Below are 72,089 nucleotides of genomic sequence, written 5' to 3'. Positions count from 1 at the left end.
AATTAATCACACAGAAGTGACTTTGACCATGTGAACTCTTTGGACAAACCCCATCAATTGTACGGACTTCTGTGCAGAAAAAAGAGGGGAGGGGGGGAGATAACCTTCTACAGCTTTCATCCCCTTCTGCAGGTACTCTGAATTGATTTCCTTGAGAATGACTGGTATATTGCTCAGGATAAAAGCTGTTGCTATACCAGAACCCATCAAACCTCCACCAATAACAGCAACTTTCTTAATATCCCTCGGTTTGAGCCCAGCATTAGTAACATTAGGTACCTGTACAAAGTACAATTAAGAAAATTTCATTCAGAAGGAGTTGGGTCATTTACTCATATAAAGCAGCACCAGTTGATTAATATTCATCATTGTCAGATTGAAGTACTACATCAACACTACTACATCATGTCTTGGTCACAGTTCCCCACATCCCATGACCATGGAATCTCAAGTAGATGGTACCATTCTATTCCTACAAAGGGCGTACCCAGTGCACGAGGCTCCCACCACTGCAGGGTCTGGGGAGGGTCATTTTGTACGCAGCCTTACCCCTGCTTTCGCAAAAGAGGCTGTTTCCAGACTCGAACCCGTGACCACTTGGTCATAATGGAGCAACCTTTACCGTTGCACCTAGGCCCGCCCTCTACCATTCTATTCCTACATTGAACACAAACTACTTGAATGAATTATAAAGAAGATCAAATATAAGAGAAGTGGATGAGCCTTGGCGCAACAGTTAAGTTGTTCTATTGCAACTTGTTGGTTGCGGGATCAAAACTTGGAAACAGCCTCTCCTGCGAAGCAGGGGGTAAGGCTGCATACATTTGCCCCTCCCAGACCCTGCAGTAGCGAGAGCCTCATGCACAGGGTTGCTTTTATCAGATATAAGAAAAACACTTGATTAAACCCATCTCTGACAAACCAATCAGAAAGTCATATGTGGCTACCAAAATTAACACCAATGCATCATTCTTGTGTTTATCTCTAGAATATATAATGAAGATCGGAGAGATGGATCTGCTGGTGGTGGGGTTCAGATCAATGGAAGTGAAGAACTTGATCTACTAGGGAAGAAGAAAGGGAGATAAGGGGCAGTTCCAAGACTGTGAACAGTACCCGTGAACAATAACAAAAAAAAATCTTAGTATCTTACACATGGATACAAATTTCTTGTGCTGCTATTTATGATCAGGCACGTCAACAGGTTGTATCCAACAGTATCCATACTGAGATCATGTTTTAAGCATCAGGTCCAACTCTTGTTTGGTTAGAATCAAAGAAAATATGCATAGAACCTCACAGCTCAGGAATTTCACAACCAAGAAAGAAGTGGAAGACAAGACTACAAAACACAGAGGGACAAGGGAGTAGAAATTAGACTTGCATGCATCAAGAACTTTACCTTAGATGTTGCACGTTGGGAAAAGAAGACATGAACAAGACCTTTTGAAGTGCTTGATAACACCAACTCATTGAATACTTTTGCCTCCTGCAATCACCATTATTCAAATTAGTCAGTGATTAAACACGAATTGGAAGCAAGAGCAACTCAGACACAATTCAAGCTTCTTAGGAAAACAGAAATGGCAAACAAGTAATTCTCCATTTTCTAGATCTTAGGCATGCATTTCCCTGTGCATAAAAAACACTAGAGCTTTGGATGAATCCCTCAGGATAGGGAACGAATGGATTAGATAGTTCTTATTAGTGTATACAAACTGTAAATACATCAAGATTTTAAAATCTCTTAAAGGCAGATATACCTTCAATACACCAGAATACCCTCCAAAAACAATGCCTTCCTCAATCACGTCAAGGCATGCTTGATGCTGGGGCATATTGGGAGCAGTTAGCCTTGCCTGCTGTCGAGCTCTTCTTAATAACTCACGTGCCTCAGATAGCGGACCAATTTTGTCAGTCCTACGAAGAGAAGATACCCAGGGTTTGAGCCTTTCAGCAATGTCTAAAGCCCAGCGTCGAGATACGTTTAGCAACTCTTCGGAAGATACAACAGCATCAATAAGACCTAGCTTCTTCCCTTCTTCAGACGTAATTGGTTTGGATGACTGCAAAGGATTATTACACAATATTATCAGCTCTACAATTAAATTTAATTTACGTATTAAATGTCCACATGTATGGGAGTTTGAGAAGTAGAGGGGGAGATAATTATGATTATGATCAAGATCTAATGCCCACTCAAATGGTGGTTACTCCGCGTTTGGCCCATTTCAATGATGGGATCTGGCTATCTACAAATATTCAAAAGCCAAGCTGCATCTCATAGCTGGCAATCAGAAAGAGATCAATTACCACATTACAAATTCATGATCAGGGTTGGGGTTCACAAATCTTAGATTATGTTTTATATCGGTTGACAAATCAAAATGTGGATCAGCTCTTTCTTGAGTTTTGCTCCAATATGCACTTGGGCCGTGGACGTGATACTGGAAACCTGAGATTCATATGATCAGAATTTCTCAAGAAAAAACTGAGTTGTTGGAAGACTTGCAGGCAGTATTTAAAATATCGGTGCATATCGTACCATATCGGCCGATATGTCTTGGTATCAATCGGTGTCGATACGATACATACCGATACGTATCTATGTTTAAAAAAAATATAATGTCTCAACTGTATCGATATGTATCGACCGATACATGTCGATACGATACGATACGGTCGCTACGTATCAATACAGCCAAGACGTACTTTTTCAATTTTTTATTATTTTTTAATGTATTGGTACGTATCGATACCGATACATATCAATACGTCTTGATACGTCTCGATACTTAAATGCACATGTTTTTTTCACTTTTTCCAGCAAAACACGAACCAGAGGCTCTCTAGCGGAAAAAACCCCTTGTCCAGCCAAACAAAAAACCCCAAAATCAAGCTTCAAATCCATTTTTTTGACCAAATCTGTTGAGGGCTTCAATTCCTTGGTGAAAAACAACTTTAGAAGAGGTGGAATCACATCCTTTCCTGCATCCAACAACCCAGATTTGAAGATTGAAGATGTTCTTGAAGGGAAAGGTAGGTTTTTTGAAAAAAACTTGATTTTTTGTTTCAAATCTTTGATTTTAGTTCTTTTTTTTTGCTATGATTCAAAGAGAATATGTTAAACACATTAGCAGGATACACACATGCTACCCAAGATACTCATCCTGGTGGTCGCCATCAGACTTACAGTCGGAAGGGCAAGGCTAGCAAGCGTTCCCATAAAGGCCACAATCCATATGATAGTGATGTGCTTGTGAGTGGCATGGAGTCACTTAGCATTAGTTCTGATCGTGATGGTGCTTCATCAGACCATGAGCGTTATGCATCAGGTTCTTCTTCGGGATATGGACATGGGGCTTCTGTGGGTATGGAAGTTATGGATACGGAGAGGCACGACCACAACCTAGTACTTTCATGACATTAGCCACTCCAGAGCAGTACACACGATTCTACTATGAGTGGGAGAGTCACTACCATCAGTATTTCGACTGGGCTCAGTATTGTGCTTATGTTCGGTCAGTACACAACATCATCCTAGTTGCTCCTATTCTTGAAGGCCCTTACAGACATGACTTTGATCCACCTCAACATTCTTCATGGCAATAGAGTGTCTCTACATGTAAGAAATCTCATTTTTTAATCTTTTATAACAATTTCAAAGTGCTGCACTCGTCTGGTTATACATGATTCACAATTCTTAGTGTATATGCATGATATATGACATAAATTGCTTGTTTATATTATTTTTTGTGTCCAAAAGTATATTTCCATGTGAATTTTGATCATTTTCGTGTGTTTCTGCATCGATCATACGTGTCTCCGATACAATACGATACGATACGTCTCTTAAAATCGCCCAGCCGATATGATACCCGGTACTGATACTTTAAACCTTGCTTGCAGGTGCTTAATTTCAAAGTCAAATTCATGAAAGTTCTAATGCCCAATGTACTCTTTAGTTATAAGAAGATTCTAATTCAAGTTATGGCAATGTGGGCATCAACACTTCATGGTTAGGAGGCTTTGTCAGGCTGAACATTATCCTCACTGTTGATATGACTAAAGTAGACCATAAGGCTTGGGAAGTTGAAGGTTTCCTTTTTTACCCCTGGGGGTGCTTGAGCTTGCATATAGAATCTTTTTCAGCACCTATATCTCTAAGTCCTTCCTATATGATACAATGATAAGGAGAGGAAGCAGACTTACCAGCATCATTTCAACAGCCTTTGACACCCCAACAAGCCTCGGAAGACGTTGTGTACCTTAAATGTAAACATCAGTTGTTAAATCAATGCTGAATTGGAAATAGCACAACCATAACCCTAACCTCAAAAGAAAATTAAGCATAAAAGAAGGCATTCAATACCTCCAAAACCAGGAATCACTCCAAGCGTCAATTCTGGCAAGCCAAGTTGTGCTTTTGGAGCAGAAATACGTGCGTGGCATCCCTGATATCGTTAATCAGAAGGCATTGATGTCTTTAATTAGGTTAAAATCTTCAGAGCCACAGTTATAATAGAAAATGAAATGAACCAGTCATTTAGTACGGAATGGGGAAACAAATAAAAACAAAAACGAACCAATGCCAACTCTAAGCCACCTCCAAGTGCAAGCCCTTCAATAGCAGCAACAGAAGGCTTTTTCGCATCTAAAGTTAGAGAGCAAGGGGGACAAACCATACATTAAGAGAAACATCTCTGGATTATGTTAGAAGTTCCAGTTAAGAGTGAATGAATAATCATCAGATAAACATGATAACACCATTGAATACCCAAAAATGTGAGTCAGGTAAAGACCTTCGATTGTATTGATCAAAAGATCAACTGACACATCAGGCAACCGTGAAATATCTCCTACCAAAGCAAACACCATATTGATCACTTTCCAAAAATTAATCTCTGGATATAACCTAGTCAAGACACCACTCATTCAATTGCATAGATTACAGAGAATAAGTTGTACCATCTTTGTGGATTGCCTCGAAAACACTGATGTCAAAACCACCAGAAAATCTTCCACCTTCACCTGTAGAAGTAGAATAAACCACAATCAAACCCCAGACAAACATTAATGATTAACCAACCCTACTTAATTTGAAGACCTGAAAATGTGATCGTAGTATGACCCACTAAAGTTGAAATGTGTAAGTGCTCAAATGAGAAGCATAAGTGTATATGAGGAAGTATTGTCAAATATGGTGTTTGGAAGTTGTGTAATACTTGGTTTAAGAAAAATGAGGTACTGTTTGTCACCACTTGTGATTAGCTAGCTAAATATAAGTATGACACAGATCATAAGGAAATGGATAGTAACATTTTGGAAGCTTGGTTTCTATAGATTCGGTTGGAACTTAATATCGGAATCAAAGAAAACCAGCTTAAGAACTATATCAAAAAACAATGGACTGAAAATTTCCAGAAAGAGACTTGGGATTTCTAAAAGAAAGACAAGAGAGTCACACTAACACTTAATTAGGAATGTGTTTTGGACGAAAAATGAGAGTTAGAAAATTGTAAGGATGCAATTTTATAGAAGAAAAACTGGCTTCAAAGGCGAAACCCAGAATGTGATTAAAAAGATGTTGATTTTCCTCAGTCAATTGACCTATTAGTTCCTTTTTCTTTTTTTCTTTTTTTTGGGGGGGGGGGGTGGAGTTGGAAAAGTAGGAATTTAAGAAATAGAAAGGGGTCCAATGGGAATGGTAAACAGAATTTTCTCAGCATAGAGGAAAGAAAATACATATCAGACTTCATGGAGTTTGGGTAGTCATTCACCATTGGAAAGAGGGAAAGGCTATGTGGTGATTTTTGTACCTACCATATCTGAAATATTTGGAGGTAAAAAGAAAATAAAAGAGAAGTCATAGGATGTTTAGAGTTGGTAAAGATCTAGTCATGAAGTGATTGAGATTCTTATGTTGAGGACAGCTATACAGGCCACCACATTGGAGGCGTTTCATGATCTCCATTGACTATTTCCTGCAACATTGGGATTTAGTGATCTCCTAATGCGGCATGCACTCAGATTCATCCTGTTTTTGCTCCTCCACCCCCAAGGCATTAAGCTTAATGTTGATGGTAGTTCCATTGGTAATCCTAGTCCAAATAGTATTTTGAGTGTCTTCACCAATCATGAATTTGGTCCTGTTGGTCTTTTCAGGTCCCATTGGAGTATCTGATTCTATTGTTGCCAAGGTTAATTTGATTATTAAGGTTAGGAGGCTTCCTTAAGTACTGTATGGATGAAAATGGTCGTTGAAGGTGACTCGATGTAGTTGATCAGATGGCTTCAAGCTCATTCAGCTTGGCTGTGGAGATATATTCACCTTGTTAAGAGAGTTAGGTCTTTGTGCTCTCAAGGGAATTTTATTTCTCTTGGAGGATGATGTCTACCAACTCCTTAGCTGATGAATTGAACAAGAGGGTGTCTGGGTCCTCACCCCACTGAATACCTATGAAGGTCTATGGCTTTGCTTAATTGGGGTTGTTTTACTTTATGCTTTATACCTTATTTGTTCTTTTGGGTGGGGGGGGGGGGGGGGAGAAGGGAAGGAATTACCTATGAGAATGGAAAGAAAAAGTACAAAGAACATATTGTAATTACAAGACTAACCAAACAGTAATTACAAGACTAACTTCAGTTATCTTTGTTTAACAAAAAGTTCATGGACAACATCACCTGCCCTTGGTTTGAGATCACTAAATTCATTTATTTTATCACTAAAATAACCAAATAACCTAGTATCACATGATACGATGTTTTTGCTTGCTTATTCATGACATGAAACTGACTAAAAAAAAGGGTACAAAAACGGCCCCACAGGGCCATAACTACAACTGGACCAAAGCAAAGGCTAAAAATATGAAATTACCAAAACACCACCAGAACCATGAAATTGAGAATTAAGACAAACAAAATCAATCAATTGAACATGTATTCCAAGCCAGTTGTCCAATGAAAAAATCCTTTCTTCATCAAGTTAGGGTCAATTTGACCCAAAGATAGGAGCTCTGAAGGCACAACGTCGATCAGTCAGCGCTTGGTTAAATTCAACTTGCCCTATAATAAAGAGCTGGTAGTAGTTGCGCTCTATCATTGCTCCATAGGGAGTAGCAATGATAAAAATCATGTAAGAAAATCGTTACACACACACAATAACAATCATAAGAGCTTAACAACAGGTAATTCAAATCAAAGCAAAGACATCCGAAGGTTACCGATCACAACAATAGCTTTAACGTCATCTCTTTTCATTGCTTCTGAATATTTCTCCTTCAAACCAGCGAGAACTGCATTTAAAATAAACAACGGAAATTCAAACTATCAACTTCAAGCAACCCATTCAACAAATGAACTAAAATTAAGATATAAAAATAACGTAAAAGGAACCAAAATCCCTTCCGTAAGCATTGCCAAAGCTAAATCGTAATCGAAAACAAACTAGATCGAGCAACCAATGCATGCGAAATTGGAGAGCAAAAGAGAAGGATCAGAGGCTGACTTCTAGGAGCTAACGCATTAACGGGAGGATTAGATATCCTGATGATTGCCACTCCATCGCCCCCAACCTCCATCGTGAGTCGCATATTCGACATGGTTTTCACTTTGCAGAACAAAATTCCAAGTTAGGGTTCTTGGAGTAGGATTCAGAAGCTGAATCGTGAATTCGTGATCGAGAGAGAGAGAATGAGACAGAGAAAGAGGAGTGAAGGAATTAATGCGCTAAATGATCGTGGAAGCCGTTTTAAGTTGAAAGTCCTCGTGTCCTTTCCCAGCAATCACACAACCTTTTCCAAATGAAACGTGGTCAATTATGTAATTAATGTTGGGATTTCGGACACTCTTAAATATATTTAGATTATGAGTGTTTTGTGCAATCCAAACCGTTGAAATAGGATACCAAAAAGTCAGAAAATTTGTCTGACTTGATGATTCTTGATCCAACGGTTTTGATCTATTTACATATTCTTGAATTCATATATGATTAAGAAGTGAAAAAGGTACCAAACTGTCCTTAAAAAAAGACAAAGTACCAACAAACCAAATTGCCAAGTATTTACGACCTTGACTGTCCTTAAAAAAAGACGAAGAACCAACAATCAAATTGCCAAGTCTATACGACCTTGACTTGGGAGAGATTCTAAGAAATTGAAGAGATGGAAGCAGGGATTTAGGGTCTGTATGGTAACTTCCAAAAGTCGTTGCTGGTGTTTTTTTCTGTTTCCGGGGGGTGGGGGGGCGATCATGTATGTGATTTTCGATTATTTTTTGTGTTGATTTTTAAAAGAATCGACACAAATTTGAGGAATACCAAAAAGAAACTTCGAAAAAACAGAAGCACAAACTGAAAGTAAAAAATGTGCACAATACAGATTTGATGTTCACGAATCACCATCGTCATTGCCACCGCTTCCCACTACCATCACCACACTGCCACCGCTACCACCTCCACCTTTACTGCCACCATCACCACCACCACCACCACAAAATAGAAGAAACTCTTCTCTTAATTTGAAACCTATACATGTTTCTTTTTGTGTTTTTCTAGTGGCAAAAACAAATTTTTTGGATTTTACCATGAATAATTTGTTGATCCAAAATTACTCCAAAATCATTGAAACATTTAAAAAATAAATAAAAATGGTTTCTGACTCAAAAACAGTATTTTGAAACAAATTTTTCGTTATACAGAACCTAATTAGTAGTGGATGGTGATCCGGAACTGATTCAGATCGATATATATTAGACGGTTTTGCCGTTAATAGAGTCAAAATTGATATGAAACGATTGATCTGATACCGATTACTAAAACCATGGTTGGAAGAGTGGGTCCACTTAACTTTACACGTCACAAATATTTTCCTTTGCCAAATTTCCTTGACTTTTCAAAAACATGAATCATGAGTGCCATACCCATATGTAGAGATGCTATTGCTCTCACCTAACGATGTAAGAGCAAAGATGGAATTTTATAACACACAAATGAAAACAAAGGGATGTTACGGTTTCACATGGGAGGTCCCTCCTTGGATAAGGACTGCAATCCTACATAGAAAGAAATATTTAGAAAACCTGTTGGTCCAATACCAGTTAGTTTTTTTTTTTGTCCCTTATAAGAAGAAAGGGGAAGGTTTGTTGGTTTGTTGGTTTGTCGAATGAAATACAATTATGAAATTGAAGATATTTTTGTATGTCATTTACATGGTGTATTGTTTTATATCACAATTTCACTTAAGTGATGACGTAACAAGTGAAAAAACAGGGGTTTGTAGGAAACTTGAACCAAGCACTTAGGTTGTGTTTGGTATGCATTCTTGGAATGCATTTGGGGTCAATTTTGCATTCTCAAACGATTTAAACCACTATTTTTATGATTTGAGAATGCGAAATCAACCCAGAATGCATATCAAACACAACATTTATATTAATTGAATCACAATTAAGCAACTTGTGCACCTCAACCAATTTTAACAGCTTTATATTCACATATGAAATAATCAAATTTTGATTGGAACTTTTACAAATGATAATTGCTGATTTGGTTAGCATGTTGCCCAGTGAGGCATCCAACAACTGGGATGCTGGGGTGTGCATAAGAATGTGTGTCTGTGCGGGCCCAACGTGTATCCCAACGCACACCCAGCAGCCCAGCCATTAAATGCCCCATTGGGCACTCTTTGTGGAATGTGTTAAAAGGGCTTCTTAACATGAGTCCGAGTTTTTCCAATATTATTTTTATAGATTCTTAAGCATAAACTAGTAAATCCCATTGCGAAATTTTAATTCTCTTTAATTCCTATGAATCAAACTCCATGATTAATTCTGTTATTTATTTTGCAAACAAATATGAACCTAGTGACAATAAGAATGGAAAAAAATCCAAAATTAAGACAGATGATATGGCAGTTTGGGATGGAATCTTCCATACAAAATGATTCAATATCATAAGACTATGGTTTCAAATATTGGTATCAATTCGATCGTATCAATATTGATTGGAGTTGATCGATATCATATAGACATAATGGTTCATGATAAAAGCAAAATCGTTCAAATAGATAAATTTTTAAGAAATAGGGGTAAAATCGTTCGATCTCAACTGATCTGGCGGATCTTATTTACCCCAAAAAGAAAATCTGACGGATCTTTATAGATATACCTATATCAAATTATCAATGCCGACATTTAAAACCATGCATGGGACTCGCGAATTCAAACAATTGAGGAGAAAGAGACAGTGAGAAAATACAATATAAAAAGAATGTGAAGGCACTTTCCAACCGGGCTGCTTGGACTTTCAGCCTCCACCACCCAAGTAATTACCTCCAAATTGCTTCAGGTCGAGCAGAAGCAGACAAGATGTGAGTAGGTGTATTGATTTTTCCTAACGAAATAGGGATGGGGTTGATGACTTGATGTACTTTCTAGTTAATATATTAGGAAAACAATTTTCTGTTCGAGAGTGTGGCCTATGCTAGCATTTTCATAGGTCTATCTTTTTTTTTCTCAAAACAAGAGAGAAGAGATGTATTTTCATATGGGGAGGAGAGAGATAGACTCATGAAGTGCTGGCGTAGGCCACTCTCTCAGAAAAAATTATTTTTCCTAATATATTATTAGGGGAAGAGCTCTATGTGGGGAGCATGACCCTTTACCCCGGTGAACACTCGGTCAATGGGAGTGCAAAAAACATCAAAAGGGCAAGTATTTTCATCTTTCAAGGGGGAGGGGCAGTCCTTCACTCCTTGTGTGATAGGGTGTGGGTGCTACACTCCCCCCACAGTTAACATTTCTTCATATTATTAAGGGAAAAATATAGGGACACCCCCTCAACTAGGTCTATTTTCATATACACCCCTTCATCTTTAAAATCTTTCAAACACCCCCCTCATCTATTGAAAGTAAGTAAATTAGTCCATCAAACTAACGGCCATTAGTTTTAAACATTAATACTCACCCAATCATCTTTTTAGGGCCAAATTGTCCAAATTAAAAGTTTGAAGATGAAAATATCCTTTAGGGGTAAATAATAGAACGAGAGTGCTATACACAACCGTTCGTTTCTGATCTTTACCTACCTGATAAGCCAGGGCCCATCGACCGATTCGTCAGCATCACATGATTGTTGGGTACCTTTCAGATGATGGGACAGAAGTCGATCGAGATTGGCACAACAATTTCATCGTAATCTGTCAATGGCGCAGTGTCATGAGCGTGGCACTCGTTCATTTATCCGAATCTCGAATCGAACTTGGGCTATTTCACTTGTAATCCGACAGTGACGTTGTGACCATGGGCGTGACACTCGATCATTTATCCAACTCAGAGTCGGACATGGGACTCCGGAGTCCGGAGGATCTTTTCCTTGTAGTACTACTATCACGAGAATGGGAAAAAAAGGGGAAAATATAGGGACACCTAATGGTAGACAATGGGGGGGGGGGGGGAAAAAAAGCCATGATTTGTATTTGGTATTTATCTCTAAAGGATATTTTCATCTTCAAACTTCTAATTTGGGTAATTTGGTCCTAAAAAAATGGTTCGGTGAATATTAACGTTTAAAACTAACGACAGTTAGTTTGGTAGACTAATTTACCTACTTTTAATACTTTTAATAGATGAGGGGGTGTATTTGAAAGGTTTTAAAGATGAGGGGGAGTATATGAAAACAGACCATAATTGAGGGGGTGTTCCTATATTTTCCCCTATTATTAATAGAGTTGTTAAAAGGTTGATTTGGTCGACTTTTGCATATACTGGAATCAGATCGAAATTGAACCAATAAAGTGTTTGGTCTACAAAAGTCATATTGAAATTGATAGCTGTCAATCTGTTATTAGTTTATTTTAGTGGTCCCTTATCGATCTCGGTTTTTCATATATATAAATGAAAAAGAATGTAAAACTATATTAAATTTATCTGATTCTTTGGTTTTTTTTTTCCCAGATCTAAACAGTCTATTTCAATCTTTTAATGATTTAAAAAAAAAAAAAACTAAAACTAAAACCAATAACAAGCCAATAAAAATCTTATTGGTTAATCTCGATTAGTTCTATTTGTCGAAACTCATTTTTGACACCCTTATTTATTAGTTTCATCGGTAAGTCAAATGTGACTGATCTTGATTTCAGTCAACCCGACACGATGAATTCATGTCACGAAATCTTGAGAATAGCTGAATTTTCAGATGTGACGGGTGATTCTAGGGTTCTTGAGATCGATTTTGTTCAATTCCAATCAAATCTAAATCAGAATCAATGGGATCATATCGATCCCCGATTCTGTGTTTTGAGATTGGTCGGTCTATCTTACCATATGAGTTTTCATACTTATCTTCTGATTAGGCTAATTGATTCCATTTCTCAATCATAGAAAACTAATTGATTTCATTTCAAATCATAGTAGTTAATTAGGGGCTAATATTGGCTGATTGACCCTTGTAATCTTGTATAAATTAGGCACTCTTACATCAATGGAAATACACCAATTTCAAATCTCATGTTCTTGGGTTCATATGTTTAATAGTCTAGAAAGATCAAACCAGCTGCTCAGCCATGGGTCATTAGCCATGAGCCAACTCACGTACACAATGTTATATGTTGTTCACAAATGACAAATTCAACATCCTCTAGATAGCCCTACCTAGGACTGCAACAGGGTCGGGTTGGGCCGGGCTTTATAGAACCCTAGCCCAACCCTAAGTTCTCTTAGCTAGGCCCAGACCCGACCCGACCCTGACTCAGGGCCAGAAAAATCCAACCCTGACCCGCCCTCTAGGTTGGGCCGGGCTGACCCTAATTGGCCCTGATCATGGGGAGAGGGAAAAAAATGCATGGGCTGGAATGGACCGGCAAGAACATTATCAATTTTACATAAAATAACACTATACGAAAAATATATTATATCACTTATTGTCTTCATATATAATATATTATATAAAAAATGTGGGTGATATTTAAAGTTTATAATGTATGTATTATATCAACATATATTTTATAGTAAAACTTAAATCAGGGTCCGGCCAGGCCAAGCCAAGCTTAGCCCGAAGCCTCAACCCTAACCCGACCCGACCCGACCCTGACTCAGGGCCAGAAATTTTCAGCCCTGACCCGCCCTCAGGGCCAAATATCTCAACCCCAACCCTGTTCGGGCTCAGGGCGGGCCAGGGCGGGTTCGGCCCAACAGGGCCAAACTGGCACCCCTAGCCCTACCCAATACTCACCATGGAATGAGGTATTGGAATCAGATCGTATCGGTATCAATCGAGGTCAATACTGATACTTGGCCAATCTTGAATCGAGTCACGGTATCAGATCAAGGACAAAATAATAAAAAATCATCTTGATCAATTAGATGTGCCAAGGGTAGGTAATGGCGACACCTTGTACTGGGTGCACTGTCTCTTTAGTTGGGGGCACTATAGACCCCACATGAAATACTGGAGATATTGCACTAATTGCAAGAACTATATGGATTAATCTATGTGATAAAGGACCAAACATGCATATCATCGATACAATTTCAACTTAAAAATGAGTAGAGGAAGGATCATGCTCCTCTCCAGCGAGTACCCCGTTCGGGGACTGCCCAGTAAGGCTTCCAATGGCGGGACTGCTTGCAACACGCCTGTGTGGGGTCAGGCACACATCTTGATGCACTGCGAGCAGCCCCGCCGTTGGATGCCTACTGGGCAATCCCCGAACGGGGTGCTCGCAAGAGAGGAGCCAAATGTGTAGAGGAAACACCTAAAATTATAGGAGATGTCATTTTTTATTTTTTATTTCTCTCTATTTGATGGTATTTTAGTAATTTTACTAAAATTTTGAATCAGAGTTTGAACAACTTTCCTTGCTTACTTTGGAATAAAATTTGGCCATTGAGATATATGTGGTGTCCTTTATCACATGATACTTCACTAAGTATAGGGACACCTAGAAGGACCCAAACTTAAAACCATTGCTTTGTAGCTGTTTTGGGCCATACCTTTGGCTTCGATTTGAGTTTTTCAAAGTTGTTAGGCTTAACCCCCCAAAGCCTAGGACAATTTGGTGGGAACGGTTCAACTGTACAATTTGTTTGGGCTTCAAAACACTGCACGTGCAAGTCTAGCTTACATTCTACAATAAAAAAAAAGAGTCTATCTTACATTCTTGAGAAGATTGCTTGAAAAAAGGTGAGAATATCCCATTAGGATGCAAAGAAATAAAGAATCAGTATACTAAGAAATGAGATGCTATAATTGTTAACGGAAAAATCTTGTTGTAAACTTGTAATCGAGGTTGGTAAAAAAATAGTAATTTTTATCTTTTTGCTATTTTAGTATAACACGGTTTTTTTTTTTCAATGAAGGTAAATCTTGTCATTCCACATAAATATTGCATTATATAAGTTTCAATATTTTAAAATCCATTTAATCCCTGTATTAAATACTGCTTTAAATAATTTTCGGATATAAAATAAGGGGCAATCAAAAGAAGGTTACAACTAATAGATAACTATATAAACTATAGGACATGGAGATCAAATATACATACAACAATCATTATGGACATACGTTTCAGCATACCTGGATCCATGGTCGAAGAATAATGACTGTATGAATGTCATTGATCCACTTGAATGGCCATCAGTCTTGTCTACTCTCTTATCTATTCACTTTAGGTTTTAGATGTCGTAAACTTAATGGGTCAATGCTGGCTATATATAGAGTGAGGGTAAGAACCAAACCTATAAAAAGAAGGCAAAATTTCCTTTTCCATTAAAAGATATTTTAGTTAGGTCCACACTGTACAATATTTCCATATTAATTAAAGTGTGTCAAAATAAGTCCAATATCTCTATAATTGATCACTTACTACTATTGGACTTAGAAGGCTCACTGCACCAATATCAACACTTACCAATCCAATTTTAAAAATAAAATAAGACTGACTATGTTAGTCCAACAAAAATGAAACCTTACAATTTCCCACTTGAGCACCATATGTCACAACTCACCAATTTTAAATTTAAAATATTTTATTAAAACAACTCACTGGATTAAACAATCTGAATTTGACTATAAGTAAAAGTATTGAATGGAGTATACACCTTAAGCAAAATGCATTGGTTTAAATGAAACTACAAATATCCAAGTGTGTGGATCATCACATCTAAAACGACATTGGACCAAACACGCCAAAGTGTTTATAATCTCACCAACTTGGGTTATATATTATGAAAATATGGTATGGAAATTACATGAAATAGTAATCAACATGCCAATTTTCAAATTAGTTCATGCTTCAAAACTGAATAAGCCTCATGAGATAAATATTAATAGTCTTATCAATAAGTGTCACCTAAATGGATATGCTTCACCTAAAGAAGCTTATTTGGGATTGAGTCAAAATGTCCCAAATCACTAACACAAGTCCTCGTAACTGAATGAGGCTCTACTAATAAAAGATGCGTGTGTATTTTTAAAAGACCTCTACTGAAAGAGGTAAATACACCACTTTACCTCAAAAGTCTAAAAGAGGCAAATAATTAAGTGTGCACACATAATAAACAAATAAATGGACATAACAAGATGTTTCATATTTATTTCGGGAATAAAATGAAAATAGAAGTTAGAAAGTTATTTACGACTGGTTACATAAACAGAAAACTCCCAGTAGCAAAATGCATTAAAGGGTCTAACCAATCTCATATTAATAACATGTTCTCGAAATATTTTAGGAGTCAAGCCCTGAGTTAGTGATCAACAATAATGCTATCTGTAGTAATATGCTCTACCAAATTTTATGACGCATGAATTTTCTCTCTGACAAGGAAGTAGTTAATGTCAATATGCTTGGAGCTTGAAGTATTCTTGTTATGAGAGAAACGAATTGCAACAGAGTTGTCGCAGAACATCCACAATAGCTTAGATATAGAGTAAACAATCTGAAATCCTAAGATGAAATTCCTTAGCCATAAAGCCTGAACAATGGTTTCATAACATGCCACTTACTCTACCTACAAAGTTGAAGATGTAGTAAGTGTCTGTTTGACACTTTTCCAAAATATAGCTCTACTTGCCATCTTAAAAATATAACATGAATTAGAGTTTAGGTCATTTGAACAACCTGCATATAATCTGCATCAGGGCAACCAATCACATCAAGAGTATTGGTTCTTCTATACTTAAGCATGCAATCTTTGGTACCCTGTAAGTATCTCATAACTTTATTGGCAGCTACCCAATCTAGGATTGCTCAAGTATCTTCCAAACACGCTAATTACATATCCAATGTTATGCCGTGTGCAAACTTGAGCATACATCAAACTACCAATAGCAGATGAATAAAGAATACTTTTCATCTGAGATCGCTCTAACTCATTCTGAGGATACTGAGTTTGGCAAGTTTATCCTCTTTTAGATCTTGTGCCTTCGTAGGAGAGAAATCTTGTATATAAATATTTTCAGTACCCTTTCAACAAAGACCTTTTGAGACAAACCCAGCATGTCGTAGGATTTGTTTCGATGAATCTCAATACCTAAAACATGAGAGGCTTCACCATGATCCTTCATGTCAAAATGACTAGATAACAACTGTTTTATCTCATGTAAAAGGGCAACATTGTTAGTTGTAACTAGAATTTCATCAACATAAAGCGTAAGAAAAGTGTACTTACTCTTACTGAACTTCAGATAAATGCACCAGTCAACTACATTTTCTTTAAAGCCATAAGAAATAACAAATACATCAAATTTCAAGTACCATTGTTTAGATGCTTATTTCAAGCCATAAATAGACTTCTTAAGTTTACACACAAGATGCTTAATGTTAGCAGACTTCAAACTAGGGGGTTGTTCCATATGCACATTCTCTTCCAGAGTTCCATTAAGAAAAACAGTTTTGATGTCATTCTGATGTAGTTCCAAGTCAAAATGCACAACCAAAGCAATTATAATCATGAAAGAATCCTTCATTGAAACTGGTGAAAATGTTTCCTTGTAATCCACACAATCTTTTTTAGTAAAATCCTTTGCAACAAGTCAAGCCTTGTAACACTCAATTTCGCCTTTAGAGACATGCTTGGTTTTGAAAATTTATTTGCAAACAATTGGCCTACTCCCGTTTGGTAATTCAACCAAATCTTATATATCATTAACAGTCATGAAATTCAATTCATCATGTATGACATCAATCTATTTGGAGGAATTTGGGTCATTTACAACCTGATCAAATGTAATTGGATCAAAATCCATGCCAACATCATATTCATACTCTTGCAAATAGACAATATAATCATTAGATATAGCTGGCCTATGAGCTCTTTCTGATCTCCTCAAGGGACATCAACAATAAGAGAGGTAAGGGCTCTACCACTGTAGGTTCCATATGTTCTTGAATAAGTACATTTTCTTGTTCAATATGAGGTTGTATCACTATATATGGTTGTGACAAAGGTATGGGTACAAGAACAAGTTCCTCTTCAAAAACAAATTATTTAGTTGGGAATCTTGAATGTCCATACTATTCTTAAAGAAAACTGTTCAGTCAAACTCCACAACTCTAGTGGAATGATTGGGATGATAGAATATAAAATCCTTGATCTTTAAGAATATCCAATAAAATAATCAGTGATGATCTTGGGATCAAGTTTTTTTTTTATTTGCGAGTTATATGATCCTACCTCTGCTGCACATCCCTGTAAATTCCAAGTGCCACGGAGAGGGGGTGAATCAGTGGTTCAAAAAAATTCTCTTGCAGTCTTCAACCGACAACACACTTGTAGGACTTCTACTCTTCCAATTTTAAATTGATCGGGCAATCTCGTAATTACCAATCTGATAAACAGAGACATGTCCACCTCCCACCATAATGTGGTTGGGTCTACCAAACAGTGCCCCACCACTCTGCACAACACACACTTCAAATAAATGTTGAAAATAAATGCAAGATAGTAACACCAAATATATGTTGTTCGGCCAGAGTACCTACGTCCATAGAGGAATACTCATAAAGGGTTTCATATTTCCCCAATACAATACTCAAATTCTAATCACCCCAACAATCTAGGTGCAACCACACCTGATGTTCCTACACAGTCTAGGGCTACAACCCCAAATCTAACCAAGCCTCAACTTAATTGGTATTACAATGTTAAATTGGAAAATCAAGTACAAGCCCTTTCCCTAATACACGAAGACGCCCATGCTTTGTGGAACTTGACGTCAAGCTGCACCCCCTCAAACTCTGGGAACACCGCCCTCCCCTTTTTTTTTTTGTGGGACTATCCCTCTTCGGTTCCTTAGTTTGAATGCCTATGCGATAATGAAACCCCCCCTCCTCGTGCTTCTCTTTTGCCACTATAATTACTAGACATTAAAGAAAGTGACCCTCTGACGAATCTGGTCTCCGGTGACATCTTAATAAACTAGGGTTTTTCAACACATAAGCAAACCCTAGATAAAAAAAAAGATTTGTAGAATAAAGAAATATGTCTCTCCTATGTATTCTAGCGATCAATCTACTATAGTGACCCTTCGAGAGTCGATGCACACATCCCAATGTTCTCTACAGTTTCACAGATCTATCAATTAATGTATTCCATGCATAACATCTTCTTCTTTGCGTCTCTTGCCTCTGAAAGTGGCTCCAATGGATTCCTCTCAGAAAAAGCACACAGTTTCAAAAAAAATTTGCATCAAAAGGCCATAAAACGAGTGAGATATTGTCAGTCAAAGTTGGGAACTCAAAACCATGATTTTGAGGGGCATATCCATAAATATATCAAACTCTTGTGACAGGGGGAATCCATTAACGAGGCGTGGTGTGACAAGCCATGCGTCACGTCTTCATGAATTCGATGTATCAGCGTCGTACCTGAGTCTCTATGCACCATCAAGTAACATCTCACCAAACAACATTTTAGTATTTGAATTTCAAAAATCAAATCTCAATTCAATCTTATCCATTCCTTTAGAATCCGCAACTAGAACCGTCGGATGGTTCACTTAAGTGAACCATTAATGCATGTGCTATTTAACACGATCAAGTGTAGTGCATCCTATTGTAGTCCATGCCCCCATCCATTAAAATGCCACAAAATAGAATCTTTAATGAAGCCAGTGAAAAATCCTCAATGCACCCAACCAATAGGAATGCTTACCTCAGAATCAAGTTCGCCTTGGTCATTCCATATACTCTAAATGGAATCTAACCATTCTAATTCCAATTCAATGGCCAAAAAGATTCTGGAAATTTACCAATTTAATGGTAAATGTCTGTTGATAAAATGTAACAGTATTTTAAGCCAAAATTTTTGGCTAAGTATGGAAAAATGTCCTTCTCCAGATTCGCTCAGATTTTGACACCCTATAAGAAAACTTCCATAACTTCTCCATTTCAGATTGAAATCTAACAAAAACAGTTGTCTTTGAAAGAATACTCGATGAGCTTCGACTTTCATGTTGACCACTTCTTTCAGTTCTTCCAGTTTGACCTTCAAAAATAGATTCAAAGATGACCCTTCCGCGGAGACCTATGATGAACTTTTTCAATATTGTTTCGAAACATCACTAGAAGCTTCCACATGCTGCCAAAGTTTTTGTAAGATTGTAATATACTTCCAAATGCTATCCCACATGCCTGGATACATCTGTAATGCTGCCAAATAACCAAATTTCCCTTGGTACTCAAACAGATCTGTTTTCACTGTCGGCTTACTATTTGACACCTCTAGTGTTGCCACATCATCAATATGGCCAAATACGTTGCCACCAATGACAATAATACTCCATTTGACCAATAATACCAATCCATGTAAATGAGAAAGGCTAGGTGTCTAACCACTCTATAACTTATGAGGAGTTTTAGGGACAAACTTGCTCAACATTTTATTTAGAATATATGCGGCGGTTTTTAATGCATCTCCTCACAGGATAATGAAGAATTTTGATCATACTCCTAGCAAGAAATCGGTTTTTAACTTACTCAACATTTTATTTGGAATGATCGGACATGAGGATTTAAGATGCCCAATAGCTTTTGGGGAAATACAGAGGCAAAATCCCTCAGAGTAGTCTATTTCAAATGTTTCTCATAAGGCCAAGCGCAACTGCGGCCGTCAAGCCCGGGGTATATGCCAAACGACAGGCTGCTAGAGAACGCTCTATCCATGGAGTTCGAAGAATCAGTAGTTTACAAGAAGAAATCCCCAATTCCTGATCTATGCACCCCTGAGAGTCACGTCGAGGCCGGAGAAGAGAACCAGAGCAAATCAGGTATCAAATCTTTCCTGTCAATGGTCCCCTTACCACACGTCTTTTCCCAGCTACAACATGCCCTTCCAGCGTACTCCCCTATTCACCTGCCACCTGACAACCCTACAACCCACCTGTCCAACCTCAACCATCACATTGCCCTACCAAATAACGCACACTCACTCCCACACATTCCCTTTAGAAGTCCATTAACAAACGACAACCTATCTCCTCAATCTCTTTCCACACCACCACCATACCCCCAGGAAGCATATCTTCACCTATCATCTTTGTTATCAAACCTTTATGACCCCTGTGCTCATCCCAATGCCACCTCATTGCCTTCCAACCAACCTGACCTATCACATATCATTTTGTCCATTCTGCCTCACTTATCAAATATTTCTTTATTAGTCCCCCTAACCTAAAACTCAACTACAGCAGACCCCTTAACCCAACTCATCCCTACCAATGACTACTACCGGCCCACCCAAGTAACCCCAATTCCAGAACCCCCACTCCAACTAACCCACATCATATCTGACCTAAACCCAAAATCAACCCATGAAAACCAAACACTCACACCATGACCTAACTTGAACCAACCTCCCATACTTGGACCTAATCTTAACCAAAATTCATATGTGCTAGCCCTAGAATCCCAACACCAGAACAGAGACAACCATCTTCCACCAAACCATAACAATAATAAATCTTACATACCCAAACAACTGAAACAGAGGTTAGCAAGTTCATCTTTACAAGTGAAGGCAAAGTCGAAGAAACAGAGGAGTATTGAGAATCTCTGGAACTCTCAAGCTGCCCAACAAATGCTGGAGGACCATTTTTTATCGTCAACCCCCGTGGAGGCTATGGAGGCATAGCTCCACGGGAAGCAATAGGGATCTTGAGCTGGAACTACAGGGGGTCTGGGGAAAACCCTGACAGATCAAGCTCTGAAGAATCTCTCCAGCCATGAAAAACCTGATATCATTTATTTAATGGAAACAAGGTCTAATTCCAAGAAGCTGTGAATGTCGGGTGTTTTTTCAGTGCTTCCTGAAGGATCAGGCGATGGTCTCACTATACTTTGGAAGGACTGGGTCAAGGTGAAGTACTATCCTTTGGAAATAGAATTGCTCTGTTACCTCAGCAAATTTTGCAAGTTTCTTTATGACCTGTGTAGATGGCGACCCCATTAAAGCTCGAAGGCAACAAGTTTGAGAATATATTATAGTTTTGGGGAAAGGAAGAACTAAAAGTTGGTTTTGTCTTGGGGATTTTAATTCATTTCTCTCTTGGCAAGAAAAAGAGGGGGGTAATTGCAAGGGAGGAAAAGATGTGAGGCAGTTTCGTGAAATGGTGAAGAGGTGCCACTTAACGGACCTTGGAACCCAGGGCCCTTTGTTTACTTAGAGTAACAAAAGGTAGGTTAAGGATACCATTCGTGTCAGACTCGACCTAGAGTTAGTGAATGCGGCATGGAAAAGTTCTTTTGAAGAAGCTGGAGTGATCACAAAAGTTGCAGTAGGATCAGATCACAATCCGATTATGGTCGACAACAATGGGCATCCTCTGAAGGGCCCAAGACCGTTTCGCTTCCACTCTATATGGCTTGAACATGAAGATTGCAAGTGAACTGCCACCAAGGCCTGGACAAAAAACCTGCGAAATCCTTTCCCTTCCCCTCTTCAATGGAAATTGGATCACTGTAAGAAAGTGCTCAGCAGGTGGAATGTGGAGATATTTGGGCATATTTAAACAAAAATTCAGAATTTCCAAAGGGAACAAAAATTGTCTTCTGGAGATTGGACTACCTCTGAACTGCAGGTCTATAAGGAGTTTGAAAAACACTACAAGGCTCTCTTCACCTCTGAGGGAATTGATGAGGCAGCAATGGAGGAAGTTCTCCAGGCGGTCCACAAAGTGATTCAAGAAGGCGACAACAATATGCTCACTACCCCTCCTACTCTCGAGGAAACCAGATCAGCATTGTTTTTAATGGGTGCCCTCAAGTCTCCAGGTATAGATGGATTCCCACCCCCTTTTTTTAGCGTTTTTGGAAACTAACCCAGTTGGATCTCCATACATTTGTGGTTAATGTCTTTTCCTCGGGTTGTTTTACACCCCCACAACAATGATACAATCATTTGCTTAATTCCCAAGGTGGCTAATCCCTCAGAAATCGATAACTACAAACCCATTAGCCTATGTGGAGTCGCGATCAAGGTGGTAATAAAGATCTTGGCTTCAGTTGGTGCTTCCTCAGATCATATCTCACGCCCAATCGGCATTCATACCAGGTTGCCTGATCTCAGATAACATTTTTACCACTCACGAAATCTTTCATTATGTCAAGAGGACAAAGAAAGGAAAAAAGAAGATTTTGGTTATTAAATTGGACATGCGCCGAGCTTACAAGAGAGTTGAATGGCCATTTCTGACTTGTTTACTTGAAAAAAATGGGCTTTGCAGATCAGTTTACATCATTGATAATGGCATGCCTTTCCTCTGTCGAGTATTCAATGCTGATTAATGGGGCTTTGCGTTGCTCAGTAAATCCTACATGAGGATTAAGGTAGGGGTGACCCCTTGTCTCCAGTCCTGTTTGTCCTCTATTCTCAGGCTTTAAGTTGTGTTCTTCATCAGGCAGAAATGGAGGGTCGCATAAATGGCATCAGGGTTCGCAATCGCTCTTAGCCTATCTCTCACCTGCTATTCGCGGATAATTGTCTTATGTTTTTGGAGGTTTAGCTTCAAGAAATACATAATTTGATAGATTGCGTGGACATCTATTGTCGTGCAAGTGGCCAATCTATAAACTACAAGAAATCTAGCCTTTGTTTCAGCCCAAACACAACTCCTCGACTAAAATGGTGGTTTTCTCAGATTATGAAGATTTCATACGACGAAGGTCCCTCAAAGTACTTGGGTCTCCCATCAGATCTCAGAGTTAATAAGACAACTTTGTTCCATGAGTTGAATGATAGGAACATGAAGAGAATCCATGGTTGGTCTCAACAGTTCTTGAGCCATGCGGGCAGAGAATTCTTATTAAAATCAATTGTGCTTCCCTCATCAAATTTCGTTGCCAGCCATTTCAAACTTCCTAGCTAGAACCATAATCAGTTGAGGAGTGCAGCAACAAATTTTTATTGGGGAGGAAAAGATGGCTCCTCTAAGATGCACTAGTTATCCTGGAAGAAGAAGAGTCACTCAAATGAAAGTGGGGGTCTTGGCTTGAGAGACCTAGCTTTGCATAACAAGGCCCTTTTGGCAAAGGCAACATGGAGATTGTTCTCTGACCCCCATTCCCCTTGGGCGAAATTTATGAAATCTTTGTACTTTCCATCCTGTGACTTCATCAATGCTAAACTTAGCCATAACCCTTCATGGGGCTAGAGAAGCATAATGGAGGGGAGGAAGGTCATTGAGAAAGGCCTATTTTGGAAGATTGGATCTAGGGACCACATTAATATTTGGAGTGATAGATGGATCCCAGGTTTACCAGATTGTAAACTTCAAACACTAAACATCTTGGATAGTGAAATTCAATAGGTCTCGGAGCTAATTGATGTTGAAAACCGTTGTTGGAACCAGGATATCCTTGACAACCTATTTAGCTCTCACATTAAGGAGGTTGTTCTGCAAATTCAAATCCCATTGTTCCCAGTGGAGGACAAACGAATGTGGGAGCAGATAAGAAAGGCATGTTCTCAGTGAAGTTTGCATACCACCTACTTAACAACATGGAGAATAGGAATCCGGATGCTACTGCATCCTCTTCTTCTCGAGGCAAATGGGAATCGACCCCAAATTCAGTTTGGAAGGAAATCTGGAAGTGTGATGTCCCTCCAAAAGTCCGAGCATTCCTCAGGAGAGCCGCTGTTGATGGTCTTGCAATAGGGGAAGGTTGCTTAAAGCGTCATATGCCAATAGACCCGCAATGTTTGAGATGTGGATATGAAGTGGAATCCATCCATCATATACTCTTTAACTACTTTCTCTCCAAGACTACATGGTTCACTTGTCCTCTAGCCCTTCGAATGCCTCAGAATGATGGTTTCAATTTTGTCAAATGGGTGGAAACATGGGCAGAGCTTCATAAGCTTAGGAAGAAGGAATTTAGATCGGCAGTAAGTCTTCCAAGCTTTACGGCTTGGTACATTTGGAAAGCACGTAACAATTTGGTGTTTGGTTCAAGAGAGTGGAACCCCCAAGGATATTTCTAAAGTGGTTTCTCGGGCTCACTTAGAGTTTTATCAAGCCTTTCATCCAGTCAAGGACAATAAGCATTCACTTGGCTTCCAGCGCTCGACAACAGGCAATTGGGAACCCCCACCTCAATTTACTTTAAAGGCCAACTGTGATGCTTCTCTGAGCTCGGATAAGAAGTTTAGTGGGGTTGGAATTATTGTTCGTGATCACGAAGGAAATCCACTCCTTGCGAAATATGAGGTCGTGGCTTTCTTGGATATTGCTATATGGGAGGCCATCGCAATCCGTAGCGGGGTTCTCAAAGGTATTTCGTTGGGGGTGGAATCTCTAGTGGTTGAATCAGATAATAGGGAGGTCATCTCTTACCTTCTAGATGCAACAAAAGCAGTCCCTTTCTCTCTTGATCCAATCATCCCAAACATTAGATACATTGTCCCTCATTTTGTTAATTGTAACTTCAGATGTATTCCTAGGGAGTCCAATGTCATAGCTGACTACTTAGCCAGGAGGGCCCTGTCGTGCAATGTATGGCAGTTTGGCCAAATTCCACTCCGTGGCTGGTGGAGACTTCTGCCTCATCAGCCACGAGCTTTGCTACCACTAATGAATAATTTTGCTTCTTACCACAAAAAAAATAAAATAGAAATATGAGAAAAAAAGTACCATATACATAACAATTTATGAAATATAAAGTATCTCAAACATATTATCTATAGCACATGAGATATTCCAACATAATAAATCAGGGAAACCCCTCTTGGCGAGGTGGTGGCTACCAGTGCAGTATAGCGTTATCTTAAGTCCATTGAGAGGTCACATGTTCGACTCTTCCCCCTCCCCCCCCTCCATCGGATGTGTACATCTTGTTATTCCCTTTGTCCCCCACTCGCTCCCCCACCCCTTGGGCGCCCTTCCTTCAGGAGTTCAGATCTGTCCCCACCCATCCCCATGTGGGTAGCTGATCCGAATTCTTCTTTCAATGGCCTATGGGCCCTCAATAGGAGATGCCAAAATAATAAGGGCAAATTTCACGGACACCCCCTGTAAGTATGCAATATGTCATGGACATCTCATACTTAGTCAAAATGTCAACCTTCCCCCCCTAATGTTAAGCACAGTTAACACCCAAAGTTGAAATGTAAATTTTAACCTCCTTCCAACTCTGACGTCAACCACCACCACAACCTCCTCCCTCAGGGCTTTGGCGCTACCGGCACGGAGATACCATACGAAGTGTCCTTTCCGGTTGCGTTGGTTTGCAGAGGAGAAAGGGAAGGCCAAGCCTCATCGTCTCGCGTCGTTACCTGGGAATAGCGGAGAGAGACAGGGAGAGAGAATGTCGGCAGTAACAAACCAAGAGGAAGACAAGAAGCCCACCGATCAGTCGGTGGCTCACATCAATCTCAAGGTCAAGGGTCAGGTTTGATCATCTTTCTCTTATGCTTTTCGCTTTACCTTCTCGATTCGTGCCACTAGGGTTCATCTTGGGCGCTGTTTTTGATTCCTTGTTTCCATTACTTTGATCCTCTTCGTTTTTTGACATGTATTTGGTTTCATTAACAGACCTTTTACTTAGATAGTTCAGTTTTTGGGTTTCTCGGTTTGGCTACAGGTATTTCTGGAGTTTACTGGTTCTTCAGAACTCCTCGTGTTATGTAATTTGGATTTGTAGCCTCCGTTTTGCTCATAATTATGAGACAATTTCACAGAATCACTGAAACGCTTATCCTTTCGTGGGTCATAGTTCTTCAGCCCAATTTGAAGCTCTATTGTCTCAGTGAATTTACGGTTCCTATCCTTTGCAGCAACCATGACCTGCATTTTTATTGTCTCAATGATTTACGGTCTCCTAATCCCAAAGCCTAACTTCATTTTTATCTCAACCCATCTACCTCCACCGAAACCTAAACCCATTTCTTTTCACTTTCCATTTTCCACCCAACCAAGAACACCATCACCGGTGTTGGTGTTCTTCCTCCTTCCGCCTTCAGAGGATGTAAATGGGTAAAAAAATGGCGTTGATTGCAGAAGTCCCCTTCCCTGATCTTGCTTCTTCCGCCTTCCGCCCAACGAAGACAATGAAAGATAGAACAGTGTTTGAATTTGGGCTTTTACCCTTAACCCTTAAGGGTATTATGGATAGTTCACATTGTGATAAGGGTAATTTCGTCATTTAAAAAAGAGTTAACAGCCACTTAACTGCATACACCTAACGGAGTGGATTAAGTTGAAATAAAATCATAAAATAAGGGGTGTCTATGACATTTTAACCAAGTATAGGATGTTCGTGACATATTACATACTTAAGGGGGTGTCCGTAAAATTTGCCCAAATAATAATAACAATAAGGGAAACAGTTTCCTGTCCGGTTGTGTGAGAGAGATCACACAAGGAATGCTAACTGGTGCTGTGTGTGAGAGAGATCACGGACTTGAGGGTATTTTAGTAATTCAAAAGAAAAGAAGAGGAATTACTGAATTAGCAGCTCTTAATGCAATAGTGCCTGGAAATAACGGTATCCCATAGAAACCCTGCGAAGCAGCAAAATTAGTCTGCTTAAACCCTTTGAAAGATTCGACCACGATGGCTGCTTCAACCATTCTTTCGAGATTATCCTCTCGTTCTAAATCTCTGGTTCTCAAACTCCACAAAAACTCATTATCGCCTGAGTTTTCTCCGCTCAAATCGGGCTGTCCATCTCAGGTTTCCAATTCCTCAAGGCGCGTTCATGGGATTTCAAGGTTAGGTCAACTTGAACTTTACTTGCTTTCGGTCTTCCTACATTTTTTTATTTCTATATGTCATTCACCTTTGCTCTTTATTTTATGTTGGTTTCGATGGTGGCATTTGGTGATAGATTACCATTGGAGTTGAGCAGTCTGGGATCGCTGATGCCCTTACACAGCGCAATTGCTTCAGCTCGTCTGACATCCATTCTATCGGTGGAATCTCAGAGTTGGGGATTGATTCCTCAGGGTGCGTTTTAATTAATCATTCTTTGTTTTCCAATAATTTCATAAACTGTCGCTATTTCTGATATTAGATGAAACGTTGGTGAAATTTGATGCTTATCGACACCTACCTTGTTTTATGTTAGTATATTTCATTTCTGATATCCTATCTATGACATACGAAAAATAGTTTCTCTTCATAACGTACCGCTATTTATGTATGAATTGCCTGCATTTTATTCGTTGCAACTTGGGGAATAACAAAACGATCTGTACATTTATTTGTTAGATGTTTCAGCTGTCACCTTCTCGTTTTTCTTTACTCAAGTTGATCAAAGTTCCCCGTTTAACATGGATTAGAGAGAATCCTCAATTCACCAATAAAATACCACTGCGTAAGAAGTCCCTTAAAGCCTAGCTGGAAATTTCTGAAGGAGAAAGTTGAAGCCCAACCTTGTTAAGGGTCTCTTGGTGGTAGGATACTTCTTATCAGGCCAGTTGGTCAGGGGATAGATCAATTTCAATAGTGCCAAATCTGAGGCTCATCCCTATTAAGTTCAAAATTGAGCTTGAATTTCTCGTGAGTTAGGAAATCAAGGCATTCGAAGAGGTACTCCAAAAGTCCAATTGAGTCTCTTTGGGAGTTGTCATCTAGATTGGGGTCTAGGGCCATTCCAAATTGACTCCCAACGACGCTGATCACAAACCTAAAAGCGGCTAAACATTAGTTTATAAATTTGAGAATCTGAAAGTCTGAGGTACCAATTGCATCTGGTTAGAAGTCGTTTCTGTTTATATACATGAACTCAACAATATTATTAAGTCAACAGCAAAGTAAAGGGCTAACTAATGAAATAAATTATAACTAAAGATGCATGTAAATTAACTTAAAACTATCAATTTTATGTGAAAAAAATCCGTAGAAGTTATCATGTTTTATCCTGTTTGTAACTAATTGCACAAAATCAGAGAATAAATTTAGTATGTATCAACAAAATGTCGACAGAAAATTCTAAATTCAGCCCAGTTGAATGGAGCATAAAATAATTGAGAGAAAACAAGCAGAACTGTTAATAATTAAGAAAGAAAAAAATACTAATAAAAAGTAAATTTACATTAAACAAGCTAACACAAACTAATCACAAATGAAGCAAATAAAAAAAAAATTGAAGAAAGACCAATCGCTTGAATTGAATCAAAATAAAAATATTTTCCTTTTAATTTTGGTTTATTTGTTATTGACTATGTCAATAAATTGTATAAGTGGTACGGATATTGATTCAGATTCTTTTATTCATATCTTTTGTTATGAGTCCATTTGAACAGCGAATTGGACTGTTGGAGCCTTGGTGTAATGTGAGCTTTAATGACTAGACTTTTAAGGGTTGTAGAAAGTAAGGATAAATAGAGAAACCCTATATCTCAGCTCTTGATTCAAACTATGGGAAGAGATTTGATTTTTATTAAAACTATAACCTTTTAGATCTGGAAGTTGTGAAATTGGGAGACATAATAAAATTTGTATGGAAGTGTGATGTTTGGTTAGTTTTTGTTATAGAAACTGATAAACTAGGAGAATTTGCTTTCAATAGGTGTCAATCATTGCTCAGGCCAGTTGATTTACAAGATAATCTTGCAGGATAAATTAAAAGGAATCTTTCCTATTACTCTTTATTGGCTGGCCAATTTGGGTGAACTTATTGGAGATCTAAAGGTCTTAAATGGTCTTCAAACTGTTGGTATTTCACTTCCTAAAAGAGGGGATCTGGCAATTTATTGAAAAGGATTCCATCTAAGGCTATTAAGCTGTTTTTTGAAAAAGGTTAATTTTGGCCCAGAACAGGTAATGTGAAGAAAAATTGAGTTTTAGGGATGATGAAATTTCTCAAATGCATGCACCAAATGCACAACAACCCATATGATCTTGTAAAAATCGTTCATCATCAACTTGGTGGCTAGTTTCATGTTAGACTGCAAATTGAATGGAGACAAGTCTTTATACACATTGGAGGCATTTCCTTTATTTTCCACTTTAGTATAGCTTCCATTTCTTAGGGAAAAGAAAGACAACAATTAACATCAACATTTCAGCCTTATTTTGGTCTTTATTTTTGGCATTTTTTATATACCTTGGTTTTTCTTGCATCATATTGGTTTTTTGAAAATATTAAATACAACAACAACTCAACCTTATCCCAACTAAATGGGGTTGGCTACACGGATCCTTACGAAGACAAAAAGAACTAAAAGTAAAGGTAAAAGGAAGGGAACACAGGAACAATAGATACAAATTAGTCTTAACCAAACTAATTGGGGTCGGCTACACGGATCCTTGCCCTCCAATCAGCTCTATTCGATGTCATACTAGAAACAAGACCTAAACTATTCAAATCCTTCCTCACTAATTCTCCTAGAGTCATTTTAGGCCTGCCTGCCCCTAGCTCTTTTAGTACCTTCAATTTGAATCAAGTCACTCCTCCGAACTGGAGCATCCAGCAGCCTCTATTGAACATGGCCATGCCACCTTAGGCGACTTTCTCGTAGCTTATCTTGAATCGAGGCTACTCTCAAACCAGCTCTAATGTGGTCATTCCTTATGTTATCCTTCTTGGTTTTGCCACTCATCCCCATCTCAATATCCATATCTCCGCTACACTTAGCTTATCTATATGACGCTTCTTAAATGCCCAACACTTCGCATCGTACGTCATAGCCGGTCTTATGATAGTCTTGTAAAATTTTCCTTTTAAGTTTTAAAGGAATCTGTCGATCACATAACACGTCGGATGTACTTCTCCACTTCATCCTACCTACTTCAATCCTCTATGAGACATCATCTTCTATATCACCTTCCTTACTGATGATTTATACTAGATACCTAAAATGGCCACTTTGCTTAATCTCCATCTCATCAACTTCACCCCCTCATTATCTGTTCTTGAGTTGCTAAAGTTACAAATCATATACTCCGTCTTCGTTCTACTTATCTTATCCTTTTTTATTCCAAGGTGGATCTCCATAACTCCAGTTTGGCATTAATTTAATCTTTTATCTCATTTACCAAAATAATGCCAGAATCAAAAAGCATGCACCAAGGAACCTTATCTTGGATGTCTCTGGTTAACTCATCCATGATAAGCACAAACAGTAAGGGCTAAATGCTGATCCTTGATGTAACCCGATAGTAATCGGGAATTCACTACCTTGACCCCCCATGGTTCTCACACTGATCACCACACCATCATACATATCTTTAATTATGTCCACATATTTACTTGAAACATTTTTCTTCCCTAGCTCATGTAGGATTAAATCTCTAGGAATTCTGTCATAAGCTTTTTCTAGGTCAATAAAGACCATATGGAGATCCTTCTTGCTCTCTCTAAATCTTTCCATGAGTCTCCTAAGTAGGTAGATAGCTTTTGTTGTGGATTTTCCTAGCATAAAACCAAATTGGTTCTCCGAAATAGTGCTCTTTTTTCTCAGGTGTGTTTCAATAACGATCTCCCATAATTTCATAGTATGACTCATTAGTTTTATCCCTCTATAGTTGTTGCAACTTTGGACATCTCTTTTATTTTTGCAAAATCGGGACCACAATGCTTCTCTTCCATTCATCTGGCATTCTCTCAATGGACATAATCTTATTAAACAACTTAGTTAACCAAGAGAAGCCACAGATTCCTAAGCTCTTCCACACTTCTATTGCGATCCCATCTGAGCTTGGAGCCTTGGCTACTTTTTTTCATCTTTCTTAGTACTTCTTTTACTTCAAAAACCCTAATTTTATGTATATACCTCCGATAGATGACTTGATGTGCAGTGCCTTCCTCTAGTTCACTATAACTTGGATTGGTTTCATTAAATAGAATGTAAAAATAACCATTCCGTCTCTCCTCGATGTCCTCATCCCTTACTAAGACTCTACCATCATTAGTTTTAATGCATCTAACATGGTCGAAATCTCTACTCATCCTTTCCCTCATTCTAGGTATCTTACAGATAGCTTTTCCCCCTTCCTTGGAGTTAAGATTGTTATAGAGATCTTCATATATCTTCACCCTTGCATTCCCCACAATCTTCTTAGCTTCATTTCTCGCAGATTTATACCTTTTTAGATCTTTTACGTCCTTAGTCCTTTGCCATGCCTTGAAACTAGCTTTCTAAATCTTGATGGCTGCTTGGACTCATCATTCCACTACCAAGTCTCCCTAGGAGAAAGACGTTTTCCTTTCGATTTCCCTAGGACCTCTTTAGCCACCTTCTTACTACACCTAGACATCTCTTTTCACATCAAATTAGTATATCCCTCTAAGTCCCACTTTACTTGTTTGTCAGTAAATGACTTCAAGGAGTCTCCTTTCAAGTTCAACCACCTTACTTTAGGGTAGATAGGCTCCCTTATCTTACGTTCCTGTGTGATGAGTAGGGATGTAAACAGATCGGATTCGGCTTGGATATGGATCGGATGTGATCGGATCCGGATATTCCTTAGCCGAATACAGATAGCTCTAACCACATTCGGATGCGGATCGAATTCAGATTTTCGGCCATCTATTTACATCTCTGCATTGTGTAACCCGGACCTTCCTCCCTCTAGGATACAATTCACTCTCAAACCATATCTCTTAGATCAGGATTCTCTTTTCCTCATATTCTAGAACCTGTTGAATCTTCAAAAACCCTCAAGATCATTATTTACTTAATTTTTTATTATTAAGTATTTGAATTTTTTTCCGAACGGATTTTTATCGAAGTATTCGGATTTTTTTCCGGATATATCTAAACAAATATGGATGTCCCTAAACGGATGCGGATCGGATTCGGATTTTCGGTTATCCAATGAAAGAGCTTAACCATCCAACATAGATGTGTTCCAATTAGTGTGTGGAGAAGTACTAAATGCGCCTGGGTGTGGCTCATGCAGCCAGGTCTATGGGCCTGAAATCCCATGCCTTGCTGATCCAAGCAACTGAATTAGGGATGGCAATGTTGGAAGTTAAATGTGTAACCGGCCTTGTGTGGTTAGTTTTAGCTTAGGGTTAATCAGGTTTCTAATACGTGTTCTCAATTGTAGGCCAGTGACTTTCAGTGAGGCCAATGAGCAACCTTTATTAAGCGATCTTGAATTTTTTTATAGCTTCTACTTTTCTTCCTCTTTTCAATGTTCCAATTTTGTTATTGAGTTTCTTGCCTTCTATACTCTTACTCAAGTGTCAAATCAGATTGGATCTAGGTCAGCCAAAACCCTTTAACAAACACTCAAACCTTCTCTCTCTCTCCCCCCCCCCCCCCCAAAAAAAAACAACCTGATGCAGGACAAACCCGGTTCGATCCATTGATCCACGGGTTGGGACCCGAACCAGACCCGGACCCATTTTAAGGCAATTATTTAACTGGGTCCATTTCTGTTGCACTTTTTGGTTCAGTATGGTTCAGTTTTTTTGGTTCAATTTTGGTTCAATTTGTGGTTCTTTGGTCTAGGCCCAAGCCCACTTGGATCAGCCCCTTAAGTTGACTAGTGGACTTCTTGGAACTTGTGCTCCATTAAGTTTAGGTAACAGCTCAGCTGGTGTGTTTCCCTATGTGTTGGTCTTCCCAAGGGGGAGACCAATAATTTTCTATTGTTTTGTTTTTCTCTACTTAAGCTATGTACAGGCCATTCGGCCAGAAGTTGTTGAATGAAAAAAAATGAGAATTTAAAAAGTTTGGCTGCTCCCTCTCTTCCCTATCGTGGACTGCTTCCCCCCCCCCCTCTTCTATTTCTTCTCGAGGTTTATTCTCTACACCCCCTGCAATACTGATTTCTTTCTATCATCTCCTCTCTCCTGATTCTGTTTTCCATTATCTGGTATCAAAGCCGAAGCCTGGCCGAAGGATCCCATCTTCCTTCCCTTGTGATCTCTCTTCCTCACTCTGTTTATCTCCCTATCTTTTTCATCTCCCTCCACTTGATTGCTGCTGCTGTTGCTGCTACTATGAGACTGTAACAATCCTCTGCAATAGTACTTTTTGAAGACTTGATTCAGCTCCTAATCCACACATAGGCCTGCTGCTGTTCACACCACTAGTTGGAGAGCTGCTGCACACCTGCGGCTCAGTTTCTCTGCTCAGATTCTGCTGCAACTTCAAGGCTCCAGAACTCATCAACCACTGAGCCTATTGAAGCTAGACTAGAAGCATTTTTGGAGTACATCCAGTCCCTCAATCGACCCTGCTTGGTTTCCCCAGCTGCTGGCCAGATTGAGTTCCTCACTGACCTCCTATTTTGAAAACTAGTTATTATTTTTCAAGCCCTCTTCAGAACTTAGCCTCAACTAAAGAAGACTTATCAGTTTCCGAGAGCAGTGTTTTCACTTTCTGTTTGTCATATGTAGTAAGGTATTCCAGTGGCTGTATCTTTGTCTAAAACCTGAGGTTACATCAGTCCTAATAGCACTAGTCCAGTAACTTAATATTGGGATTGTTACCTATTTTCTGTTGCTGGAAAACAGTGTTATAGCCTACTGTTTTCACTTGTTTTGACAGTACCTTTCCTAGTTTGCCCTTCACCTTATACGTGAGACTGCTCAATGGAAACCCATATTTTCCGAACTCGATTGGGATTGCCCAATGGAAAAGGTGTCATATTCCTTGTTGATAATGAGCAAAGTAGCAATTTTGTCTCGCAACCCGTAGTAGAGATGTTGTCGAAGACCGGCGAGATATGTTATGACGAGCTTGTTGATCAATACTTCGTCGAATTTGCTCATACCACATACTTTGATGGGGCTTGGTGTCGGATATTTCCATCTTCAAGGCGCATCATCAAAGTGGGCCGTGATTGGGTGAATGAGCGTTGTGGCAACGTCGACCTTCTCAACAACGCTTGTATTCTAAGGCCATTACATTTGACCAAGGGTCATATTTTGAGAGGATTAAAGCCTAAGGTAACCACACCGCAGTCGCATGAAGAACCAATTCCCCCACAGGTTGTGGAAGAGCCCGAGGATGACCCCGTGATCAAGAATAAATTCAACGTTCAGAACGAGGTCGAACCCGAAGAACAGATCGACGGTCCAAATGACAGCTTGAACCCCCATGACGAGATTCCAATCAACGAAATACAGTTGATGGATGATCTTCAGCAGATCGTAGCGGCCGATCCTTTTCTCCCTATACTGATTGTTGATGTTCGTGACGTGCCCTGGATCATCGCTCCATCAAAGCCGTTGTTCGTGGATGCCGACCAAATGGTGCTGATCCTTTCCTTCTTTAAAACTCGTGATCGAGTTTTTCTTAACCACGGGAGAGTTGGCAGGACAAACCCAGTTCGATCCATTGATCCACGGGTTGGGACCCGAACCAGACCCGGACCCATTTTAATTTAGGCAATTATTTAATTGGGTCCATTTCTGCTGCATTTTTTGGTTTAGTTTGGTTTAGTTTTGGTTCAATTTGTGGTTCTTTAATCTAGGCCCAGGCCCACTTGGATCAGCCCCTTAAGTTGACTAGTGGACTTCTTGGAACTTGTGCTCCATTAAGTTTAGGTAACAGCTCAACTGGTGTGCTTCCCTATGTGTTGGTCTTCCCAAGGGGGAGATCAATAATTTTCTATTGTTTTGTTTTTCTCTACTTAACCTATGTACAGGCCATTCGGCCAAAAGTTGTTGAATGAAAAAAAATGAGAATTTAAAAAGTTTGGCTGCTCCCTCTCTTCCCTATCGTGGACTGCTTCTCCCCCCCCCCCCCCCCTTCTTTTCTTCTTTCTTCTTTTCCCCCTGCTATTCTGAAATTCTGATTTCTTGCTAATCCCCCTCTTTTCTTCTATTTCTTCTCAAGGTTTATTCTCTGCACCCCCTGCAATACTGATTTCTTTCTATCATCTCCTCTCTCCTGATTCTGTCCTCCATTACAACCCATCTTCTTTCCTCCTTGAGATATGAGACTGCTCTTATTGTGGTGGGATTGCATTTTCCCCTTTTTTGATTTGGTGGGGGCTCCAAACTGAGGGATTAGGGAAATGGAACTTTTATCGACATCCTCTTCAGTGAAAACCTCCATTAAGGAATTTCCTGAGATGGGTGGTGTGTGTTGGGGGTGGGGGGGGGGAAGTTGCAAATAGCAAACAGATTTTGTCTTTCCTTTATCTTAACTGAGTGGTGATTTTCTTTTCATATGCTTATTTAACATCTGTTCTAATGCTTGCTCATCCATCTTGCAGGCATCTCAATGCCTTTATGACATCAGATCCTTTGTGATGATCCTTTACCGAAGAGATTTTCTGTTGGATAAGGATGTGGGTCGGATTTTGACTTCTTTCTTTTTCCTCTCCTGATCTTGCAAAATGAATTCTCAAGGGGATCTTGGTCTCCAATATGGAACATCTGGCTATTATTTATGTGGATTACGACTTTGTTTCCTTCTTTGTATTTTCTCTGGAAGTCTCCTTGTGCTCAACAAGAAGCCAGACTGTTCAAAATTGAACCCTGTTCAACTTTTGTTCTTGTGATCGACTGATTGTGAGATGCCCTAATTGAGAGTGAACGAGCTGTTAAATATTGTCCCTGTTAAATATTGTCTAAAATTGTAAGCCTGGACAAGTATGCCTAGCAGTTAGAGATGCATTGTGGCTTCTTTGGTTTATTCTCCCAGCTATTCAAACTGGAGATGTTCAGCAACAGCTATGTAGCTTAAGGATCAGAATTCAATGCCCTCACCCTATCATTCGGATGGAATTCAAGCCTTGGGCTTGTCTCTGGCTGTGACACCATTCACTTTGATTATGACATTGCAGGTTGCAAGCACATGGTTCACTTGTAATGACTAAGAAATTCATCTTTGCAATAACAATTGAAGTGCCAGTTCAGGTACCAGAACCAGCCGGTCAATGAAACTTACTATCATCGAATCATGGCCAAGGAGACATCTTTTATCAAAATACTTAACACAAACATCAAGAACTTTATCAAAATCTCCAAAATTCTCCAATATCTATATTGTCAAATTGATGCTCAATTCTCTGATTCTCTGAAATCAAGGCTGCTGAAATTTAATGAAAATGGCCATGAGGGTTTACAAGGAGCCTGAATTCCAGTTGCAGTAGGTGCAGAGACTTGGCTGAAGCTGCCAAACTTTCATCTTATTACAGCCAATAACCCTTGATCATGCTACATTATCAAAAGCTCTGAATTCCCTCCTCGTCTCTTATCAGTTGTTTAAGCTAACTTCTTCTTGACAATGGTAGGTGATTGAAACCGCAATCATTTATTTTACTTTGGGACCAAACGGTTGTGTAATGTCTACCGCACTATCACATAATCCATGCACTATGCTCACAACTACCCCTTGTGAGAATTTTGTTGGTAGACCCTCGTGAGAAGAGAAGCTTCTCTTGCCCTCTTTTCCTTTGCCATGAATAACCTGTTTTTTGATCCATAGAATTGGGAGGGTAAAACACCGCAAGTTTAAGATGGGAAAATAGATACAGCAATTAAGTTTTACTACATGGACACACCTGGAGAGATTATCCAAGCAGGCCACCAAATTCTAACCCTGATGGATAATGTGAGAACATTTCAATGAGAGAACTTACATGGATGAGGAAAGAAGGATCTAGAATAGGATTTAGGCCATGATAATCCAAGAATAGCGATTATTCCTTCTGAAGTAACACTGAATTATCAAAAGGAAAACACAAGTACCAAACCCTCCCCCCCAAACACAACAAACAACCCCCCCTACCCCCCCCCCCCCCCCCAAAAAAAAAGAATCTATTGCTTGGTCCTCGCTGGGTCTGACTTGTAATTCACTTCTGAACCCGTGTAACGGAACTCTTTTTAAGAAAGAGCAAGGAAACTCTCATTCAGAACTACGGCAGTACGGCCAAAGTAAAAGAAAATTTTTTTCTCTTCTCTCTACAGGGAATGTACATGATTTCAATCGCAAGACAAGCAATACAAAAAAAAGGCCAAAAGGGAAGAATATATTTAAAGGAAAAAGAAAGTGAGACAATTTAATTTATAGGAGAAAAAAGGAAGGAGAAAAAATAGTGAAAGCAAAGTCATCATCCTACATGCTTCCAGCTCTACCTGGAGTAGTTTTCTTTGGTTTCAATTTTGCCATGTCCACAAGATCCCCGAAGAGCTTATCCTCTGGCTTGGAAGGTTTGCTAAGTGGCGAATAGGAAGTAGGATGAACGTAGGAAGAAGAAGAAGAGTTCCTTAAAGCACTATCATCCTGTATAGAAAGCCCGTACATTCTCTGGTCAAGGAATTGAGGACCCATTGGCTGACCGTAACCGTAATATCCCATGTTGCTCTGCATTGGCATTTGATTCATCGACGTCAGCTGACCAGCAGCTTGCATTGGCTGAGGTAACATGCCCATCATCTGCCCTCCCTGGATTGGCTGATGATGCATTCCCATTAACTGGTTGCCCTGGATTGGTTGATTGTTGTTGATGGCTGCTAACTGGCCGCTTGTAATTGGTTGAATATACATACCCATGGCGTGGTCATTCCCTGTTGGCTGGTAAGGTGTACCACTCTGAACTGGTTGGGGAGAATTAACAACTACCTGGGTAACATGCAATGGTTGAGGGTATTGCGCCCCTGCCAGCTGGTTACCTTCTGTTGGCTGAGCTTCCCAGGGTGGTGGAGGCAGTGCCCCACTACTTTGAGCACCTATGCTTGTCGAGAATTCTGAAGAGGAAAAAAGAAGAAAAAGAAGAGGAAGGAGATGCAAAACTTGAGTGGAAGGTCCAATGCATTACATAAATCCAAGTAGCCATCAGTCAAGTGATTTAAGAGCTTTACCATATATGGGTTGCTGTTGCTGTTGCTGGTTGTTCATGCCTTGAGAGACCTGGCCATTCCATGCAGGATTACCATAAGGTTGCTGTTGCTGCTGCTGTTGCTGGTGGTTCATGCCTTGAGAGACCTGGCCATTCCATGCAGGATTACCATAAGGGGAATGCTCATATTGAGTTGGCCCCATGTTTGGAGTACTTCCATTCGGATAAAATGGGGACTGAGGGAACTGCGTGGTCATCTGCTGAGAAAACTGTGATGATGTAGGGTATGCTTGTCCACCTTGATAAACCATCTGAGAATTGAAAGTATCTGTGCCATTGCTATTCTGAGAAAACATGTCTGAAAGAGCAAGAATATTCTGTTGAGACACGGGAGTGGTTTGTTGCGGTTCTCCCACAGGAACAACTGCCAGTGAATTATCTGCAGCACCACTGGTAGGAGAATTGTAATTTTCACCACTGAGAAGGTCCATGTTTGGATCAACCCTTGCTGGAGCAGTCACTGGACCACTCGATGCAGGAGGGGCTGGCAACAATAACCCAAGCGGTTGACTTGCAGCAGCAGTACTTGAAGTAGCCCTGCAAAGAAAAACCACACCTTTTGTTTTCACTGTAGTGGTGAAGGCAATTACCAATGGTTGACGATCAGACCTCTAATGGGGAAGACCCAATAGAGAATCATGGAGAAAAGTTAACATTTAAAGTTGGGCAGATATTATGGCTAAAAGAATACGGTGAAAAAAATATAACTAACTCGAAAATCGGGTGAACTAAATAGGAATGAAAAAGAGTCCAAATTCAGTGGTTTTTGTGGAGTCCAAGATGCACAGGGTAGCTGAATTCAGTACCCAAGGGGAATAAAAATTGCTGAGACTGAAACATAGCTGACAGAACTTGAAAAATACTTTACCAGATTTCACTCCAGCTGAGACTTAAAAACTATAGCCAATTTCAAGAGTATTCAACCCAGCTGGTCACAAATTTCTGAAATGCCTAATCACAACAATAAAGATTGCTGAATCAAAGATAAACTGCAGAACATTGCCTGAATATAAACATCAACTGGGAAGGATTGGTCGCTTGGTCACGGGTTCAAGTCCTGGAAACAGCCTCTTTGGAAACAAGGGTAAGGCTGCGTACATTTGACCTTCCCCAGAACCTGCTAAATGCAGGAGCCTTGTGCACTGGGTACAGCCTTTTTTTTTTAGGAAATTATAACAAAACCCTTACTCCTGAAATATGGCTCTCAACTCAACTAAACCAAGCCTTATCCCAACAAAATGAGGTTGGTTACGTGGCTCTTCTTTTGCCATTTAACCCAATTCAGAGCCATAACTTTTTCCATTTAACTCCATTCAGAGCCATAATTGTTGCCAAGCCTGATCCACAATTATCTAGCCACCATAAATAATGTAAGAAATAACTTTTCATGAAAGAAATTTATATTACCTCCCATCAGTCTTTGTGCTATTTTCCTTCTCTGTAACTACAGGTCCATCAACATCTAAAAGTGCCTGAGGAGTTTTGGGTATCTCTGGATGAATAGGAATAGCAGTTCCTGAAGCAATGGCTTCATGCTTGGCTAGCAAACGCTGCAAGTCATCATTCAATGCTAGTCCTTGACAAAGCAAAGATTCATCCCTGGATGAAGAGAAAATTAGAAAAAGACGGCTATTTTTTGAAATAAAAATAGAGAAGGCGTTTCACAAGTCCAAGCAAATAAAAGTCCTTGAATCTTTCAAAATCTGCACAAAGTGACGTAGGGCACAAAAAAATCCACGAAAGTCCATAAACAACAAAGAAAACAGCAATAATCGAAAGGAGAAACCTAGGTAAATAAGATAAATCAAGTGGATATAATATATTACTGGAAAAATCCAAAGGAAACACAGATCTGCAACCACTTATGTGGGCCATGTTTAGCACCTAAAACCCTAAGCTTAAAGCTTCAATAAAAAATAAATGATCAACAAAAGCTCCAAATTACAAGCACCCAAAGCCTTTTAAAGTCTAGCCAAGACGATTATAATATTTGGAATCATTATTGTACCCTCAACCTCTAATACCTATTCACTAATTATGTACAGCAGGCCGCCAGAAGAATATCTTAATACTTAAGAGTAGCTTTTCTTTGGGGGCTGGTAAAATCTTAATAATACCTGTTAAGTAATGAAGATATATATGACTAGAGATTATTTGGCTGCCCCTCATGCTTCAGGATCATAAAGGAATGTCAGTTTTTCCAAGACTTGAAAGGCATAGTTAGCATAGTTGTCAAGGCGACCCAAGGCGGTGGAGGGGTGCCTAAGCACTTTAGGCAACAAGGTGCCCACCTAGGCAACCAAGTGTTATTTTTTATTTCTCCTCTTTTCTGACATTATTTACTATACTACAATATATTCCTTATTTCATAAAAAATCAAAATTAATCCACATCAAGTCATCAAAAATCAACATAGAACTAGAAGACAGCAGAACTAAAGAAGCAAGGTATTGAAAGTTTTAAACAATCAAAACCTACATTTGGTTTATACTGTTCTTGGAAATGATCATTGTCCTGGTATACCTAGTCTCACATTTGGTTTATACTGTTCTTGAAAAATATGATCTTATCTATAAGTAAAACTTCTCTCGATTTAGAGAAATGTTCTTGTTCTCCTATAAGTCTGACTGGTCAAATGATTTTACATGAGACTTTTTGTATTAAGTAGAGCACAAAACCAGCTTTCCAACAAATCAAAGATTGCTTAAATCTGATTTATATAGGAGTTGTGTTCCACCCATACCTGATTTGGTGTGCATGAATGCTGTTTAAAATCGCCCTGAATGGAAATAAATTTTTAGACATTAAAACAAAAAGATTTTTTTACTGCTCTTTTGGCTTTTAGTGATGTTTTGGTATAATAATATTTATAGAACTTTTAGATTTGAGAAAAACACCAACATTTGGAAGTTGAAAATTTCATCTACCGCCGAGAATCCAATTTTGTTCTTGAACTGGGGGGTTGACTTTTTATCCTTTTGGAATTTTATTTTTTTTCAACTATTTTAATTAGATTCAAATAGGGGGTATTTGCTTATTTATGAATAATATCTTACCTAAATGAAATAACAAACCTGGTTCTATACCAATAAAACCAGCGCCTTGCACTAAGGTAACAGTTGCCTAGACCCCAACAAAACCGCCTGGATGCCTAGGCGACGCCTTGACAACTATGATAGTTAGTATCACAGTTTGCCTCAATTTAGTATCAATCTTGTATCCCTAGCCAAAACAATGCTTGACCCTAAACGGCCAGTCAACTGTTGTGCTTCAACACATTTCAAGGGCAGTTTTGTCAAAACAAAGAGATGATGACGAGAGATCCATAGCTCATAGTTAGTTAAAACATGTTTTAAAGGCTTGTTTTCCCCCCAGGGCATTTTCCGGTATTGATCCCAAAGATACATCAAAAAACATCAAAACAAATAGGAACCATGTTAAACGCATTTAAAGTGCTTTACACTTTAAAAAAAAACTTAAATCTTGATTTCCAAAAAACATTAATTTAATATATTATAAGCTTGTGGCCAAACATCACATATTAATATTTAACTAATGTGTATAATGTATATTTTTTTCGGGTCCTGTATTTTTTAAATTTAAATGTTATTATTTTTACACAGGAAAAATAAAAACAACACTAAAACACAAAAAATAAAAACAATGTTAACAGATAGGTATGCATCATGACGAAAACAACAAAAGAGCACATACAAAAGTTTTATTGGCTGGACAATTTAACAGCCAAAATGACAGACCGGACAGTGTCATAGTTATCACACCTGACACTGTCACCTAGCCTCTCCTAGACTTCCTCGTTGCCTAAAACACTTTCAGAAGAACCAGCTAGATATGGATTTCAGTGACACTTTACCCCGACAAACAAAATTATCTGTTGATTCTTTAACATCAATTGTTCAGATCCATGTTACCATTGATTTAACAAGAACATGTCAATACAACAAAGCTATGTCAACTAGAAATCATTTAGACCATTGAATAAGACGCTGACATGACATATGCTCAGTTGGACTCCTCGTAGGACAAAAAATGCATTATGTTGGAAATCTAGAAAGCAAATAATTTTTTGGGCAAGAGTTCTCTGTGGGGGAGCATGGCCCCTGCGCGTGTGAGGGCCAATGTGAGAGCGCACAGAGGCATCAACAGGGCGGTCATTTCCCCCCCCCTTCTGTGTCTGGGCACAGAACGCATACTCCCCCACAGAGAACTTTTCTCCTAGTTTTTTATAGTGAACTGACACTAATAGAGATGAACAACATAAGTAGTTCTTCACACATGCATTGTTTTGATAACGACCAGACATCAAACCTTTGAGGCATGAAACAGTTTGATCACCTTTTTTTTAAAACCCAAAACATTAGATCAAAGAAAAGTTCAACCAAACAGGAACTGCTGTAAAGCTGAAGTGTGCAATTCAGTTCCAATCCATAGGCTTCCATGCTGATATAATAGATATGGTAAAAGAAAACCCAGAAATAAATTTGAATAGAAAACAAAAGGAAAACTATGAAGACAATTGTCATTAAAAAAAAACACCTCACATCCAGCTGTCCCAATTTTAATAATGCAACATCATGGTAAAGACTAAAACATATCATTTTATAAAATGTAAATATTACCATTTTCATGAAGTAAGAAAGAGATATTAAAAGAACTTACGAAGTTGTGTTAACTAGGTGGACCACTCTCTGCTTGTACGCACGGCACTGTTCAACCAGGTCAACTATAACCTCCTGTCTAAGTGCCTGCAGAACAACACTATGATGACTATGCAAATAGAAAAGATAAAAAGATGGAAGGTATTCATAGTGCATGTGCAAATATAAAAAGGAATAAAATGCATGCCAGCAACATATAAGAGTGATAAAAACTTGGAGTTTCAGACTAATCAATTTTTATGGGGAAGCCACTTCAAACTAAAATTTTAATCAGCCAAATAAAAATTTATTTGAACTTCAGGTAATCAGAAAATTATCAAAAGCCAAAGTTATAAGTCTAGTCTATATGGAAAATTAGACATTGCCACTTGCATCACTAAAGAAAGGACTCCCAGAGAGCCCAAGATATCAATCTATTTTGACGTACCTCTTTGTTCCCTGGGTCTATAGCATTAAGCATTTCTGCAAGAACATCCATAATACCCCGAGCATTCTGAATTTCTGTTAGGCTGACAAAGGAGATGAAAAATAGGAACAGGAGACGAGCATAAGTATTCGTCACCATAAAATAATAGGAAGCAGCAGTTAGATGCACATAAACAACAATAATTCCCACAAGGCACAGTAATTAGAAAATTTTTCTCCCCCCGTCAGGTTTTATACTCAGAAGATCTTTCACATTACTTAATGTTTATTACTTCATTGCTACACTGTGAAAGGCATTCCTCATCAGTTTTCACTACCATAAGACATTAATGTCGTAGGGTTTTACTCTAGCAATCCATCAGAATGATTAGAATTTCCATGACAAAGGACTCCACAAGGAGTACTAATGGTTTTAATGTAGTCCTAGATAAGTACGAGACCTACCAGGAGCCAGGTAGATCAGACCCTCACAAAAGGTGCTGGACGATTGGGCAAAATTGAGAGTTTTAGGTTAAAACTAGGGTTAAATTTATGAGAAAGGGGTTAAATCTTATATGGTTTTAATAGGCAGGTCTAGGAAAAGCTAATAGTGTAGGTTTGAACAAGGTTTGAATTAAAATTAAAATTTCAGAAATTAGGGTTAGGGTTTCGGGTTTTGGAAATTAGGAAAAGGGGAGAATTTAGGGTTTAGGATGACAATTTGGAGAGGGGCTTTGGATCGAGTGTCCTAGGCAGTGAGGGGGTGGTTCAACTGAAGTTTGATTGGGTTTTGATGGCTGGAAGTATAAGATCTGTATTTTAGGGTTTTGGGGTTTTACAGAGATGCGGGGGAATTAGAGTTTTGGGTGTTAGGAAGGGGCTGCAAGCTAGGTCGAGTGGAGGAGGACAAGAGAGGGGGCTGTGGTCCAATTCAGGTGGTGTTCTAATGAGGGAATGCTGCTGGACAGATGTTAGAAGAGTTAGGGTTTATGAATATCTATTAGGGTTAGGTGGGAGGATTAAGAAGAAGATGGGAATGCTGAAACAGTAAATAACTTACTGGGATGAAGACCAGCAGCATCAGTAGCTTGAAAGTTGATTGAAGAAGACCTAAAAGAGGACCTCCCGATCTACAAGATGCAAGGAGTCACTGGAGATCCACCAGCCCTTCACCTTGATGTTACTCACAAGGCAACTCATGTAGAGCTCAACAGCAGCAGCAATGGCAGCAGCAAAACCAATTTTTTTTTAAAAAACTAAACTGTGGAGGAGCCTCTCACGATTTCAATATTAATAATAGAAGGCTATAGGCCAAATCCTAATCTAAACAAAACACTCCCTCACTAAATCGTGGAGTGGACCTAATTAAAACAACTTAAAATTTTAAAAGGGTTAAAAGAACTATCTACCCCTAATAACTTAAAATAAAAGACCCTTAATTAAATCACTTAAATTAGACCAGCTTAAATTGAACCAATTGGATGCAACCAATCTGAACCGGCTCAATTAAAAACTTAAAAATAAAACTAAGTATAGAACTAATCTAAGGCTCCCACTATGACCCTATGCCTAGGGTGGTTTCTTCAACTCGAGGAGGCTTGGATCTTCATCAGGTTTCATTATTTAATTTAATTCATCGATATTCAATTCTTCATGAATGAGGTTTTAACTACTTACTGAAGAACTAGAGATTGATGCAAATATGGTAAAATGTAGAAGTCCATGCTAGAGCTGTTGAGAGTGAGAAGTGGAACAGATCAGCAGTTGGCACCCATACAACCATCTCATATAAAGAAGAGTTACATGCATGTTCTTCCACTGTTGTTTAACATTGGATTGTACTCAGGTATCACCACACTTACTGACTTACATAGTAATACTAGACTAGGAAACTACAACTCCTATGTATCCAACTTCCAACCAAAATAAAACAAAATAAATAAATTAAAGATTACATATTATACTAATATAAAAAATAAATCTCTGGTTATCCTACTAGACCCAAATCCAACTGGGGCCCAGTTCTCGGTCGGGGCTCTCAAACAGGTTCGGCCCGGTCCAAGAAAGTACTCCTGCATCAAAGATACAGAGGTGGATGGATTCGATGGTTGAGATGCTTCTCATCCTATCCAACAATCAATAAGATGCTAGCATATAAAATTCCATATACACCACTAGCGTGTAGATCCCTCTCCCTTCTATTAATAAAATATTGGTTTAGAAAGAGTTTCTTTTCTGTTAGCCTTTTTATTTTCTTACACTACCAGTCTTAGATAGAGGGATATAAATAAAAAAAATGTGACCAGTGCTATTGGACAAATAAGTGTCATATTTTGGGGTGAATTGTGTCCCCTCTCTCCCTCTCCCTCCCCAAAACAGTTCTCCCTTCTCTCTCCTTAACGATTCTCTATTTCTTCCTCTGTTTCTTCTTAGAAAGGTCTCTTACTTTCTTCTTTTTTTAGTTATTCTTCAGATCAGTTTATCTTCCCTTCAGTTTCTTCTTATAGCTCTGTTTTCAATTCTCCTTTACCCCATTTGTCTTTCCCTGCGACTGAAATTTTGTTTCTCTAACTAGTTTCCACCAGTAGTCCATCTCCATTATCTATTTTCTATTTATTCTTTCAAATCTGTTCAGCTTCATCAATTTGTTTTCTTCCTATCAATTCTGGTATTGCTTATTTTCTGGCATTAATTCTCTCAGCAGCAGATTAGAAACCTTGTCTGTCACACCTATTTAGTTGATTGAGAAATCAGTGATCATTGTTGTTTTAATCGCATATGGGATTAGACCCCTAATACCACTCAAACAGCCTTTGGGAAGTTTCCGGTCTGGGGTTAGGGGATATTAGATTTCTTCCAAAAACCCTAAATTCATGTTTTCGAGAAATTTCAGAATTTGCTATTTTTACAGCCTAACATTTATTATATTCACTATCTAACTTTCTGATCTGGTATCATAGTTTGGGCCCTAATTTGCTATTGTTTTGGTGGGCTAATGGCCATAGTAGGCTCCGATACTTCAGAGAAACCTTGTTTTAGGCTAAATAAACATATGCAAACCTTCATGTTGCAAAAGAAAAAATCACAGTGGTATTTTGGATTTGCACCCTTGGTTGAGTTAGGATCTAAAGGTGAATAGATTCGAGTAATGGAGGAGAGCTTTACAGCAAGAAGGAGAAGAAGAAGAGAGGATGAGGGAATCGTATGTGTTAGGAGAGAATTCTCCTAACACCTATTTACTTTACATTACTAAAAAACACTTTAGGGAATTACAAAGACCTCCTTGGGGAGGTAAAAGATAAAAAGAAATAAGAGTTAAAATTACAACTCTAGTGACTTATAACAAAGACATGGACTAAAGTACCCCTAATACATAAACTCTAACACTCCCCCTCAAGCTGGAGAATAAATGTCATACATTCCCAGCTTGCACAATAAGGTACTAAATAGGCCAGGGATGAGACCCTTGGTGAAGATATCTGCTACTTGATCACCTGTCTTCACAAAAGGAGTACAAATGCAACTAGAATCCAGCTTCTCTTTGATGAAATGTCGATCAACCTCAATATGTTTGTTTCGATCATGTTGAACCGGATTGTGGGCAATACTTATAGCAGCCTTGTTGTCACAATAGAGTCTCATTGGTCCTTCTGTGTCAAAACTCAAGTCTTGAAGTAGTCTCTTTAGGCATATAAGTTCACACACTCCATGAGCCATGGCTCTAAACTCTGCCTCCGCGCTAGATCTAGCTACAACTGGTTGTTTCTTGCTCCTCCAGGTAACTAGATTACCACTCACAAAAGTGCAGTATCTAGAAGTAGATCTCCTGTCAGAGACTGAACCAGCCCGATCAGCATCTGTGTGACCTTCGATTTGCAAATGGCCATACCTGGCAAATAGAAGACCCTTTCCTGGGCAGGATTTCAAGTACCTAATGATGCGATACACTGCATCCAGATGTCCACTCCTGAGGGAGAATGCATAAACTGACTCACCACTCCTACTGCATAAGTGATGTCTGGTAGAGTTAAGGAGAGATAGATTAGTTTCCCAACTAATCTTTGATACTTGTCTACATCTATGAGAGGAGAACCACATTCATCACCAAGCTTGTTATTCGGATCAATTGGAGAGGTTGCTGGTTTACACCCCAACATTCCTATCTCTTTCAGAAGGTCCAATACAAATTTCCTCTGGCATATGTTGATTCCTTTCCTTGATCTAGATACCTCAATACCCAAGAAATATTTCAAGAGTCCAAGGTCTTTGATCTCAAACTGTTTAGCCAGATAAGACTTCAATCTGTTTATCTCAGCAACATCATTCCCAGTTACTAGAATGCCATCAACATAAACAATGAGAGCTGTGACTGTACCATTTCCTCTCCTGATAAACAAAGTGTGGTCAGCTTGACTCTGGTAATATCCATTCTTTAGGATGACTTGTCTAAATCTCTCAAACTAGGCCTTAGGAGACTGTTTGAGGCCATAGAGAGCTTTCTTCAAGAGACACACTTTCCCTTCAGCTAAGGGACACTTAAAACCAGGAGGGGGCTACATGTATACTTCTTCTGCTAAATCTCCATGAAGAAATGCATTCTTCACATCTAATTGGTACATTGGCCAATCTTTATTGACTGCTACTGACAGAAGAACCCGGATTGAGTTATGCTTGGCTACAGGGGCAAAGATCTCTTGGTAGTCAATACCATACACTTGACTGTACCCCTTTGCAACCAGTCGAGCTTTATATCTTTCCACTGTACCATCTAACCTATACTTGATGGTATAAACCCATCTGCATCCAACTGGAATTCTCCCCCTGGGAAGATCAACCAATGTCCAAGTATTATTCTTCTCCAGGGCCACCATTTCCTCAGACATTGCTTGCATCCATTTTGGATCGGATAAGGCTTCTGTGACATTTTTGGGAATGGAAGAAGACTCAAGGGCAGTGGAAAAGGCAATACCTGTAGGAGAAATAGAGTCATAGGAAACAAACTGGGCTATGGGGTTAGTACAGGCTCTCTTCCCCTTTCTCATAACAATGGGAAGATCTAATTCAGAAGGAGAAGTATTACCCGACTGAGGAGGATGAGACTGAGGATGTGGATCCAAAGAGGGGTTTTGGCAGGGTTGTTTTCCTTGCAATGCATACCAGGGTTGCTTTCCTTTTCCCTTCAACAAGCATTCACCTCTTGTGAATACAACATCTTTGAATCTTATTCCCTTATATTCTTTTTTTCTGCTAGCATCACCACCACTGCTAGCATCAATATCAACAACACCATCAGCATCAACAACATCCACTTCTTTGTATTTTTCAATATCAAATAGGAATGGGGAAGTGGAGGTAGGTAAGGGAGATAGAAAAGGAATGACATCAGCATCCTGTTCACTTCTAGTACTCTCCTCCTGAAGAGGATGCTGAGGAGAAGAAAAGTAAGGAATAGACTCAAAGAAGGTGACATTTTTGGAGAGAAGTCGCCTTCGGGAAGGAGGATGGTAACACTTATACCCTTTGGTTGAATCAGAGTAGCCCAAGAAGATGTACTTGAGAGCTTTGGGGTCAAGCTTTGTGCGGGCTGATTTGTTGACATGAACATAACAAACACAACCAAAGACAATTGGAGGCAAGGAGAAGACTGAGGATTGAGGAGAAAGGAGCGCCAAGGGAGATTTGGAGCCAAGGAGTGGAGATGGCATCCGGTTAATAAGGAAGGCAGTAGTAAGAAGTACATCAAACCAAAAAGTCTTAGGCACATGCATATAAAATAGAAGACTCCTGGTGATTTCCAACAAGTGGCGGTTTTTTCTCTCAGCCACCCCATTTTGTTGAGGGGTGTCAACACGTGCCAGTTGGTGGATAATGCCATTATCAGTAAAGAACTGTTGGAGCCCCCCATACATGTACTCACCCCCCTTATCAGACCTAACAATTTGAATTCGAGTACCAAACTGAGTACTGATAAAGTTATAAAAACTCTTGAAGGCATCCCAAACATCACTCTTTTGTTTCAACAAAACAGTCCAAGTGGATCTAGAATAGTCATCCACAAATGAAACAAAGTAACGAAAACCAGACAAAGAAGTAGCGGGAGAAGGTCCCCAAACATCAGAATGAACAAGAGAAAAAGGAACTGTTGATCTATTACCATGATAAGGATAAGATGTTCGATAATGTTTAGCAAAAATAGATGATTCACACTGAAAAACATAAGAAGAAGGAAAAGAAGTAAACAAATGGGGTAACTGTCTCCTCATAACAACAGAAGAGGGATGACCCAAACGTTGATGCCAAAGCATTACAGACTCCAAAGTACTACGGTCACTCCGACCACAAACATAAGCTGCAGCAGTAGATGAATCAGGTAAACGTGGTTCAAGAAGGTAGAGTCCTTTCTCAGTCCCACTGGCAATAACCCTCTTTGTCTCCAAATCCTGAAAAAGACAATAGGAAGGAAAGAAAGTGACACAACAATTTAGGGATTTATTTAGGTAACTTACTGATAATAGGTTAGTAGCAAAATCAGGGACATGAATAACAGACTCAAGAGAAAGAGAGGGAGTAACCCTCACATTACCCTTACCAGAGACAGAAGAAAGGGAACCATCAGCAACCCTTACCTTGTCTCGGCCAGAGCAAATGGAATAGGAATCATAATACTGTGACTTACCAGTCATGTGGTCAGAGGCTCCGGAGTCAATGATCCAAGTGGGAGCAGTAGGAGCGGCAGATGAGACCTGTAGAGCTAAGGCAGAAGCAGCGGACCCTCCAGGGGTAGAACTAGTAGAGGAATAACCAATGTGGGACATCAGCCGGCGGAGGGCTACAATATCATCCTGTGAAAGAGAATCAAGAGCAGACTGGGATCTAGATGTCTCAGTCTCAGATGTCACAGAGTGAGCCCTAGCTCCCCCTTACTTGCCACCCCGAGCACCAGATGAACCACCACGCATACCTGGGGGCTGCCCATGAAGGTCCCAACATCTATCCTTGGTGTGTCCCAGTTTTCCACAATGATCACATTTAAATCTCTCACGGTGATCTCCACGAGTTGGCCCTTGGCCTTTCCCCCAGTTTTCCAATCTCTGTGGGAACTAAAAACAAGAGCAGATTTCTCCATTGATGGTGCAGTATCCATGGTTGCTCTCCTGCTTTCCTCACTTTGCAAGTAACTATATACTTCATCCAAGGATGGAAGGGGAGACCTCCCTAGGATCTGTAGACGAATGGGCTCATACTCGGGATTTAGTCCACCAAGTAGAGAGAAGATCCTTTCAACTTCCTGGTTCTTATAGACCTTAACTTCATCTTCAGAATTGGACAGCCGAAGGTACCTGTAGTGATCATATTCCTACCACAGGCTAATAACAGTGCTGTAGTAATCAGAGATGCTCCTCTCACCCTGCTTCATATTGATAACCTTTTGGTGAATTTGGTAGATCTTTGCATAGTCACCAACTAGATCAAAGGTCCTGGTAATACTATCCCACATATCCTTTGTAGTCTCCTTGTCCATAAATCTCCTATTTATTTCAGGTTTCATGAAGAAGACCAGCCAAGTCATAACGGTGGAGTTCTCAGTCTCCCATTTTAGGTGTCCTGGATCAGTAGTAGCGGGCTCCTTAATAGAGCCAGTAATATACCCCAACTTTCCTCTACTTCTCAGAGACATCTTCACAGAACGAGACCAGTCTAAGTAGTTGGTTGTATCCAACTTCACAACCAATATTTGGGTGTTGGGGTTATCATAGGAAGCCATAGTGGAGATACCACTAGCCAGAAGTGGTCCACTAACCTCAGAATCAGTCCCAGAAATAGTAGACATGGTACCAAAAAACCAAACAAATCAGAATGTTGTCTTGCACAAGTGTGGAGTAAACTCTACCCAAACACAGGCAAGATATCCAGCAAACAAAGAGCAATACATTGCCCACCAAATTAGAAAGGTGTCTTGCACAAATGGGGAGTAAACTCTACCCAAACACAGGCAAGATATCCAGCAAACAAGGGGCAATACACTGCCCAAGTAGTCACAACAGTCAAAAAGGAGGATAAATCCTTCACAAAAATTAAATCAAACACCTCATGTGCAACCCAACTTCATTCACAACAGCCATACACCACATAACAGCCAAAAAACTTCAAAAGAACCTCAGTGCATAATACCCAACAAGTGTAACAAGATGTAGACCTTCCAATCTTATCAGCTAATAACCATCTCAATGCATTGGTTTCCAAAAAAAGAAGTCATTATAAGAAGCAGAAACAGAGCTGGCGAAATTACTGTAGCAGGAGCCAAAAAAAGGAGTTGCAGACCTTGAGCTGTCTTCCTTTGCAACCAAGCTTTTGGGGGTTTGAAAGGGGACCCTAAGACAACTTGAATGGGCCAAGTACCACCTCCAACAAAGCTCTGATGAGGAAGAAGAAGAGCAATTTCAGTTCTCGGGTTACTGTTCACGGAACAGTAATCTGAGCTGTCTTTCTTTGATTTGAGCTGCAAACTGCCCAATGTCTTCCTTCAAACTTCTCAAACTTCTTGTGTATGACCTTCTTGATGATGAGAGAACTTCATTAGATTACTTTTGTGTATTTCTTTATATGGTATAACCTCCTATTGGAACCCTCTACATTTTCTAGGGTTCCAAAGAAGGATACAAGGCAGCTAGAACCCTAGTCGACTCTCAAACCTAGCTCTGATACCAAGTTAGGATTTAAAGGTGAATAGATTCTAGTAATGGAGGAGAGCTTTACAGCAAGAAGGAGAAGAAGACGAGAAGAGAACAGAAGAAGAGAAGAAGAGAGGATGAGGGAATCGTATGTGTTAGGACTTAGGAGAGAATTCTCCTAACACTTATTTACTTTACATCACTAAAAAACACTTTAGGGAATTACAAAGACCTCCTTGGGGAGGTAAAAGATAAAAAGAAATAAAAATTAAAATTACAACTCTAGTGACTTATAACAAAGACATGGACTAAAGTATCCCTAATACATAAACTCTAACAGGTTGGCACTAAACGCCAAATCCTATTGTATAACTTATGTAATATTGTCTATTCTACACATTGTTTTAGTACTAGAAGACAGAATAGACAAGTAAATTATGCAAACATGGATGAAGGAACATTATATTGATTAATTATTTACGAAATCTGTTGAATGTGGCCAAACCTTAACCCACTAAGGAGCAACCGATCTCTCTAGAGTGATGCGGCAACCCCCAACAGTGTATTACAGGAGTTTGAGGCGATGATGTGGCAAAAAATCCAAGTTTGCAGCTGTTCACAAGTTTCTTTTTATAACCTGGTTTATATCGATACGCAAAGTAACGAAATATCGCCGAAACAAGCAAGATGCCAACCGAAACACTGTTAGTTCCTTATTTCGCCCACCATTTCATTTTGGTAGTGTCGAAATTAGTGAGATATCGTTGAGTTTTCAAACTATGTTCAGGCCCACCCAACCCATGTAATGAGAGGATCCACACAAAGCAGACAGGAGAAACAAAAAGAAAAGTTATGATTTCTTCAATAACAGAGTCTGATGACAAGAAGTTCAAGCCCAAGTGTGATGGAATTCTAAGTCACCTAGGCATTAGGGTTCAGAACACCGATAGGTTTAGAAACCAGCGAACAGAGATTTAATTTAAACATGAGCAAAACATGCCTGATGTGGCCAGATATCTGGTCAAGTAGGCTGTTAGAGATAGAGAACAAACCCTAAATTCTGATTCAGATTGACGGTTGGATCTCAAGATATCAGGCAACCACATAAATAGCAAGTAACCAAAACAAAAATTCATATTTAGTAACTGACAGAGAATAGCAACCAGATTTAGAAACTTTCCAAATTTAAGAATAGACTCAAGAATAGAAACTGAACTGAAATTACAAACAGAAGACAGAAAAAGAAAGTACTTTCAGAATTAGAAACTCAGTTTAGGAGCCAGGTTCAGAAATTATAAAATTTTAGAAAATAGAAAATAAAAGCTGGACCAGAAATTAGTAAACAATGAAACTGTAAACAGAAACTAGAGCAATGAACTGAAAACTAGCAATCGCAGGAAGAATAGAAATATTCAGAAAACTGGAGTCTAAGAAAATAGAACAGCAATTTGTTTCATACATCGAAGGAAGAGTCCTGATTCTGAAACAGAACAGAAAACTTGATCAAACTGAAATCAGAATTAGCAACTGGACAGAATATTACTTAGTCAACAGAATAACAATCGAACCAAATAGAAAGAAGGAAGAGCTAGCATGCGCAGGAAAGAAGGAATGCAAAAAACAGTCCTGATGCACTGGAGAAGAAGACAAAAGGACATGAACCAAGCTTCCCACCTAGTCCTCAGGCTCGAACTGATGACTTCCACCACATCAAGGTGACAATCTACCGCTTAGTTATAACCCTTCCCTGCCCCCATCGAGAAATAGAACTGATTAATCCTAAAATGGTCGAGAAACTCAATGCCACTATTCCTGAACAACTTGGAGTCGGGCGACTGGAATCCCGCCAGACCAGCCTATCTTGGCATCTCACAGCAAAAGAGCTCTGAATCTTACAGAACTAACAAGTGGAAGTTATGTTTGAATCTCAACAGCACGGGGAAGTTGTGTAGGCCCTTCTCTTTATTTATATAACTAAGAATAACAGAATTAAGAAACTCTCCATGTGCAGGCTAAGAAAAGTCCTATTACAACTTCTCTTGAAAATTAAGAGTCTCTAGAAACCCAAAGAAAATAGAAACAAACACCTAATTTCGTAAAGTCCTCAAAACCTTCATATTTGGGCTTATAGAATTGGCTCATTACAATTAAAAAGGGCGTACCCAATGCACAAGGCTCCTGCCACTGCAGCGTCTGGGGAGGGTTATAGTGTACACAGCCTTACCCCTGACTTCGTGGATAAGCTGTTTCCTGACTCGAAACCGCAACCACTAGGTCGCAATGGGGCAACCTTATCGTTGAGCCGAGGCCTGCCCTCTTGGCTCATTACAATAAAAACACAAAAATACTAAGCCCATGAAGCCAAGCCCACATTACCCACTGGGGACTTAAATTTGAGTCTAAATTGAACCAATCTTGAACCACAAGTACAGTTGGACTCAGAAAACTGAACCAAACACAAAACAACAAGCTCTTCTTCTTCTTCTTCTTCTTCTTCTCTTCTTGATGCAAATTTGCATTGGAGTGTGTCATGTCAAAAACAGACTTCACCAAGGGATCCACACCCGCTAAGCCACAAGGAAGATCAACTTTAGCATCCTTCTAGTTCCAGCAGTGCTCATAGGACCTGGTTTTGAAAAAAAAAAGGCTAGCATATTTAAGATAAAGAATCCCCCGAGCATATCTTGTCCTTGCAAATTGACATGCATACTTCTGGCAGTAAAAAGCATCAGGAAAACCTTTCCTCGTTCACCCAAAAGCAATCAACCAAATCTTCGCCAAGTGTGATAGACAAAATAGAAGCAGAAGCTTAAAGCACATGCACCGATGAAGCCCATCCTGGCAGTGATTCTAGACTATGTACCAAGTGCACAGATAGGTGGCAAGGTCTGAACATATGAGAATGTCACAACACAACAACTGCTGTGAAAAGTATATAGGCCCATATAGGTAAAAGAATTCTAATGTCACTGTCCAACACAGTAACAGTTGAAAGAAAAATGAAGTGTCCTCTCACATAGCTTCCCAATCACCTTATACAGTTCTATAGAAGTGATGTTACTCAGACATTAGTGGCTAGAAAGCAAATGGTTTCTGTAACAAAATAAACCTAAAAGAACCAAAACTGAAAGGGTGGAGAAGCGAAGAGAAGAGATGGAGAAGGGGACTGATTAGTGATGTTGGATCCAACTTGAAGCAGATTCATCACCAAAATTAACTTGTTTTATTAAGAATAAGTCTAGGATTGGGTTATGTACGTGTTGGGCCTTTGATCTCATGGGTTTTCTATGTAATAGGCCATTTTTATGGGTCTAAAATATGGGTTATTAGGTTGCATACGGGATTCCTTCCTTAGTTTTATTTTTATGTAATTAGTGGTCATGTGATCACTTAAATGATCATGGGACTGGGTTAAGTGGTTATGTGACAACTTAAGTGGTCATGTAACTATTTTAGCAGGTTGTAATCATCACGAGACAGTGGATGACGTGCTAGGATTCTGAGTTAGATCACCAATAGATTTTTTAGTAGTAATGTCGGTTATGGCGATATTAAGTAGTTCATTTGCCCACTCAGGTTTTCCATGTTTAGCCCAACAAGTATCCACGGTATGATTCGGTTTGCCACAATAAGAACATTGGCGGAAGATTTGTCAATAGGTTGAAACCCTATACCACGTCCACCATTGCCACGGCCACAGTCTCTGGATTGTCCGCGACCACATCCTCGACCATGATTGGCAACAAAGGCTGAGTTGTCCTTGGGTGTAGTATCAGCTTCAAATAGATTAGCCAGACGATTAATACGATTAATACGAGAGAAAACTTAATTGAGAGAAGGAACCTTCTCCCCCATGAGCAACTGCCTCTTCATAGATTGATAGTCAGGATGTAGTCCAGCTAGAAATTTTGCAACATGGAACTCAGCTCTTTGTTGTTTCAACTGGTCCAGGTTGATAGTTAAGGGTTGATGTATCTGGAGTTCTTCAACTATGCCTTTATAACTGGCAAAATATTCATTCAAGGATTTATCTCCTAGTTGGAAAGTAAAAAGTTTTTCATACAGATCATACATGTAGGAGATATTCCTTTCTTGAGAGAAACTTTCACGCAAATCATTCCAAACATCCTTAGCAAAAGTGTGAAACATCACATTGGATGCAATAGCAGGTTGAACACTATTCCATAACCATATCTTGATCATAGTTATCAAGGCGACACCTTGGCGTCCAGACTATTTGGTCTCCTTGGCGTCCAGGCGCCTTGGCCGACTTGGTCGCCTAGGCGGGCGCCTTGGACGCCTTGCTTGCCTGCTTGGTGTCGCCTTATTTTTTTGCCCTCTAGAACGCCTTGGATCGCCTAACCGCCGTGACAACTATGCTATGCGGCATAGTTGTCATGGTGTCTAGGCGACCCTAGGCATCGGAGAGGATCAAAATTCAGAGCAACACCAATTAAGCGACCAAAGCATCCAAGGCGCCCGCCTAGGCGACCAAGGCCCCCAAGTCAACCAAGGCTCCTGGATGCCTAGGCGGCACGGGCCCTTTGACGCCTTGATAACTATGATCTTGATAATAGAATTTTCACGCATCCACTCATCATGAGCTGTGATTGTAGCAGAATCCTTTGGATCATGATCATGAGGATCGTCAGTAATGTATTTTAGTTTGCTTTTGGCATTAATGTAGGCTTGCACTGCCTGAGCCCATAAGAGATAATTGGAAACTCCGGAGAGTTTAATAGTAGTAATCTGAACTTGGACATTGTCCGTAGGTGGTTTAGGGTCAGCCATAATGAAAACTGTGACTGATCGCAAGTAGCAGCAGCAGTAGTAATAAACTTTGGGTGTAAAATACCAAATCGCGATAGTATCGAATCCACAAGAAGCAGCAGCAACAGTAGTAATAATCGGCTCTTGAATAGAACCAGATTAGGGTTCAAATAACCCAAAAGTAGTAGCAAGCACAAGTTTGGGGTTTAAGATCCCAACTCCTAACAAGGATCGAGTCTCCAAGGATCAGCAGCTAACAATTGGTTCTTAAATAGAACCAGATTAGGGTTTACAACAACCCAAAAATAGTAGCAGCAGTAGGACAGTTGGTAAAGAATAGGGTTTAATAACCCAAATCCAAAAGAAAAAAATTTAGGGTTTACCAACCTCAAATACCAGCAGATCAGATGAACTGAGGGTTGTTGATGAAGTAAAAAAATCAACCGCAGGGTCCCTTAACAGGTATGGGATCGATTGGAGAAAAAAAAAGACTTGATGTAGAAAACCCTAATAGGGTATCGCAGGTATAGGAGAACCAAAATACTTTGAAGAAGCCACTGAATTATGTAGTCTTCAATGAAGATCCACTGATTGGATTAGAAGTAAGGTAGTAATGAGCTTCAATCGATCTTGGTAAGTAATAATACCCAAGTTTTCAAGTGAAAACTACATCTAAGGTTTAATTTGTAGCAGTATGCAGCATAGGGTGCTGCACCCTTTAAGAGAAGCTTGAGAAGACCTTCAAACCAGAATCTGAATTAAACAAAAAACTATTGGTTGTGCTCTGATACTATGTAACAGAATAAACCCAAGAGAACCAAAGCCGAGAGGGTGGAGAAGAGAAGAGAAGAGAAGAGATGAAGGGAGAAGGGGACTGATTAGTGATGTTGGATCTAACTAGAAAGTCCCCTCTCTTAAGACTTTATTTCTATATGCAAGGATTACAGCCAAAGACTCCTATTCCTACTAGGAATCATAGAAACAGAAAAATAGAGTCATAAACGAACTAGGACTAGAAATATAATCTAATTACAATAAAAAAAGACACCTAGATAGGTATCTCGATTAGAATATTCCAATATTCTAATCGAGCTACTCTCCCTAACCCTAGCTCAATATACTTCAACAGTTTCCATGCTCTTTTGTCAATCATAAAACCAATCACACTCCATAGCTCTCAAGAGTTTCTTGAATGGCTAACTCTCTGTGAATCAAAAACCTTTTCGACATCCAGTGTTAGGAACTAGGATCACCTACCTGTACATGTACGCTTCACGAACAGTTTGGTGATACCATGTGTATTTTTGCTTCCATAAATGTCCCTTCATGCACTCTCAATGGCAGCAGATGGGGCACATGTCATCACCTAACCGTACATGAAGCGTACACGTATTGGGAGGTGATCCGCTCTCCAATGTCAGATATGAAGAAACAAGAGCTTTTAAATATCGTTGATCCAGTATACCAGATGTAAGTATCCAGTTAGAATGAAGTTAGGAAAAAAAGAAATGCAGTTGTACACAAGTATGCACATAAATACTTAAATAAAGTGGAGATCTGCTCATATCTTAAATGTTAGAAAGTTCCTTGCATTGGGAAGATGAGAAAAAGAGAAGCATTTGATGTACCTCAAGGTGGGAGTATCAGAGCCTGCAGAAGACTCAGCTACCTCCTGCTGCTGGTAATCAGTATTACGCAAATTTTGAGGATATGATGACAAAGGCTGTGTTTGTGGAGGCGTAAATATGGGTGCAGAACTCTCAGATCTCTGAGGAAACACTGCTCCAGCACGCTGAAAAACAAAGAATTAGTTTTTCAAAGAAAATGTAGAAGGAACATGAGTGCATTAGTGCATAAATGCAGATGAAAATTTTCATGGTCTATGTCAACCGGTCCACCATGTATAGAACTTTATCCCCCTGTATCTTAAATGGTCCAACCTTTACAAATTAATACCTTCTTCAACCTTTTCTGAAATTTTTAGGGAAAAGGAAGTGCATGGCGCCAGTGTGCAGATTCTTGTGCGCCCTCTCACATCCCACCCGTGGACCCCACACCCTCTCTCCTGATTAAATGCCCACCCCTATTGGACGATTCGTAACCCTCCCCTTTATTGGTGCAAAACTGCACCCTGGCATCGTAGCAAACCCTCCCCCTTTTTTTAATGTTTCACCATATGGCAATAGACATTTGGGTTGAAATTTCTCACATGACTAGAGGCTGATGTAGAATAGGGTCAAAAGCCTTGGAGCCAGATGAATTGCCATGTGGTAGAAAAAACAGACCACAAACAGACACTATATACAGAGCCAGCGGAAAGATCTCTGATTATCCATGGATGCAGGGGTGTCAATCGGTCGGTTCGGGTTGAGTCGGTTTTGGTGGGAATGGTGAATACAAAACCAAACCAACAAGGAAAGTTCAGTTTCAGCTCGGTTTGGCTTCAGGTTGTATTGGTTTGTTATCAGGGTAGGTTCGGTTTCAGCCCAGTTTGGGTTTGGTTTAACATACATATTTATACAAAACTATGAAAAAATCTGATTTTTTAATGGATTTTGGGTTGTTATCGATTTATTATCGGGATAGATTGGTTTGGTTTCATTTCGGTCCGGGTTTTGAGCCGGTTTCGGAGTCGGGTCCTTTCGGTTTCTGGTATGGTTCGGTTCGGTTTCGGTGTCGTAATACCCCAATCTGAAACCTGTCAATAAGAAATCGGTTCGGTTCAGTCCCAATTTTGACACACCACCCAGGGGATGAATAGTTAATAGTGGTAGACATTGTTACCCTGACTGTTTGTATGCACCAAACTGTAGAAGTAAATGAATGACGAATTTGTTCCTCATTTGATCATAAAGTTCTGATATCAAGGATTTGAAAGCCAGTTTTGAGAAATTATAACTCATTGTGGTAACATTGAAGTAAAGTCAAAATCCAGCAATAAGAGAAATATTGAATAGCTGATTATTCACTTAAGTCTTTGACATCTCATAAAAAACCTTTCTAAGTACGAATAACAAACATACCAATAACTCCTGATATGCAGCATAGTATTGCGGATATCTAGCTCTTGCCCCCCCAAAAGCTTCTTGCCAGGTATCTATTAGTGCCAGTATCTTCTCCTTCACATGAAAGTCAGGCTGCAAGTGTGCAGAAAACATTAGAACAGGAAACAACAAAGATGCAAAAGATCAACCAAAGCATTAACATAGAATATTCTAACCTTCTTTTTAACTATCTTCACCATCTCATGAAGAATATCTCTCTCAGCAACATGCATATGGACGATGTCCCCACAATTCTTAATTACAGTCTCTAACAGCTACAATAACAAGCATAGGAAGTATAACCAAATCAGTAATTTCTCAGAGAAGATAGTTCATATACTATATCACGAAAATATGAACATGAAAATAATACTAAAAAAAGAACAAGGGATTCAATTTTGAAGGACCAAAATAAATAAGTCAATTTGTTTAAAGGGGTATATGGTAGGGTTTTCCGAACAAGTTCATGAACCGGAGCTCATGTGTCAGATTCTAGGGTTGTTGAACCATGAGTTGGGTTGCTTCAAGACCTCACTGATGAAGATATGCTTGATGATAATAATGAACTAGCTCAGATTCTAGTTGATTCATTGATCTATAACACTGCTCTTGAATTGCTGGTTCAGAGTCTTGGGAGGCTTAATGAGAGTGATCTAGATGATATGATATTGATTGATAACACGCTTGGGACAATTGAGAACATGATTGAAGTGAAGCTAGCTGTGGCGGAGCTGGTCTGCGAGAGGACTAAATTGTTGAAGTGGCTGGCTATTGGGGAAGATTTTGTTGTAGAATAGACAGCGAATCAAAAGAGGTTAGGGTAGATGAATGATGTTGATGTGGTGTCACAGACTTACAGGAGGTTGCAATCTATAAGTCTAGGGACCTGAGGATTTCGGATGAGGAATTTTTTGGAGAATTTGCTTGATTGTGTGTGTTGTTTGTTGATGGCAATGGAGAATAAGGAGATATTTGTGAATGCGGAAGGTGTTGAGTTGATGATTATACCTCCCTCTGCATCTCTGATTCTGGCAAAAGCTCCAAAATGGATTTTTTTATGCAACCAAACAATTTCAATTTCTTGACAAAAAAACTATTTGTTGACTTATTCTAGAAATCCAATCTGAAATCAAACTCAAAATCAAAATCCAACAAAATCGAGCCTTAATCTATGAGATCTTAGACAACTAGATGCATTTTTTTCTTCTAGAACTTCATATATCCTCAGGACAAAAACGTCATGCTGATTGGATCAGTCCCTATCCTTGTAGGAGAGTTAAGGTACCAAGTCAACCATCTCAAAAAATAAAATTTAGCATAGCCAGCTTGTAACCATAATTAGTGTATGTGTTTTCAACACTAACCACCACTTTAACATCAAACAGACTATTCTGATGACATTCACCCAAAAAACACATCAAACAGACTTGAGCTGGAGTGAAGGAAACCCAATTTTTTTTTAAAAAACTTCCCTTAGTTTTTTACAAATTACCGACTGCAAACCATTTCAATTGAAAGAACTAAAAGAGCCAGAGGCAAAATATCGGAGTAGCTTCAATACATGATAAACTACGAGAAAGTCAATTGAGGTGGCATGGCCATATTCAACGGAGCCCTTTGGATGCTCCAGTACGGAGGAGTGATTTGATTCAGATTGAAGGAACTAAAAGAGCTAGGGGCAGACTTAAAATGACCTAAGAGAAGTGGTGAGGAAAGATATGCATAGCTTAGGCCTTGTATCAAGTATGACCTTGAATAGAGCTGATTGGAGGGCAAGGATGCACGTAGCCGACCCCATTTATTTGGGTTAAGGTTGAGTCAGGAAACAGCCTCTTTGTGAAAGCAGGGGTAAGGCTACGTACATTATGACCCTCCCCAGACCCCATAGTGGCAGGAGCCTTGTGCACTGGGTACACCCTTTAAGGCTGAGTTTTTTTGTTGTAGTACCAACTGCAAACTGTTGAAGTATATCGAGCATTAGGTGTGAAGGGAATCTCAATTAGGATATTCATATCCTAATCGAGATTCCTCCCTACTTGACTCCTTTTTCTGTTATGTTTTACAACTAGGATTTGTCTAATTCCTATTATGTTTACGTTTGTGGATCCTAATATAATAAGGAGTCCTTCTTTGTAATCCATCATAGAAATAAAGGCAGCGAAGGGGGACTGGAGATTATGACAGTCATCTCTCTCAGTCCTTGTTCCTCTTCTCCATCTCTTCTTCATTCTTCTCTTATCCCCTCTCGGTTCTGGTGATTGAAGGTTTTGATCTGCTACATGGTATCAGAGCACAACCCTTCGGTTGTAAGTGACTTGCAGTTCTGGTTTGAGAGTCTTCTAAAGCTTTTTCTCTTCAAGGGGTGCAGCACCCTCTGCTGCATATTGCTATGGATTAAACCCTAGATGGAGTTTTCAATTGAAAACTAGGGTTTTACTACTACTGTCTACCTGAGTTGTGAGATCGATTGGAGATCCTTAAGTTGAAGCTGCTGGTTGTTATGTTGAAGGTTTCTTCTACATCTAATTCATATCCAAACTGTGGATCAATTCTACTCTTGAAGACTGCAGATTCAACCTATTTATTTTTCAAAGTCTCTCTCTACTACTTCTTGCGGTAACCTATTGAGGGTTTAATGCTAGGTCTAGTGTTGAAGCTGAGTATCGGGTCATGGCACATACTACTGCTGAGTTGATGTGGGTAAAGTCTTTGCTTTAGGAGTTGGGCTTTCCTGTCACTCAGCCTATGCAAATGTTTTGTGACTATCAAGCCGCCATTGATATTGCCAGTAATCCAGCGTTTCATGAGAGGACAAAGCACATTGAAGTTGATTGTCACTTTGTTCGAGATGCGATTATGAAGAAATTGATTTCTACTCCATTTGTTTCCACTACCAATCAACTGGGTGATATGTTTACCAAGCCATTGTTTGGTCCTGCCTTTTTGTAGTAGTTGTTCCAAGTTGGGTCTAGGTGATTTGTACGCTCCAGCTTGAGGGGGAGTGTTGAAGTATATGTATATCGAGCATTAGGTGTGAAGGGAAACTCAATTAGGATATTCTCATATCCTAATCGAGATTCCTCCCTACTTGACAACTTTTCCTGTAATGTTTTATAACTAGGACTTGTCTAATTCCTATTATGTTTATGTTTGTGGATCCCAATATAATTAGGAGTACTTCTTTGTAATCCAGCCTATGCAAATGTTGTGGGTAAAGTCTTTGCTTTAGGAGTTGGGCTTTCCTGTCACTCAGCCTATGCAAATGTTTTGTGACAATCAAGCCGCCATTTATATTGCCAGTAATCCAGCGTTTCATGAGAGGACATAGCACATTGAAGTTGATTGTCACTTTGTTCGAGATGCGATTATGAAGAAATTGATTTCTACTCCATTTGTTTCCACTACCAATCAACTGGGTGATATGTTTACCAAGCCATTGTTTGGTCCTGCCTTTTTGTAGTAGTTGTTCCAAGTTGGGTCTAGGTGATTTGTACGCTCCAGCTTGAGGGGGAGTGTTGAAGTATATGTATATCGAGCATTAGGTGTGAAGGGAAACTCAATTAGGATATTCTCATATCCTAATCGAGATTCCTCCCTACTTGACAACTTTTCCTGTTATGTTTTATAACTAGGACTTGTCTAATTCCTATTATGTTTATGTTTGTGGATCCCAATATAATTAGGAGTACTTCTTTGTAATCCATCATATAAATAAATGTAGTGAGGGGGGGACTGGAAATTATGACAGTCATTTCTCTCAGTCCCTGTTCCTCTTCTCCATCTCTTCTCTCCTCCCCTCTCAGTTCTAGTGATTTAAGGTTTTGATCTGCGACACAAACCATTTAGAAATAAAATGGAAATGGAAGCTCTGAAGCCCCTCCTCCCCCACCAACAGAAGAAAAAGAAAAAGTGGCTTCACATTAATAGAACAGAGAAGCTCAATCAAGCCCTCCCTCTAGCCATAAATATCGCTAATTAGCATATTGATTGTCAGTTAATTTTAACCCAAATTAAACATTAAACAGTGGAATTACAATTTAGCCAGATCTGCTAAAATATCTAGATTTAAAACAATATGAAGGAAAAAAAATTATTCTTATGGACTTGTCTTCAGACACGGACAAAAGGCCACAGCCGCTGACCAACATCCCAAATTTAACGGAGAAAGTGATCTTCCCTCTCAATTCTATCAGAAAATAATATAGAGGAAGTTACAGCCTGAATGAAAAAGTCTCTGTTGATTGTTCCAGTAACTGTTCACAGTAATTTAAATAAATAAACAAAAAAAGTGTCATCATCTAAAAAAAAGGCAGATATGGCTTGCATTCTTCATTATATTGAGGAAAGGAAAAACATCTTAGGTTACAAAGTCTGGAAAAAAGATTTGGTCCTTACTGTGAGGGCAAGGAGCTGGACCTTCGGATTCTTACTCCCAAGACGCTTTTTAATGCCTTTAACAACATCCTTCGCTTGTCTGATGAAATAAACCAATTGACAAGTTCAGCATGTATCATGGGAAAAAGAAGGTACACTTATAACAGAATTAACATAATAGAACAAAATAGGGAAAAAGGCTATCTTTTAATGTTTCTAATTCTCTAATATTTTATGGGTTCTTTCTTTCCTCCTCCCTCCATCTGAGTCTAGGAGTCTACAAGCCAGAGTCAAATAAGGTGACTGAAAGTGAATCAGTAATCCAAATAATCGAATCCATCCAACTTAAGATGACACCGAACAAGGAATACCCATATAAAAGATACAAAAGACTAGGTTATAACTGTCTAAGCTTCGAACTATTTGATCAAATACGCATTATGCTCAGGAAATCCTTAATAAAAACATAACCAAAACACTGTCTCCTATGACTCAGACATTCATATTCCACAATCCGAAACTCCAGGGGCAACAAACGCACACAAGAAGAGCCGAAATTCAAGCCAAACAAAACGATGAAACGCCAACTAATAATGGAACACGCAACAATTTGATGGAACCAAAATTCAGAGGCCAAAATAAATAAAAGGCAAACGAATCGCATACCCAGGATCGTGATTCAGAATGTCACAGATCTCAATGTTCATCGCCCAATCGGGACCGATCAGCATATCACTCGTCGCTCGTTCGACCAACGAGTTCACCATATCTGCTGTAGCTGGAGACAACCCTGAAAACGCAAGCTTTAAATCGTAAACAGTAACTGCTAGTCTACCACAGAATATTTCCACAAGATCACAGCGAATTCCACCAAATTCCGGCGAAAGTTCCTTGCTTTTGATGATCGGAATCAGAGAAGTGAGATTAAAACCCTAGAGGAGAGAGAAGCAAGTCAAAAAGCCCTAATAAGGATAAGCTTGGGAAGCTCTCTCTCTCTTTTTTGGTAACTTCTGTATCTCTCTCTCTCTCTTTTTCAGAATGCAAGTTCTCTCTCTGTGCCAACCGAAAGTTGCGCTGCGGATCGCTCATCCTTTCTTTTCTTCCTCTTCTGTTTGGAGCCGTGTTTGCAAGTGAAAAGTACACCGCCAGCCAACTACACATAAACACGTGTCCTCAAGCATGACAGCCGCGCAAAGCTGATGTGTACTTCACTCATTGTGTGGACCCCACTTGTTCATCTTCTCTTGAAATCGAATTGAGCTAGAAGCTCGGAGTACCCAGTGGGTCCCCTACCTAGCAGACAGCCCAATAATAATGCTCCACGTCTCAAAAAGATTTTACTTTTTGTTTTTTAGATAAAGTATTTACATGAGGTCAGAGGCCATACGGATGCAAATTTCACTCTTTGTTTTCCTCCTCTGGTTTAGAACATGGTTTGAGGAATCGGTATCGGATCGGCTGGGTCGGCCCATATCGATTTCTGAAAATTATGGAAAGGGGTAAAATTGTAAAATAAAAATTTGTAGAAAACATGAGGATCCAGATCGGTATCAAAACGCTTACTAAAACCATGGTCTAGAATAGTTATGTTTCGGGTCACCTACTCACTAGGGATGTAAACGGACCAGATTCGGCCTGGATAGTACTATATTCGCATCCGCATCCGCATCCGATTAACTTTCGAACGGATTCAGATAGTGCTAAACGGATACGGATCGGATATTTTATCCGTTTACATGTAAATATAGCTTTTCGGATAGCTATAGCCTATTCATATCCACATCCGTTTAGCTTTCGAACGGATTCGAATAGTGCTAAACGGATACGAACACGAATCTAGAAACGGATTTTGACTATTCATTTACACCCCTACTAGTCACCACTGATCTTTTTTTTCCTTCTCTCCCTCCCCATTGTTTTCCACAATGATAAGGTAATGCCCTAAAACTTAAATCTAACACATTCTGAAAAAACATGGAACTGTTCAACCCTTTGAGGGTCAAGTATGTCAACATAAAAAACTTGGAATGGGGAGATTGGTCTCCATGAATTCCAATTGGATCTTGATTACAATTAGCCTAGAAAATTGGTTTAGAAATCGGATGGATTCGGTCATACTTAGTCAATTTAGTATAACATGGTTGGAACTCGCTTGCTAAGAATTGGGTTTAATTAGAGTCAATGTTAGTCGATTTCAAGACAACCAGGGTTAACTGATTTCAAGTCTGGTCGCCCGATTCTCCATTGGTATTTTTGGTTTTTTTCAAAACATTTGAGTATAGTATTGGTGGTATTTTCTTCATTGTGATGAAGAAATTGTGGCACTATAAACATGGAGGAACTTTTTACCAAAAAAAAAAAAAAAAAACATAGAAGAACTATAACGGGAAAAAGAGGGATTTCAAGATCTCATTGAAAGAGAAGATATCAAATATCTTGAGGTTCTTTTGTATCTTATGTGGATGATTTGACCTAATATAATCATAGTTGGAATTGTTTGACCGTTTTCTCCGAAGAAGAAGTGAAACATATTTAACTTGAATATAGGACAGCCACTCGAAAAGGCAAGTCATGTAGAAAAAGCGAAAGAGTAATTAGTGAAATTTGTAGAATTCATTACTCTACCTTTTAGCATTTTATATTTTGAAGGTTGACCTAAATGTCATGTTAGAATCTAAAACATTGTCTGCATTGCTAACAAAATTGCTCTAATATTTGATGGTTAGGGTTCAATCAAGGCACCTTCTAAGATTGGGTCCTTGTTTCTCATTCAATCTTTCACTACATAGGGAATAGGGATGTAAATGGATCGGATTCGGCTCGGATAGTGCTATGTCTGCATTCGCATCTGATTAACTTTCGGACAGATTTGGATAGTGCTAAATGGATACGGACACAAATACGGATCGGATATTTTATCCGTTTACATGTAAATATAGTTTTTCAGATAGCTATAGTCTATCCATATCCATTTAACTTTCGGACAAATTCGGATAGTGCTAAATGAATACGGATATGGAACCAGATTTCGGCTATTCTTTTATAGCCCTAATAGGGAATGGCCGAATGACAGCATGTAAGGGGTCACCCTCCAAGATGACCCAATGTTCTCCTAGTGGTAGGGCATCTTCCTTGTGTTATCCTTAATTATCAAGAAATAAAAAATTAGATAAGTCCAATTAAGCCTTTAACAGTTAGACTTTGATTGATAACTAAAGGAGAGCTGTAGGTGATCAATATTAATCTATATAAAGCAACAATTATTTCTTATTCTTTTTCTCATAGTAGGAATACGCAGATAATTATTTTTCAAGTGTAATCCTTATAAAATAGATAAATAAATATTTTTTAAGGAGATCAAGTTGTTTTTTTTATTATTATTATAATAATGAATAGACTATAGAACTTGATTGTGCAAGGTATTCTACTGTTGTGTTTGGTATGCATTATTGGAATGCATTATGGGTCGATTTCACATTTTCGAATGATAAAAATAGTTGTTTTTATCGTCTGAGAATGTGAAATCAATCCAGAATGCATTCCAAGAATGCATACCAAACACATGCATTTCTAGAGAGTGACTGCCATACATTTCTTTTTATGATTTGCGCTTATAATGGAAAAGGTGTGGTAGTTGCATTTTATAGTCCATTAGGGAAAATTATCTCCTCAGGTTCTCTGCCCGGTACAGTTCCCTAGTGCCTCAAATAAGAGGGGGGTGGATCCCACTCGGGTAGTGTGTTTGGGCAGGGGGTAAGGTGATCATTTCCACCTCCCTATGAGAGGAACTGGATGAACTATACCGGGCAGAGAACTTGGGAAGATAAAAATCCATCCAGAGTTAATGAATAGATAAATTATTACACACCAGTTGATACATAGATGTACGTATTATGCATTTTAACACTTGATTATGTCCAAGCATGTGCCCTTACTAGGATGTAATTATTAAAATACACAATCTTCATGATTTTGAAAGAAAGAACGAATGAGAGTAATTTCTATGGTAATGGATTTATTTGTTTACATGCTAATATTAAATACATAATGTGGAACAGAAAGTGTGGCTGGGCTTTAGTGCAATGGTAAGGTTGCTCCATTACGATCAAATGGTCATGGGTTCAAGTCTGAAAATAGCCTCTTTGTGAAAGCAGGGGTTAGGATGCGTACAATATGACCATCCCCAGACCCTGCAATGACAGTAGCCTCCTGCATTGGGTACAAGATGGAAATTCCATCACTTGCATAAGAGGATATAAATGGATTATGTGAAAAAGAAAATCCAATACATAATGGATAATAAGATTGATGTTTAACACTCCAAATGATTTTTTTAGCTAACCAATATCAACTTATCAAAAACGATCAATTCGATATTCAATGTGACATTCCATGCCTATGTTCAAGGATATAAGATTTGTTTTCATTTCATGCCATCAAGGTCTAAAACTTAGAATCAGGTACAAGATCAATCTCCGTTAATTCCAATTTAAATTGTCCTGAAATCGATTGCTCACCCATTTATTATGAAAATTATTTACACATAGGTAGTTACCAAACTCATTTTTCATTCTACAATCTATTGTGCTTAGTAGTTACCAAACAGTTTTTTATTTTTGATGAAAATGACTTTTAGTAATGATTTTTTTAAAATAGACCAAAATGAAAATGACAAGTGATACCAAAGAGGCCCTCAATAAACATGGAATCCTGATTGATTGGTATTGGCTTTGATTCATTCCAAGTTGAACAGATCTGATTTTTAAAATCCAACATGTCTTAAAAAAAAAAAAAAAAGATATAAATTTTTTTTGATGCGAGAACCAAAAGGAATCTGATTGGAGAATAATACTACCTGGTGAGGATGAAAGTTCAAAGGGACAATTATTTAAATGAATATCACACAATGCCTCCATTAGAAAAAAAAAAAAAAAAAAAGGCAACAACCAGATTCGTGCAAGTCCTTTTCATAATTACTTAATTAATTACTTACTTGTCTTAGGGGATTACATCATTTGCATGAATGTATGCGCCAATTTATTTCAATTGGGGAAGGTGGATTCAATTTTGATTCAAAAGAATTCAAATTGGATCTGATTTCAATTATGGTCAACTTGATCTGGCTTATTCGTATTTGATTTTTAGGGTTCAATCCAATTTTGGGTGAATAGAAATCAATTGAGGCCAATCCCATTGTCGATTTTGGTTACTTGAACCTTAATCACATTCATGAACCATCATGACTGAGACATGATTCACCGGATCCGGCTCCTCTCCAAGGAGCTAAGCGCCCAGGGAGTGCCCAGGGGCATCCAAGGGTTGGGCTGTACCGCAAACATCTCAGCGCACACCTAAGGATGTGTGCGGCATAGCCCAACGGCTGGATGCCCCCTGGGCATGCTGGGCTCCCTGGAGAAGAGCTCAATCCTGAGTCACCCCCTTTCTTTTAGTTATATATGTCCTATGTATCATCTTCCCAAGTATTCGAGCGCATCACCGTATCATGAATCAAAGTGTTGTCCGACGCGCTGCTTCTATGGCTCAATATGAAAGACGACCAGCTCTACAACTTTGAGTGCCAATCGTGAATGAAACTGTTTAAATGGATCGTTGGGTTATAATCAAAACTATTGTAGTGTTCATTTAATGATGATTCTAAGACCAATGGATTGGTAATTGAGCAATTCACACATCACACAGATACATAGATGAAGTCCTCTTTCTTGTGATTGTGATATGGAAAACATTTCAATAAAATTTCAATTGAGAACTAGACTGGAACACGGTGATAGACTGCGTATTCAACTTCCCAGAGACTCTCAGAGTTCATTAGGGGTGAAACAGGGCCGGGTTTTTTAAAACCATAGCCCAACCCTGAGTCCTAACTTAACCTAAGCCCAACCTAGCCCTAGGTCGGGTTGAGTTATCTCAACCCAGGCCCAATCCTACCAGGCTCAACCTAGCCCAGCCCAATCCTGATTGACACTCTGATCGGGCCAGATTGGGCTTGGTTGGCCCTGATCGACCCTGCTTTTTGTTAGGGCTTGGTTGGCCTTGACTATCCCTGTTTTTTTTTTCATTTACATCGTCCTATGCATTAAAAAAATGAGACACATGTGATTGGGTATTGGTTTGTTTCATACTCAATTGACTATTAGACTTTCTTTTTTGTTAAAAAACTTAGCCCAATCTTAAAATTGTAAATATTTTCAATCAATAGATAATTAGCCTTTTTTTGGGTAAACCAATAGATAATTAAATACTAAATAAAAATTACAAAATGTAAACAATAACTTGTAAAGCATAAACCTAACACAGGGTCGAGCCAGGTTGGGTTTAGCCCAAGGCCTCAACCCTAGCCTAGCCCGACCCTGACCTATGGTCTAAAAATTTCAACCCTAACCTGCCCTTAGGGTTGAAAAATCCAGCCCAGACCCTGTTCAGGCTCAGGGCGAACCAGGGCGGGCTCGGGCTGACAGGGCCAAACTTACACCCCTAGAGTTCATTATTAAAAGAGAAAGTAAGCCATGTCCAACGTTTCTCAAAAAGAAAAAGTCTTTTAAATTTGGACCTTATTAAGATTCTTAGAAACGATAAGAGTAAGGGGCAATATAGTTTTCATTATGTATTCCACTTTTTTCTTAATAATATTGAAAAGGCATGGCTAGGGACACCAGAAAAATGTAATGATGCAACAAGATAGTCCTAATAAGAAAACGACCCTCATATCTAAAATTAATAGAAAGTTTACTTGATCGAGTTTTCTTTCACCTATGGTGAAGAGAGAACCTCTTAAGCAATAACATATGACATTTAACCTTTGAATTGGACATGGGAAACTCATTATCCAGGCGTCTATCATAAGATCACATCATCAATCTCTTCATCTTTGGTGGCAAGAAACTTTCTCAAAATTATATTAGAAAAAAGAGAATTACTTGGACACCCCCTAGACTATGGCCATTTTGCTTATTCTCCCCAACTTTTTAAACAATTACTTGAACACCCCCTGCAGTTTACCATTTCTTTCAAGTAGCCTTGTCCATTAGTCAGTCACCATTAACATGGGTTAAATATTTTGTAAATGCCTAAACTACCCTTAAGATGTAGTGAAGTGATAGATTTACCCTTTTCCTATCCTAAACGAATAACACCTAATTCTATCCTCTTAATCCTCCACCCTCCACTCTGTACTCCCCACTCTCCACTCTCTACTCTGCTCCAGTCCTTATGGCAAGTTGCAGTTGCCGAAGTTGATGAAGGAAACCATGTGAAAGCTTTATCGGAGGCACCCTTATGAGCATATCGCCAGCCAAGTAAGAAAACCCTAACCTTTACCAAATCCTTGCTGAACCCTAACCTAGAACCTTCACCGCAAGCCATACCAAACCTTCAGTGGTGTCCCAACCTCCACCCTACCTCCTGCGACCTCCCCTTACCACTCCCCTAACTCCAGTGGCCAGTATATAACAACCACACTCCAATCTGGCATTCGTAGGCATAATCTCCCAAATCCGGTTGAAGCACCATCTGATTCTTTGATCCATTTGCATCATTTAAGCAATTTCATGAAATCTCTGCACTTTATTTCCTATTTATTGTAATGATTTACTTGTTATATGATAGAATGTGAACTGGGAAGTCTGTGAGTATATCCCTCCCTATATATTAAAGGTTTACTTGTAAACAGTAACCATTGAAAATTTCAATGAGCAATGAGAACCCATCATTTGTTTGGAGAAAATCCAAAGAGAAGACCTTTTTTTTGTCAAGAGTGAAATGATTGAGTATATATATTGATCAAAACACCAATATATGGTAACATAATACTCATTCACTTTTTGTAGTCTACAGACTCCATCATGGAACTCAAAGTCAAGTCATTTTTGAAATCCACAAA

The 72,089-nt window shown here is 39.1% G+C and overlaps 3 protein-coding genes and 1 long non-coding RNA gene across 9 annotated transcripts in view; 2 read left to right on the top strand and 2 right to left on the bottom strand.

Annotated features, from left to right (window-relative positions):
• LOC122671462 overlaps window positions 1-2,499 on the top strand; it is a 7,365-nt gene extending 4,866 nt beyond the window's left edge. The window contains exons 2-3 of the long non-coding RNA XR_006334349.1: window positions 1,365-1,367; window positions 2,486-2,499. This is a non-coding gene — a long non-coding RNA (uncharacterized LOC122671462). The remainder of the gene's footprint in view (window positions 1-1,364; window positions 1,368-2,485) is intronic.
• LOC122671461 (peroxisomal fatty acid beta-oxidation multifunctional protein AIM1-like) overlaps window positions 1-7,707 on the bottom strand; it is a 13,030-nt gene extending 5,323 nt beyond the window's left edge. Inside the window, exons 1-10 of the mRNA XM_043868682.1 lie at window positions 7,508-7,707; window positions 7,224-7,295; window positions 4,969-5,031; window positions 4,803-4,859; window positions 4,587-4,654; window positions 4,373-4,454; window positions 4,213-4,268; window positions 1,764-2,066; window positions 1,403-1,489; window positions 105-279 (exon numbers count right to left, since the gene is read on the bottom strand). Coding sequence (XP_043724617.1) covers window positions 105-279; window positions 1,403-1,489; window positions 1,764-2,066; window positions 4,213-4,268; window positions 4,373-4,454; window positions 4,587-4,654; window positions 4,803-4,859; window positions 4,969-5,031; window positions 7,224-7,295; window positions 7,508-7,601 — 1,057 coding nt within the window. The 5' untranslated portion in view covers window positions 7,602-7,707. The remainder of the gene's footprint in view (window positions 1-104; window positions 280-1,402; window positions 1,490-1,763; window positions 2,067-4,212; window positions 4,269-4,372; window positions 4,455-4,586; window positions 4,655-4,802; window positions 4,860-4,968; window positions 5,032-7,223; window positions 7,296-7,507) is intronic.
• A 19,254-nt stretch (window positions 7,708-26,961) lies between these two features.
• Window positions 26,962-35,663, top strand: LOC122671837. 2 transcript variants are annotated; one of them, XM_043869285.1, is made up of 3 exons: window positions 26,962-27,201; window positions 27,318-27,436; window positions 35,615-35,663. In XM_043869285.1, exons 1-3 carry the CDS (start codon window positions 27,044-27,046, stop codon window positions 35,632-35,634), a joined length of 297 nt encoding a protein of 98 aa, XP_043725220.1. In that variant the 5' UTR covers window positions 26,962-27,043; the 3' UTR covers window positions 35,635-35,663. The 2 variants fall into 2 exon arrangements, with proteins under 2 accessions (XP_043725220.1, XP_043725219.1); XM_043869284.1 differs by lacking the exon at window positions 35,615-35,663 and adding an exon at window positions 28,738-28,791.
• Window positions 35,664-37,274: 1,611 nt separating this feature from the next.
• On the bottom strand, window positions 37,275-65,185 carry LOC122671519 (TOM1-like protein 9). Of its 5 annotated transcripts, none has more exons than XM_043868778.1 (11): window positions 64,856-65,185; window positions 64,211-64,289; window positions 59,992-60,090; window positions 59,795-59,908; window positions 58,400-58,563; window positions 43,352-43,433; window positions 42,926-43,011; window positions 39,653-39,844; window positions 38,286-38,782; window positions 38,206-38,228; window positions 37,275-38,076 (listed from the first exon to the last, which is right to left on the bottom strand). In XM_043868778.1, exons 1-11 carry the CDS (start codon window positions 64,954-64,956, stop codon window positions 37,462-37,464), a joined length of 2,052 nt encoding a protein of 683 aa, XP_043724713.1. In that variant the 5' UTR covers window positions 64,957-65,185; the 3' UTR covers window positions 37,275-37,461. The 5 variants fall into 5 exon arrangements, with proteins under 5 accessions (XP_043724713.1, XP_043724715.1, XP_043724717.1 ...); XM_043868780.1 differs by having other exon boundaries at window positions 37,275-38,075; window positions 38,208-38,237; window positions 38,301-38,782; XM_043868782.1 differs by having other exon boundaries at window positions 37,275-38,075; window positions 38,208-38,229; window positions 38,311-38,782.
• Between the last annotated feature and the right edge of the window lie 6,904 nt (window positions 65,186-72,089).

This window comes from Telopea speciosissima, chromosome 8, assembly GCF_018873765.1.
Source record: "Telopea speciosissima isolate NSW1024214 ecotype Mountain lineage chromosome 8, Tspe_v1, whole genome shotgun sequence".
Lineage (NCBI taxonomy): Eukaryota > Viridiplantae > Streptophyta > Magnoliopsida > Proteales > Proteaceae > Telopea > Telopea speciosissima.
The sequence above is the reverse complement of the archived record's forward strand: the minus strand, read 5'-3'. Positions and strand labels throughout refer to the sequence as shown.

What these genes read in the sequence shown, in the direction of transcription:
- LOC122671837 (XM_043869284.1), top strand. Translation starts at nt 27,044, where the DNA reads ATGGCTGCTTCAACCATTCTTTCGAGATTATCCTCTCGTTCTAAATCT. An exon ending in CGCGTTCATGGGATTTCAAG is followed by an intron (nt 27,202 to 27,317) that starts GTTAGGTCAACT and finishes ATTTGGTGATAG; the next exon opens with ATTACCATTGGAGTTGAGCA. An exon ending in TTGGGGATTGATTCCTCAGG is followed by an intron (nt 27,437 to 28,737) that starts GTGCGTTTTAAT and finishes CCATTTGAACAG; the next exon opens with CGAATTGGACTGTTGGAGCC.
- LOC122671519 (XM_043868778.1), bottom strand. Translation starts at nt 64,956, where the DNA reads ATGGTGAACTCGTTGGTCGAACGAGCGACGAGTGATATGCTGATCGGT. An exon ending in TCTGATACTCCCACCTTGAG is followed by an intron (nt 43,434 to 58,399) that starts GTACATCAAATG and finishes CTCCTTTGTCAG; the next exon opens with CCTAACAGAAATTCAGAATG. An exon ending in ACAGCAGCAGCAACAGCAAC is followed by an intron (nt 38,229 to 38,285) that starts CTTATGGTAATC and finishes ACAACCAGCAAC; the next exon opens with AGCAACAGCAACCCATATAT.